We start from the raw sequence: 72,089 nt of genomic DNA, 5'->3' as shown, positions 1-72,089 counted from the left end.
AATTTAAGCAAACATTGAGTAAAAATTGAAATATTCAATGTGAAATTGAATTGTGATTGTATTGATGTATTTTAATTGTTTTAGTTCTGTAGCTAACGTCGTACCAGAATCCTCAACTAAAAAGGGGAAGGATAAAATCAACATCAAATAGCTTGAAATCCACAGTTGGTGTTTCTATAATCCGAACTAAGTTGTAAATTATTACATTTTCAATTATTACATATGGTAAGCATTGGAGGTGAGAATTAATGTGTTTTATATTTGAATTGAATTGAATTCATAGTTGATTAAATTGAATTGATTTGGCATATGTTATGAATATATTGAGTAATTGGAAATTAAAATGAATATATGTTTAAATGTGATAATGTGCAAATATGAGAATTGGATATTGGTTGTATTTGAAAAGTGAAATGAAACCCTATTAACTGTATTAGGCTGAGTTAGATATAGATGGCATGCCATAGGACAGAAAGATTTCAAGGATTTCTTTGACTTCGAGTCAATGAGGCATCGGGTGCCAATTTGTTTCAGCTTAACCGATGAGACACTGAGTGTCAATTTATATAACGCTGGGCGCGGTTATTTCTTCAGACTTATCCGATGAGGCACTGGGTGCCAAACTGGAGTGTTGGTTGGATCTGTGTATCCGTTACAGTCTGAGTCGTGTTGATAGGGGTAATTAAATAATAAAGTTCTATAATCGATATTGAATGACGTGGTATGTGAAATGGAAATGAGATAATGAATTGAAACATGAAAATTGAGATATGTTGTGATTAAATTATATACATGAGTTATATACTCATGAACTGAATATGGAATGGATAATGCCATTGTATAAACAAATGTGGATTGATATGTGAAAAGCTATTCATATAACAAGTGTTGTGAATTGAGATGTTTGTTAAATAAATCAAATATGATAGCACGTGAAAATTGAGTATAGTATGAAATGATATGGTAATATGCATGAATTTGAAATTATGGTATATAGTAGTCGTAAGCTTAGACAATAGTATGTTCGTATAATTCAAATTATGCATTATTGTATCATTATATCTTTAATTGTTCGAATTATAGAAATATCACTGAGTTTACCTTCTGTTATGGCATGTACCTAGGGTGTCTTAGTTCATAGTTATTTTGTGGATGGATTGTAAATGAGGTTATAAGTATAAGGTTGGTTTGAGTATATAAATATATGTTTGTATTTGAAGCCATAATTTGGCATATTGTTTTGAACCAATGCTTGTTAGTGTATGTGAACTTAAGATTGATATTGAGGTAGTTATAAGCTAAGCTAAATTGAGAAATTTTGGCATGTTTTAACCAATGAATTGAATGATGCTTTTATGATATGTTTGATGATATAACTTGTGGTACCAATAAGGGTACATGGGTTAGGCACCTAAGATGATTGTTTTGACATGTTTTCAGTATGTTTGATCGTGTTTTGAATATGTTAAATGATTGGTTTTTGAGTTGCTTAATGCCCAAGCAAGTAAGAATTGGTAAACTTGTTGTTTAAGGTACATTTTAGGTCCACACGGCCAGACACACGAGCGTGTAACTTGGTCGTGTGAGACACACGGCCTGACACACGGACGTGTGGCTTGGTCGTGTGACCCAAGTCAGAGAGTTACACGGGCACAGACACGAGTTGTGATACGACCATATGTCCCTATTTCAAAAGTTACACAGCCTAAGACACGGGGGTTTGTCTCAACCGTGTGAGTCACACGGCCTGGCCACACGGCCGTGTGACCCCTGTAGTTGAATTTTTCTAACTTTTTCCTAAAATTTTCAAATGTTCTCAATTTAGTCCCAAACCGTTTCTAAAGTGATTTTAAGGCCTCGAAGGCTTGAATAATGGACGTTATGCATGTTTAATGATTGATTATGTTATGATTATTGAAATGTTTTGAAGTGAATGATTTAGGTTTCGTTTAATTGGTAATACTTCGAAGCCCTATTTCGGCAGCAGATACGGGTTAGGGGTGTTACAGGTGGTGCCATCACAGATGCGACACCCTCATGGCACCTCGAGCCAATTCGGATGTTGTCGGTTTGGTCCGGCTAGAAATGACTTGGCTAGTCTGGTCTTGCCATCGGTTGGACCGTCGACCCGGGTTCACATATCAAGCTCGGTTCAACCAATTTTTGTGTCTCAATCTCGGTTTTGGGTTCTCGAGCCCAATTTTCGATCTCAGGTCCAATTTTCAAGTTCAATTACCTATTTGGCCAATTGTCTAACTTGAAAATTACATTTCAAAATATCATATTTATTTTAATTAATTTGATTAATTTAATCTTACTTGATAAAAATTAATTTTCCCAAAAATCACTAAGACTTTCCAAATTAAAATTTTTTAAATTATTTAATTAAATTATTTCCAAAGTCGTAAAATTTTCTTCTGATTCAAATGCAATTCAATCGATCTTTTGTTAAGCTAGTGGAGGGATCAATCGGACATATACAATTAAGCTCTAGTAATTACAATTATGTCGAGAAGCATAATTTCAATAATTCACAATTTACTTATTTATGGATTCAGCCCACTAGAAGTACCATGATTAAAAACTCCTTATTATATACTTTTTATGAAAACAATTCATCCAACTGCTTTGTCCAATAACCTCATCATGTGTGTGTTACCTTCATATGATATCTTTGATTCCTTTGAGTTAAATCTGTCACTCAATGCAATCCTATTTTATCTCATTGTCACCATTGTGCCTTCTTAATGATTAATATGACCATTGTCAAGAAATGACTATGATAAATTGCTTATTTGAGAACAAGCGACCCATGACCATGTTCCATATTTATCAATCCCCACAATGTCAATGAGGGGATATCGTTAACTCTTTAATCGAGCAATGAATTTCATTATTGTTTGTAAAGTCCTACTATACACAAGTCATGTACCCAACATACTATTGGAAAATTGGGTTTGGAAAACGCAGAAGAAAATAAACTTAGGGAAAAACTAGAGATTTAAATTTTTTTTCGAAACAAGAACTTAGTTGTGATATCTAAAGTAATAAACACTTAATCAAAAGTGTACATTTTCGATTCGATTAGGATGAATACTTCGACCGTGTAGTCTTCTCTGTTATCCTCAAGCTCACATTTGTCGAGTTTGGGCTCGCTTCAAATCAAAAACTTTTTCACAAAAATTACTAGTGGGGTAAATTCACAATTTCTCTAAACTTTTAAGCCAAGTATTTTTAGAAATTTCTGAAATAATTTCTTCAGAGAATTTTCTCTCTACAACTTTCTCTTAAATTCAAGTGTGTGAAAAATGATAATCTCTTTATATAGGGAGATTTTAGAGAGTTTAACTATGATTAAACTTAATCATGTTAATATTAAATTAATAGAATATTTATTTACAAGATAAACATTGAAATAAATTTAATATTAAGATAATAACTTTAATATTAAATTAATAAAATACTATTAAGATGAGTATTAAATTAAATTAAATATTAAATCTATTAAAATGATATTATTTTAGGAATAGTTAATCTGAAATAAAATTCTCTGGTAGGGTCCCGTAGGAGTGTAATTCTTCCACTACTTCCACTGCTCAACTACTAAAGACCCATTATCACTGACCATTTTTTGGCCCCCAAGATGCCGCCACTGCAGTGACCGTCACCTCGAGCTGGTTCAATTTCTACCAGTTCAGTCTAGGCCAATGATGGCCCGATCAGTTCGGCTCGATTTCACATACCAGGCCTGGTTCGACTAGTTTTTGGGTCTTGGTCTCGATTTTGAGCTCTCGGGCCCAATTTACGATCTTAGGTCAAAATTTTAAGTTCAATTACCCATTTGGTCAATTGTCTAACTTGAAAATTAATTTCAAAAAGATCATATTAATTTTAATTAATTCGATTAACTTAATTTTACTTGATAAAAATTAATTTTCCTAAAAATCACTTAGATTTTCCAAATTAATTTTTCAAGAAAATTCTTAAACCAAATTCTCTAGTTGAACAATTTTTATGATCGTTCAAACTAATTCCACATCAAATAAATCGACCAATTAAATTATTTTCAAACTCATAGAATTTTCTTCAAATTCAAATGTAGTCCAATTGAGCTTTTGTTGACCTAGCGGAGGGACCAATCAAACATATACAATTAGGCTTTAGTAAATGCAATTATGTTGAGAATCATCGTTCTGATAATTCGTAATTACTTAATCATGGAGCGAGTCTACAAGAAGTACTATGATTGAAAACTCCTTATTGTATATTTTTTTACGAAAACAATTCATCCAATTACTTTGTCCAATGACCTCGTCATATGTGTGTTACCCTCATATGATATTCTTGATTCCTTTGAGTTAAATCCGTTCACTCAATACAATTCTATTTTATCTCACTGTCACCATTGTATCTTCTTAATGATTAATATGACCACTGTCAATAAATGACTATAATAAACTGCTCATTCGAGAACAAGCAACCTGTGGCCACGTTCCATATTTATCAATTCATACAATGACAATGAGAGGATATCGTTAACTCTTTAATTAAGCTATGAATTCCATTGGTGCTAGTAAAGCCGTGCCATACACAAGTCATGTACGCAACATACCGACTATGGGCTTGATCATCTTTAGAGCATAAGCATCCACTTATATCAAAACACATGAGTTATATACGCATGATCAGTAACTAACTCAGGATTTAGGTAAATCACACCATGAATGTCACAAGTGTATTAATTCATAAATGGATTAAGAATTAATTCATCTTGGTTCCACAATGTATCATTCTGCCAATGAATACATCTATGTCTCTACCCGTAGAGTCAATTGCTCTGATAGGTAATACTAGAAATCTCCTCAATTCAAATTATAGACGACATAATAATCCTTCTAAGTATTTGAATGAAATGTTCACTTTGATTCTTTTACAGGAATACAGACTCGTTTAAATTATCTATTCAAGTAAGTTGTCTTTCTCGCAATGTAAACGTTCTTACACTGCCACTTATCATCAGTTTAAACTTATACAGTCAATGAGCTAATATTTACTTGTCACAATTTTGCTATCCATGCAAAATATGAAATCAGGAATACAAAAGATATAACAGTGAAATGTTAAATTCATTTATTCATCATTCAAATACATAAAAAATAATTACATGTTTACTACAATATGGGCACATTTCCCAACACATATTGGCTATGGTCTTGATCATCTTTAGAGCATAAGCCTCCACTTATATTAAAGCACATGAGTTATATACGCATGGTCAGTGACTAACTCAGGATTTAGGTAAATCACACCATGAATGTCACAAGTGTATTAATTCATAAATGGATTAAGAATTAATTCATCTTGGGTCCAGTCCAATGTATCATTCTTTCAATGAGTACATCTATGTCTTTACCCATGGAGTCAACTACTCTGATAGGCAAGACTAGTCATCTTCCCAATTGAAATTTTAGACGACATAATAATCATTCTAAGTATTTGAATCAAACACTCACTTTGATTCTTTTATGGGATTATGGACTTGTTTAGATTATATATTGAAGTAAGTTATTTTTTTCGCAATGCAAACGCTTTTACAGTGCCACTTATCATTAGTTTGAACTTACACAATCAATGAGCTAATATTTTCTTATTACAACTTCGCTATGCATGCAAAACATGAAAGACAGAAACACAAAAGACATAATAGTGAAATGTGAAATTAACTTTATTTATTTATTCATCGTTCAAATACATAGAAAACAATTACATGTTTACTACAATATGGGTACATTTCCCAACACTGCAAACTTAATAACATCTCTCAAATGAATGTAGTCATCTTTTGTGTGCCTTCTTTCATGGTGGAAAGCACATACATCTATTGAATTATCCTTGAGAACGTTGGGTTTCAAAGGAGGCGGGGGGTTTTAAAATTCCCTAATGCTCTATTTGGCTCAAAATTTGTGTTGGAGTCGTTGTTAAGTTATGGTGGGAGTGAAACTAATGATAAGGAGCTCTTTGTTATGCTCGTCGACCTTGTTGATAACCTCTGTCAGTTCTCATTTGCCTTTGGTACCCTTGATGTAACGACTCAAAAGTTAGTGGTGTCGAAAAAAATCAATTTTAGGATATCGTTTCTGTAAATCGATGTCGTAAATATTTTTATTAAATATTTACTGAGTTATGTTATAGGTTAATTGAATTTTGGTTAGGTAATTTTATCGAATCAGTGATTAATTTAAGTACAGGGACTAAATCGCTTAAGTGATAAAAAGTGTGAACTATTAGGAATCTATAATTAAAACTTAATATAAGGGACTTAGATGGAAAATAAACATTAAATATGTGAATATATGGCCGGCTAACTAAGTATTATATATGTTTATATTACATAAAACATTAATTAATTTATTTGTAAAAAAGAAAAAAAATAGTAAAACAAATGATAAAAGTAAATGGTGATGGTGTTAGTTTAATGATGGCTTAAAAATAGATGGGTGTCAATTTAATGATACAAGTAGATGGGTGATAGTGTCAGTTTGATGATGGCTATTACCATGAGGTTTTTTTAGTTATTTTACTTTCCTTTACGAGGGGTTGGACGAAAAAAAAATAGAGAAGGGATTCATTTCTTCTATTTTTCTTCCCTTGTTCTTGTGTCACAGGGCTACACCTTTCGTCTCGCAATCCGTGTGGCCTTAGGTGATCCGTTTGCTCTAAACTCGCCTAAGTCAGCCTTTACGCCTAAAAGTGAGGATTCTTTAGAACTCCTCCAAGGCACCAATTTGTATAGCGGAAGCGATTGTGCCAAAAGAAGCTACAAAAGAACAACAAAAAGCCAAGGAAAGAATGCACACAAAATGTTTGAGTAAATGCTCAAGAATTCTATTACTCTTAAGAATTCAGCTTACAATGGATGAGTACAAATGAGGGGGAGGCTCTCTATTTATAGTTGAGCTCCCCCAAAATCGACGGTCAAGATACATTTACATCGACGGACAAGATTCACTATATCCCTTGATTTTAGGGATTGACAAGATTTCCCATATCAAATCTAATCTAATCTTTACAAGATATGATTTTATCTATCTTCTAAGATTAGTTACTAAAATTAGCCTAAGTTGCCATGTCTTCATCATCGGGCCAACCAGGCTTCTTCAATAGTTCTCTGAATCGGGACAGTTCTCGTGGGCTAAATGTTCCCCATCTAATCGATAGACCTCCATGGGGCGCTTCTTGTGCCATGGTCACAGGCTTTGCACTTTTGCCCGTGACATTCTCCCCCACCCATTCTCGCAACGCCCTCGTTGCAACTTCTGGATGACACTAACTTGATTCACCTTGAAACTTTCTTGTTGCCTCGGCTTCTTCCCGACTTGTCTTGTGATAGGGTTGTCCCTTCCTTCAGAACTTATGCCTCGGCTTCCTTTGCCTCTTATCTTGAACCGTTGCACTCGTTGGTACATTCCGTTGGCATGAAGTCTCCGTTTTAACTTGCCCTAATTTTGACTTGTTCCCACTGAAATCCCCTGGATTCTCACATCTTGGCTTCGTACCACCCATAGTCCCTTTGCCTCCTTGCTTATGAACTTTGAAAGGGCCCCTACGATCTTGCCAAGCTAACAAGTCAGAATTCAAAACACTATCAGAGTGTTTGCAATGTACCTTACTCGTAGCATTTACTCGTCTCGACTGTTTTTGCATCGCTCCTTTTCCCTCGAAGCTCGTTGCACAACCCACCTTTCTCAAAGGTGTCGGCTCCACAGTCGAATCTGCAGGCTTCATATCGGTCCCTTGCACCACTAACACTTCCGAATAGGCTTTCGTAGCATTCTTTTCTGACGAATTAATGTTTCTCCCATACGAAACATCTTTGACTAGTTGGATTGACGATAACACATTGGTCCCAACCTTCATATCCCGATGCACCGGTACAACCGTCTTTGTTGACTGCCCTGTGACAATATGGATTTGATCGGCCCATGGTTGCAGAGTTGCTTGAATCCTATCAAGAAAGTTTAAACCAAGCACATAATCGTAATCATCCAATTGGATTACCTCGAAATCTTCCTTGCTCTTCCATTTGCCGATTTGTAGTTCCACATCACGAACTACTCCCAAAGTTGGGGCTTTCTCAGAAGTTGCTATCTTGATCTTCTTATTCGATTTCCTAATCGACAGACCAAGCTTCTTCGTAGCCTTTTCTGACATGAATAAGTCCGATGCTTCCGTATCAATAAGAGCACTCCGCTTCTGACCCGCAATATTGATGTCCACAAACATCAACCCTTTTGCCACCATTCGTCTTCCCAGGAATGAGCACCATCGAATTGACTCTCGATGTCTTTTCCTCAGTAGGCTTCGCCTCTTCCTTCGGCTCAGCTTTCTTTTTGATTGCCGAAATCATCACTTTATTCAGACATTTTCGAGCCATGTGTGGTCCTTGACAAATGAAGCATTTTATCTTCTTCCTCTTGTCCCTTGGGTTGTCGAATCCCCAATTTGCATCTCGTGGTTTCCAATTGCCACTTGTGCTATCGATACTGTTGCCATCGTCGCTATGTCCCTCATCATCTTCTTCATGGTTTCTCTCACCATTGCCCTTTCCATTGGGCTTAGATGCCTCAAGCTTGTCTCTCACTGGACCAAACTTGACAAAGGACTCTGCTTCTGCCATGGCTACAGCAAGTTCAGTGATTCCTTGCCTTCGCAACTCATGTTTTGCCAACGGCTTTAACCCATCCTCGAACCATCTTTCTCGCTCAAGTCAGATATTTGAAGCATCAACTTGCTAAATGCCCGAACATACTTCCAAATAGTGCCTTGTTGCGTGAGACAACGCAACTTTGCTCGAGCCTCCTTCTCGGAAAACTGAGGGTAAAATTACTTCTTCAACTCTCTTTGGAACTCTTCCCAAGTCCCAATTACGTTCCCACCACGTTTCTCATCCGTGGACCTATTACGCCACCACAAGAGAGCTACATCAGTAAAATAAATTGAAACAGTGTTTACCTTAATGGCATCATCCTCGATGCCCATCGCTTGGAAGTATTGCTCCATTTCCCACAAGAGGTTGTCCACATCCCTTGCGGATTGTGTACCCATAAACTTCTCTAGTTTGGGAACATCCACTGCTTGTTGCTTCGGCCTTGAAGACAACATCCCATTACTCAAAATGGCTTTGTAAATCGTGAGCTCTCATTTGAGCTCCTCTATTTCTTTCTTCATGGCTAACACCATATCCTCGAGATTCTCATCCCTCTCTGCCAGCTTTTCTGCAGTGGACTCGAGTAATTCATTCATCTTTTCTCTATTGGCATCGAGAGAATCCAACATAAAATTTCTGAGTTGCTCCTCCATTGAGTCAAACCCATCCGTGCGTCCCTCGACCAATTCAAGCGTCTCTTTCACGTTCCCTACGGATTCCTCAAAATTGACCACTCAATTTTCCAAAGCTGTCAGCATTTCCCTCAAGCGACTGGCTTTTCTAGCCCTCCCACGAGTCTCCATTGGCTCACTCTGACCAATGAGTTCTTTTTACATCCTAACGGTGCCTTTGAACCAACTCAAATATCACTTAGTTCAAAACTTAGCTCTGATACCACTTGTCACGGGGCTAGACCTTTTGTCTCGCAATCCGTGCGGCCTTAGGCGATCCGTTTGCTCTAAACTCGCCTAAGTCAGCCTTTACGCCCAAAAGTGAGGATTCTTTAGAACTCCTCCAAGGCACCAATTTGTATAGCGGAAGCGATTGTGCCAAAAGAAGCTACAAAAGAACAATAGAAAGCCAAAGAAAGAATGCACACAAAGTGTTTGAGTAAATGCTCAAGAATTCTATTACTCTTAATAATTCAGCTTAGAATGGATGAGTACAAATGAGGGGGAGGCTCTCTATTTATAGTTGAGCTCCCCCAAAATCGACGGTCAAGATACATTTACATTGACGGACAAGATTCACTATATCCCTTGATTTTAGGGATTTACAAGATTTGCCATATCAAATCTAATCTAATCTTTACAAGATATGATTCTCTCTATCTTCTAAGATTAGTTACTAAAATTAGCCTAAGTCGCCATGTCTTCATCATCGGGCCAACCAGGCTTCTTCAATAGTTCTCTGAATCGGGCCAGTTCTCGTGGGCTAAATGTTCCCCATCTAATCGATAGACCTCTATGGGGCGCTTCTTGTGCCATGGTCACGAGCTTTGCACTTTGGCCCGTGACACTTGCTAGTGCTTTTGAAGGGAGGGAGAGACCTTAAAACTGATTGCATGTGCAAATAAATTTTAGTTTTAGCTCGTCTAGGAGCATATTCTTCAAATGATCTGGTAATTTCTCAAAGTTCTTCTCTGGATCATAGTTGCTTTTCAAGGAAATTTTGATGGATGATGGACGGTAAAGCTTGGCTGAAAATGTTAAATTGCTTAGATGTATGGATTATTAAGGCATGAATTTCTTAAATGTTAGCTAAAAGAGAGGAAGAGGGCTGTAGCAAGAAGATGTAGAAGCATATTAGAAGCTAGGATTAGTTGGGGAAAAATTTCACTACACCAAATTAAGCTTTTAGCGGCGTTTTTAGTGGCGTTTGGATTGAAAACGCCACAAATGTATTCCATTAGTGGTGTTTTTCTTAAAATCGCTGCAAATGGTAAGGTAATAGCGGTGTTTCTCTCATAAACGCCGCAGAAGGTAAGGCAATAGCGGCGTTTTCTCCATAAACACCGCAAAGGTAAGACAATAGCGGCGTTTTTCTCATAAACACCGTGAATTTTTAATTTTTATTGAAACGATGCTATTTTATTCTTTGATGCAAACCGATTCCCTTTTCTTTCGAAAATGATGCCATTTTATTTCTCCCCCGATTCTTTGTTCTTTGCTTGACTAAAATTAAAAACCTGTTCTTCTATTTTATACCCGAAAATCCACTCAACCTATTCTTCTATTTTATTTCTCAGTCTGTTCTTTGATTTCTCGAAACCCTAAACACCCACTGTACCCCATTTCCTCAGAGGCTGTAACCGAGCAACAGTTTACCCAGTTTCCCAACGCTTAGCCACTTTACCCAATAGCGAACTCAGTCTTAGCAAGTATGTGAGGTTTTTTTTATGTTTTTTTGTTTGGATTTGCTAAAATTTACTTCTTTTTGTTTTTAATCGTGTTAAAATTTTAGAAATTTTAATTTGGGTAGTTCAAATGTGCTTTATTCATTAACTGACCTGGAATTCAGATTTTGGATTTAGATTAATAAATTACATGCCAAGATCAATGGGTTTACGTGAAGAAATCCTTTCGGAGGGATTTGGACAATTGCAATGCTAAGTTTTAAATGGCTGATAGATTTTTTTAAGGATGATAATTCTTTTGTAGTTGTTGAAATGTAGTAAATTGGCTTCAGATCGATGGGGGTTTTTTGGATAATTCTTTATTTTCATGAGCTTTTGTCTGTCCTATATATCTTGCCTATTTTTATTAATTTTTTAACTGAACTTTTTTGCTTCAATTTCACATCAAGCAAAATGTGGGTTTGCTACTGCTTATTGGATCGATGCTGTTGATAGTCATTTTTTAGATATAAATTTGGTTAAAGAATATAGGGATTGCTTTAGTTTCATGGAATACAAGCATGAAATGAAAATGAGAGATTTGATTGCATTCATGTGTTTATTTTTTTCATTGGATTGGAGCAGTTTTGATGTTTTATGTTTATTAAGCCTATATGATGATAAATTTGTAACTTTAATTGTTTCATTGGTGCACTTATTTGTTTTTGAGAGCTTTATTTGGTCATATCCAACTTTATTATATTGTTTTAGTTAACATTTACATACACTTTAGCTAGAAGAAGCTATGATATTTTGAACACTAAGTACACTGATTAGAGACGTAAAAGAGTAGTGGAAGAGATGAGTAGGGAGATGATGGTACATTTTGTACTGGTTCTAGATTTAGAATTAAGGATTAGGGTAGCTTTATGATGTTAAGTACATTGTCTTACTATGTTGGTTGGATGCTTAGAAAATTGAGGTAATAGGAACATAAGTGCTTGATTTACTAAATTTTTTAGTAGCACTATTTCTTTTTCTTTTTTCCTTTTCCTGCAAATTCCTGATTGATGCCTGAGATATGATGTAACTGAATATTTGTTTAGTATTTTATAATTTGAACAACTTTTTTAAAAAAATTTAAAAAAATTCCTGATTGATGCATGAGATATGATGTCACTGTTGATTTGAATAAACCTCTTGTCTTCCAAGTACGAATAAGATCATATATTTGAATTTAGTTTATCTTATGGAACAAGCATATGTGGTGACAGCTTTGGTGTTACTGGTTTTCCGTTCACTTATTTAGTTTCTTATGTGATTAAAATAGCTACATATAGTTATGTTATGTGATTACATCAATAAGTTCTTGAAATAGAGCACGGTTTTACAGGGCAGTTACTGAGCTTCAAATATTCTGTTTCTTTTTCTTTTTTGGTCAAGCCGAATTAAGCAGGCCAAAGTGTGTAAAGATAATAGTAGTGAATTTCACCCTTATTTTTATAACTGCTGCTTTCTCTTCGCTTGTACTTATTATTTATTTTCTCCTTTGATGAAATGTTGCCAGCCTCTTGAGTAGTTGTGTTAGATTGTTCTTTAGGAAATTTCTTGGCGTTTGAGGAAGCTTCACGAATTTTTGTTTTCTATTTACAAGCTGGTTTAGGTAAATATTTGCTAGCACTTGGTGTGTGTATCTACTGTACTAGGTTTATGAATGTTAATTTGTTTTCCTGTAGGGTTTTGGTTTGGGGAAACATTTAAGTTTGGGTTTGGAGATACGTAGTTATCAGCATTAGTTGGCAGATAACATTATTCCAGTGCAGAATGCAGTTCTTTGCCAAGGTGCGCTATCCTTTTTAATACTTGGTATAGACTAGAATTAATGGTTGTTTTTCATTCCTGTTTTCTTTAGTCTTCAACCACTATCACTTAAGGAGCTTGATATTGAAAAACAGAAGCATGATGCTTGGTGATATGAATGCATTTTAATTTTAATATTTTGAATTTCTATGAACTTTTTATATTTTTAATTTTAATTTTGATTTTATTTTTTTGATTTTTATAATTTTAAATTATTTGTTAATGTAACATATAATACTATGTTAAATTATATTTTTATAATTATAATTATTTTTTATTTATTTTTATAATTTTAAATTTAGCTAAAATAATAAGGATTAAATTGACAAAAAAATATACATATTAAGATCTAAATTTACTATTATATATTATTATTTCTTCGCATTGAGGAACAAAAGTTTACTCATTTGAGATAAATTAATTACTAAGTAAAATGACTTAAATAAATATCATATTTCAAATTTAAAATTAATTTTAATTTTTCTTCTAATAAAGTTACTCATTTCAAGGATATTAAAATTTTAAAGTAATTGTTTTCTTAAAAATATTTTATATTAATTATTATCTCATGATAATAGCTAAATAAAAAATTACATATTAGAAGAGGAAGATGATAATAACTAAGTTTAAATGTTACTGTTTAAAAGTAAAAAAGAAAAAAAAAAGAAGCTTGACAAAATATTTGTAACTAATATTTGTAATTAACTTTTGTAATTATTTAGGTCGAAAATACCATTTCATCATATAATTTAAAAAAAATAAAATAAAATCAAGAAAAACGAAGGCATAATAACTTATTTGATCATCTAACTTAAAAAAATATTTTAATCATTCATTTAATTATTTTGACTCTTTTAATTTTTAAATTTGTGTTTTTTATTAAATTAACTCAAAATAGATGAAAAATTAACAAATATTAACTTTATTAACCTATAATTATTCATTTGTTAATTTTTTGTCTTTTTAAGAATAGTAAACATAAAGGTGATAAAAAACACAAATTTAAAAATTAAAAGAGTCAATATTTAAAGATGTTAATCATAACTTACATAAACATTTAAATAATATCAAAAATATATGCAATTTTTAACATTTAAAGAATATAAAGAATATATATCATATCATAACTTACATAAAAAATGTAATTTCTAACATTTAAACATTATTTTTCCTTACTCTTAATTATTCTTATAAATAAACAGCTTACCTGAATTAGTTTACACCCATTAAAATGCAATGCATTAAATCTTCAAGCTAAATTTTTTATAGCGAATTTAGAGTATCCAAACGTAAAATGTTGTCACTAATATATATTTCTTAAATAATTAGATACTTGATACGTGATATATATTATCTATTTTAGTACAATGACATGATTTAAGTCTATTTAGAACACTTAAGTAACCGTAATTAATTGTCAACTTTAGACAACAAGAACTACGAAATGGATAAGAGTTGGATGAATTTGTCAAGGGTAAGCAACGACTATCAAAATGGAGTACAAACTTTTCTAAATTTTGCATTTCAAAATGTAAGCTAAGAGAATATGATTCTTTACCCGTGTAAGAAGTGTGGCAACATCAATTAACATATTCGTAAAGTTGTCTACGAACATCTAATTGTTGATAACTTTATTCAGGGGTATAAAAAATGGATTTTCCATAGAGAGTGTACACCTCGTAAAACCTCTTCAACGATTAATCCGACTTATCCTAATAATGCTTACCATCAATCTGTTAGAGAAGATGACATGGAAGGTATGTTGCGGAATTCATTTAATATGCACAGTCATGGTTTGCAATCATTTCCACCTGAAATTATTGCATCCAATGATTGTGATATTGGTGGAAATGCTTTTATTGAAACGAGAAGAAGTGCACTTGATGAGGAGCCAAATGGAGAAGCGGCAAAGTGCTACAAGTTACTTAATGAAATGAATGAAAAATTTATGAAGGATCAAAATTTTCAAAACTGTCAATCTGCATTCGTCTTTTTCACTTAAAATGTTTGGAAGGGTGGACCGGAAACTCTTTTACACTGTTGTTAGAGTTTTTGATAGATATGTTTCCGTTTGTAAAAATCTCTCATTCATGCAAAGATATGAAGAAACTGATAAAAGATTTTGGCCTTGGGTACGACAAAATTCATAGTTGCACAAATGACTGCATGTTGTGTTGGGGTGATCGGAAAAACCAACAGTCTTGTCATATTTGCGGTAAATCTTGTTGGATGAATAGGAATGCAGAAGATGTGAATGAGGATGAAGGTGAGGCACAGTCAAGAAAGAAGCCAGTAAAGATTTTGCGATATTTTCCACTAATACCAAGGCTTCAAAGGCTTTTTATGCCGTCAAAGATAGCCGAGTCTATGAGGTGGCATCATGATCATCGAACCGATGATGGATTATTAAGGCATCCTGCGAATTCTTTAGCTTGGAAATCATTTGATAGTAAATTTCTAAGCTTTGCAAGCGATCCTCGAAATGTGAGGCTTGGGCTAGCATCTAATGGATTTAATCCTTTTAAAATCATGAGTAATTTGTACAGTACTTGGCCTGTAGTGCTTGTTCCTTACAATTTGCCTCCATGGATTTGCATGAAACAATATTCTTTTATCTTATCTGTGATTATCTCTGGAGAGAAAGGTCCCGAGAATGATATTGACATTTATATGCAGCCACTTATTGAAGAGTTGAAATAGTTATGGGCGGGTGTTGAAACATATGATGTTTTGAGAAAGGAGAACTTTTATTTACGTGCAGCTTTGTTGTGGACTATTAATGATTTCCTAGTTTATGCCAATTTATCTGGTTGGAGTACCAAAGAATGTTATGCTTGTCCTTGTTGTGCGGCGCAAACATGTTCGAGTGGTTATATAATGGGAAGAAGTTCTCTTATATTGGGCATTGTCAGTGGTTAGATGGAAATCATAGATTTAGATTTCAAAGGACTCTATTTGATGGTACTGAAGAGTTCAGAAAAGCTCTTGAGCAGACCATTGGATCTAAAATCTTGTTTATGTTAAAATATATCAATTTTAGTTTTGGGAAGATGAATCAACCACCCAACATGCAAACAAAGAGAAGACCGAAGGAGGCATATGTTGGCAATGTTGACCGACAGATTGATGATGAATCTGATGAAGAGGATGATCCTAATGAGGCGGACTTGTGGAAAAAAATAAGTATTTTTTTGAGTTGCCTTATTTGGAGCATTACATTTTGCGACACAATCTTGATGTCATGCATATTGAATTTTTTTTTTGTGAGAACATCATTGGGACAATTCTAAATGTCGATAGAAAATCGAAAGACAATCTTCAGAGTCAACTTGATCTAGTTGACATGGGAATTCGATGTGATCTTTATCCCCAATTACTTTCAAACGAAAAATATTAGTTGTCGCCTTTTATTTTTGCAATGTCGAAGAAAGAAAAAGAAGTTTTTTGCACGGTGTTGAATGATATAAAAGTCCTAGATGCATATGCATCAAATATATCTCGATGTGGGAGTCTTAAAGATCGAAGACTATATTCCTTAAAATCACATGATTATCACATCTTGATGCAAGATTTACTGTTAGTTGCTTTACGGTGTTGTATGTCAAAAAAGGTGACGTCTTGTATAATTAAACTATCCAATATAATGAAAGTTATTTGTGGCAAAGTTTTGATTGTTGAAGAACTTGAGAAAGTACAAGATCGAGTCGCATTGACTTTATGCAATTTGGAGAAGATCTTTCCACCTTTGTTTTTCACTATCATGGTGCACTTGCTAATCCATCTCCCTCATGAAGCAAAACTTGGTGGACCAGTTTTCTATGGGTGGATGTATCCTATAGAGATGTGCTAATTTATTTGGAAAATTTTCATTCATTCATGAATATACCTTTAGTTACAACTTTTGATAATGTTGTATATCATGTTTAGGTTCCTATGCAAATTGAAGTCTTATTGTCGTAATAAGCGTTATCCAGAAGGATCAATTGCTGAAGGTTACTTGGCAGAAGAGTGTATGACCTTCTGCTTTAGATATTTAGAAGATGTTGAAACAAGACTGAATAAACCAAGTAGAAATGCTGGGATCACTAATCATAACTTAGTTAAAACTTATCTATTTCGAAGTTTTGGAGAACTAATCGGTAAAGTTGAAATTGCACACTTAGATGATAGATCTTGAGTGCAAGCACATCGATATGTATTTTCTTCTCAAGTTAAACAAGTTTTTTACTCAAAAGATCTAACTGATGAGGGTTGGTACGTTGTACTCCGTAACACCCCTAGAAACTTGTTTGACATGGGCAATGAAAGTAAAGATGACATCAATGAAAGATCAGAAACTTTTCCTTTTCTAGAAAACTTAAATGAAACTATCTCTAGTACTAGTACACAATTTCAATGGGTTCGCTAGGATGTGGATGAAGATATTTACAAATCATGATGTAGTAAGATTTTACGATTTTTTAATTATATGTAATATTATAATTTAAATCTTAATATTGTTAAATATTTCAACTATTTTATATGTACTATTATTGTTGTAATTCGTTACTAATATTTCAACTATTTTATGTGTATTGCAGATAAAATGCCTAGACGAAGATTGCTAGATCTAAGTATTATTCAAAATCCTCCAAATTCGGAAGAAACAAATAGTGAACAACAGACAGCTATTGGATTTTCGAATGTTCCGAATACAGTTGACGAACCTGCAGAAATTCAAAGTAATGTTAACTTTAATTTACATGCATGTTGACTTTTATTATTGATTTCTGTTTCAAATTCTTATATTATAATATACCATTTTTAGCTGAAAGTGGTGGGAGGCACAAAACTTGAGGACGTACTCTATTAAAAGATTTATATGAATTAAATTATGTCGAGCATGTCAAAGAAGCTAGAAACAGTCATGGTCAGCCTATTGGATTAGAAGCTCGACTTTTAGCAAGATACTGGGGCATTATAGCACTGTAACACCCCTAACCCATATCTAACGCCGAAACAAGGTTACAGAGCATTACCGAACTTACAATCAAACAAACAGACATTTCATGTTCATCTCACATCCAAATCAAAACCATTCATAATCAATCATATAGTTCCTAATACGAGCCATCGAGGCCCAAAATAGATATTAAAAAAATCGGGACTAAACCGAGTACTCAAGGAATTTTTTGAAAAACATTGAAATTTTTTTAAAGTGCAAGGGACACACGCCTGTGTCACCTGGACGTGTGTCACACACCGCTGAGACACACGCCCGTGTCTCTGCCCATGTTGACAAAAATAGGTCATTTTCCAAGCCATATTTCTCACCCAACTTGGTACCAACCTAAAACACAACAATTTGCATATGACCATGACATAAAAAGGCATTTAAAACCAACCAAAATCAAGCTTAAAACATGTAATATCAACACATACAACCATGATGCCTATAAGCACCTCAATTGACCACTTATAAACATGCAAACTATGCATCTCAAACATACCTAAATGGTCAAACATATATATACATCATTGTGCCTAAAACTTAATATGTAAGTCAATTATCAAACTCAACTATTTAGTACCCAAAATACCAATTCACAATCAAGATATTCACATGGTAACCATACACCACAAATAATAAGGTCATTTACATATTTACATAGCAAAATATATGTCCACTATACGAGCCAATTCAAATGGCTAAAACACATAAAAACATATAGGCTACCATTATCCAAAATGACCTATACATGCCATTTAACAAATATATATATAGCCAAAATCACCCAAATTAAGTGATTGATAGTGTGATGCAATCTCCGACAACTTCCAATCCGAACGAGCTTCCAAAACACTATAAAACACAAAAATAAAACAGAGTAAGCAATTAACCTTAGTAAGTTCGTATAACTAGAAATACAACTTACCAATCAACCACAATTTAAGTAAAATTTAGGCATAATACAACTCAATTTGGCCCAAAAGCCTGACACATAATCATCAACCATGTTAGCCATGTATTCATATGTCAAATATAAACCACTTCCCATATTTCACATAAATACCTGTATTAGTTCGAATCAAACTCATATAACCTCGCAACAACACTGTGCCCATTGAACCACTTGGAATAATATTGGATATGCGGGTATCACGCACACTATGTGCCAACACGTGGTCAAAACCACTACGATCTCATATCTCATACCAATGCTCTCTCTCGAGCCATAACTAAGTCTGCTCACACAAGTTGCCAGTCAAGACGTAGCTACACGGTGTTACTCACACAAGCTATAAAGTAACAGCAACACATGCTAGAAACTCAGCCACCGGTAGGGTGTACGAGACCAGCACCCAAAACACGGTAACCCCTAATGACATGTCATCTGTAACCTATCTATTCCTAAGGTTCAACCGGGATCCATAAGTCACCTAAACTTTGTCGAATATTTTCGTGGAGTTGTATCATCAAGGATATAATAATAAAGCATTTAAATCAAATATAATTTAATACTTATTAAACATATGAACTTACCTTAAACTCATACGAAGAAAAATGATCGTTCAATCCAATACTTTATCTTTTCCCCGATCTAAATCCATACATTGCTTTTCTTGATCTATATAATCAAATTTAACTAATTTAAACCTTATTCTATTCTATTCAATCCAAAGATCATGTTTTGGCAAAATTACCATTTTTCCTCTATACTTTTGAATTCTTTACAATTTAGTCCCTAGGCTCGTAAAATGAAATTCATGCAATGTCATCCCTATATAAGCCTAGACAAATTTTATACATGCTTATAGTAGCCCATAAATTTCACAATTTCACTCATTTACCACAAAATTTTTAGATTTCTCAATTTAACCCTTAATTAACAATTTCATCAAAAATCACTTAACAAAAGTTGTTTAACTCACAATAAAGATTCATTTTATTCCATTAAACTTCACAAAAAACTAAAATTTATTCATGGTAAAACCCTAAACATTCAACCATTTTGCAAATTAGTCCCTGGGTTAGTTAGGTTAAGCTACAACGATCCCGAAAACATAAAAAAATTAATAAAACCTAAACAAGATTTCACTTCCATGCAAGAGATTTTTAGCTAAAATTTTCAAGCTCTCCAAGGCTTCCTTATGCTGGAAAAATTGGTTCATGCATGAATGAAAAAGATGACCATTTGTTTTATTTTATTTTTTATCATTTATTTACCTAATTACCAAATTACCCTTGCCTAACTTTAAAATTTTCATAATGACCAAGCCATGCACATCCAATATCACCTTTAATGGTCTAATTACCATATAAGGATCTCCGCTTTAAAGTTCTATAGCTATTTAACACCTTTAGCTAATAGAACATAACTTTTGCATTTTATGCGATTTAGTTCTTTTCATCAAATTGAACATGCAAACGGTAAAATTTCTTAATGAAATTTTTATAATATAATATTATCATGCTGTAGATTACAAAATAATATTAAAATAAATTTTTGACCTCAGATTTGTGTTCCCAAAACCACTATTTTGATTTTACTGAAAACGGGTTGTTACAAGCACAAAATGCCAATATGTTACCTATCAACTATGAGTCATGGCATCATATGCCTGATAGTAACAAAAATCAAACTCTCAATAATATTAAGGTAATAATGTGAATGTAATTTATAATACTTTGGTTTAAGTTTCATTTATATTTACTTTCTAAACTTATGTTATTTGCAGGAGAGATTTGCTTTAGAGGTCTCGGATAATTATGTGAAGAAGGCATTAGGAAAAAATTGGAGAGACCATAAAAGTGCTTTAAAGAAGGAATATTTTAAGAAAAATATAAGCCTCGAAGAGAAATTGCCAAATGTCCCGCCGGGAATGCTGAGGTATCAATAGGAAGATTCAGTTAGATTTTAGAATTCAAAGGAATGAGAGGTATTATGTACTTCTAAAATCTTATAATTATTTCGGTTTATAGTATTTACTATATACGTAATAATAATTTCATAATGTAGGATCATGGTCGAGTTGGAACTACAAGTAGGCAAAAACAAAAATTCATGCACACAGCTGGGTCGAAAAGTTTTGCTTGTGTAGCTGATGACGAGGTATTTTGAATTTATTAATTGTGTCAAATATTAATTACTTTCTACTAAATAATATTTTTCCTACTATATTATAAGAACTATCGTCTGGTCAAAAAGTTGGACGCCTTCAGCTTTTTGACATTACACATAGAAAGAAAGATAGATCTCCTGTGACTAGTGAAGCTGCAGAAATTATGATAGATTTACTTAATAAAATTTGAATTATTTTAAATATTTGTCATGTTTAATTATAATGGTTTTGTTCGTCGTTTGTAATGCAAATAATGTTAAGTTAGGTTGCATTTGTTTTGGTTATATATTTTGTTCCTAACTCTTTGATTAATTTATTAGGAGAAACTAAAGGATAAAATGACGGCATATGAAGCGATCGCTTCAAGTGATAGTTCTGTTAATCTTGACACATTGATAACTGAATTATTACTGAAGTTTTGGGTTCTAAAAGGTATGGTTGGGTTCGATTTTAAGGATCTTTTGTTAACCCAACCAATATTTTGGATCTAGCTCACAGTAATACATGCATTCGGGAAATCAGGCTCAAGCTGAAGTTCAGAGGTTAAGAGACCAGATGGCTCAGATGCAAGTGAGCACAGTTGAGCAAATTGCTCAACTTAAAGCGAAGGTAGCATCGAGAGAAGTAGAGGCTCAAAGAAAATATGATGAACTCCAGTTACAACTTAAAGTGGAAGCAGCTGCGAGGGAAGTAGACGCAAGTAAAAACTATAACGAACCCCAACTACAGCTTCAGAGTATGATGAAGATGTTTCAGCAATCGTAGAATCCGCCATATTAGATGTTTGTTTTTCTTATTGTGAGAATATTTTGACAATATAACTTTTGAATATAATATATTTTGTTATTTCATTTATTAATTTAGATCATATACATATTTCTTTCATTGGATTTGAAGTATCATTTAGATTTGAAGTTTTTGGTTGAATTTGATGTTACAGGAAATTATGTTGACAATTCAGGTTCTATATGAATGAAAATGGGTTGGTAAAAATCTACTAAAATTAGTGGCGTTTGTGGGAGCACTGCTAAAAGTCATGTTCTTTAGCAGCGTTTGTAGGGAAAGAGCCGTTAAAGGCCATGTTCTTTAGCGGCGTTTGTGGGAAAAGCACCGCTAAAAGTCATACTCTATAGCGGCATTTTTTGCGGCGCTTATCAAAATGCCGCTATAGGACCAAAAAACGCCGCTAAAAATCTATGAGTTTCTCACATCATTTTCCTTTTGTTTTTCTTAATTGCTCTATTAAAATGTCGAAACTAGCAAGGCTAGTATAAGATGAATGATGAACTGTGTTGCATGCAGATGGTATGCCATTTTTTTTTCTTTCTTGTGTGGTTCGACTGGTATGGATGGAAATGAATAAATAGTGATGTATTAATTATGTTTGAAACCTATGAATGAGAGTGTTTAATGCTGCCATTAGTGCAGCTGGGAAGGTAATAGAAGACTAATTTAATGCTGCAGATGTATGATCGAATGCCATTTGATGTGCCAAATTAACGATGTTTATTTAGTTGCAATTTATGGTGTCTAAACTTGATTCTTAAGAGGTTAAAACAGCCATTTAGGAAGCTGTTGGATGAGAATAAAAGCAAAGTAAATGATACAAGAATGCGCGCGGACCAAGATCGAGTTGCCAAGTCACGAGAAACTCCTACAAAAGGTCCTAGACAAATAGATCTGAAAACAGAAACAAAGATTAAGATTAAACCAAATCAGATTTGAATTTAAAATTCCCAAATTCAATTAAAAGAGCAGCAAGAAGAAAAGAAATAGAATCGATGAATCAAACGAAATTGAGAAGAAAGAAAAGATGCGAATCTGCCAAGGAATTGATTCGGCCAAGAATGCCCAATTTCCAGCAATAAATTGATTCCCAAATTGAAAGAGATCCAATCGGCCAAACCCTAGGAATTGGGGGTTTTTTGATAACGACTCTTTGCTGCCAATGAATGATGATTTAATTCGATTCTTTGAGTTGAATATGGCTGGAAAGACACAAGAAGAACAGCAAACAAATGAGATAAAGAATCGGTATAAGTAGGAATAAAGAAATAAAACGAAACAGCAAGAAATAAAGAAAGTCCTAAAGATCCTTGAAATCCCGAAAGATTTCACAAATCCCTTCAAACGGCTCTAATCTCCCCTCCAAAGAATATCAATGGCAAGAAGAAGGTTGAAGATGGCTCCCACAATCAAAAGATTGTTAAAACAACTTCTAAAGAAAACTCAAGAGAGAAATCTTGGAGAAAACTCAAAGAAAATTCTGCTCTCAACAAATCTGAAATTTTAATAATAATGATAAGTGTTTAACAAGGTGGACAGCCATGCCTTTAAATAGGCCTTATAACTAGTCCTAATCTAATTAGAAAACTAAAATAAAAAAAACTCCTAATTATTTTAATATGGAAATTCGGTCAAAGGTCATTTTATCTGGGACTCTTGGACTGAATATTGACATAAAAATTTAAACTAAGTAAATAAATAAATAAATAAAAATAAAAATAAAAATAAAAATAAAAATAAAACTTTACAACTTGGGCCACTTTGACAATTTGGCCTGATTTTCAACTAAGTATGGATGGATTTCTTGATTGGGCTTGGAATTTGCTTATTGGGCCTCGCCTTCAAGAATTTGGGCTTTTGTGACTCGTATCAGTAAATGCTGCAGAATTTATGTCTAAGTGTTAGTTAATGTGATGGTTAAATGGTGTTCAATAGCTGTATATTTATGTTGTTTGGGTTGTTGTTGGACAATTAATTACAACAGGAGAAATCGTTGCAATAATGTTAATTAATGATGCCTGAATTGATGCCAAATTAAGCTGCTGAAGAATGTAATTGGTAATTAATATGTGTTGCATTAATAAGTTAATTGAATGTAAATAATGTTGTCTAAATGAATGAAAATGTTGTTCGAAAATACCATTTAAAATGTTTACATGTGAAAATTTAAAGAGTTTAAGAGGATTAAATGGTACAAGTAATGGTGTATGGCGGTTAGAGTTTATTGTGTCCAAATTACCCCAATCTAAGCTGAGTAATTGTGTCTAAATTTGATCTAATGTGCTGTCGTTTATGTTGTTTAAGTGCCTTACTATGTTGCATCGTTAATGTGTTTATGTTGTACAAATCAGGACATATTGATTATGTTTCTTGCCGGTTAAGTGCTTGTATTGTTGACTAAATATTCTGTGTTAATGTTGTATTTTGCTGTCCAATTAATTTAGACAAATTAAAGATCAATTGTAAGTTGAATTTCATGATTTTTGCCATTGTGAATTAGGGATTAATCTAACAAGTTGAAGATGGATTTGTCAAATTGACCTTAGAAATTAAAATACCTTAATTATACCTTAATTACCTTTTTCTAACCGATGAGATATTTTTTTACAATAAAAAGTATGTTTTAAATGAATGTAAGCGACAATTCAATGTTTAATTGAATTTTTGAAGTTTACAGGTTAGGAATTTGAAGGTGAATATGTGACAATCTATTGTATGACTTTAAATGCGATATGGAAGGATTATGTCCTTATAATATAATTGAACATATTAAACTACTTATGAACCTTCGTTTTTATTTTATTTTATTTATGTCCTTACATAATTTATGCCATGATATAATATTAGTTATAGAAATGCTATTGAGTTGATTACTCAGCGTTCGATTTATTTTTCGTACGCAGGTTAGGTTCAATCGTGTGCACTCGTGGTTATCAACATTCAAAAAAAATATCTCGCACTCGTTGAGCGGGTGAAACTTTTGTTAGTCTCGTCAGCATGTACATATAGGATTTTTATGTTATATTAAGCTTAGTTAGAAAAATTATTTCATAATTCTAGATGTTTTATAAATTGGCATGTATGATAGTTGATAATGGTTTGTACTATGTATAGGTTCGGTGTTGATGTTGCTATGTGAGTTTTTAGATGAGGTTATCATGCTTGGGATGTGAATCGGTATTTATATATAGCTGGATTAGAAGATGCATGAAATGAAATAAATAAACAGGTTAATAGTTGAGACATTGATATATTAATCATGACATGATTATGGGTCTAAATGTATGGTTTTAATTTTTTTATAATATGAACTATGTCAGCTGCTCCGGCAATGAATGTGATATCCTGTTGCTTGAACCCGGTGATTGGGTCGAATAATGGGGTGCTATACATGAGGATCCTTAAAATGATTTCCTCCCCCCCCCCAAGAGTGTATGATTGTTGAGAATGATGGTTACTAGTGTAATAATGAGGAAAAAACTTATCTATAAAACATGTATTATAATAGCCAGACATAAAATAAACAATATATAACACAAATTTAAACTTGAAATTAAAAATATGAGTAATAACTCCTGTAAAAAATAATATCTATTTAAAATAAGCAAAATATTATATAAATTAAGTCATAAGAGCGACTAAATATCGCTAATTGAATTAATTTATTGCTAACTCAGATACTATAAAACGTAGCATTAACGTAGTAATTGTGGACTTGAGAAGAGTCTAAATCACTTCATTAATTTGCATAAAGCTGTGTTTGCATAGTGACCTTAGATAAAAACTATCGCAATGTTCCTAAAAGTTCCTTAAGCAGCCCTCAACTGCTTTCAAATAACCGCTTTTATATCTAGCAATGGAGTCCATTATTGCTAGTAGGAATTCAATACATGGATTCTTTATTATTAATATATAACTTTTGTCACATAAGATAAATGGATGGAAAATATTGAAATTATTGTCTTTAATTACTCATTTTAAAAATTGATTTATTTATAAAGTGATTGATTTGCACAATATCAAAATTAAAAAGGAAGGAGAATGTCTTTTTAGCAGATTTTATAAATATGGTTTAGACTTGTTAATGGGCAAATTAAGCTAAATTTATCCAAATCCAACTAGACCTAAAATATATGTCTCAAAATTTACCCACATTTATCTATACGTACATTTAAGCCTGTTTTAAGTTTCCTAAAATTATCTTTTCTGAATTTTTATTTAATATTTAATAATAATAAAAATAAATATTCACAACTTTAGTGTAAAAACCAAATGAAAGTTGTCCCATTCTTAATTCAAACATCAAAGAAGATGAAAAAGCAATGAATCATTGACAATGTGATGTATTCCATTTGCAATAAAGAACCCATTTCTAAACGTGGTTTAATACTCTTATTTGAACCCGATAAATGAATCGATTCGGTCCGATAATTCAGACCCGGTTTGACGGATGAATATTTCTATTCTAAACCATGATAAAACTGTGGCCCATAACATCGACTCTACCGCTGCATGTGATATGACCACTTCATCTTTCTCTTCCATGCAATCGGAAGCCATAGCTGCATCTTCTTTCTTTTCTATTCCATTTCTATCCCTCCTCAAACCTCAAATTCACATAACCGTACCCTTAACGGTGAAAACCCGAAACCATTTCATCCTCCAGGCACTCTCTTCTTCTTCACCAGCCAAAGACGTATGGAGAAGACCCGGAACGACCCGGTTTCACCGACCCAAAGCGCCTCAAAACCAGACATTTTTGGACCACAGCGTTGACATGGACGAGCTTCTGGCTTCAATCTCCAAGACCCAAAACGAAAATGATCTTTTTATCCTTCTATCCCCATACAAAACCCGTCAACTCTCCATCCGTTTCATGGTTTCACTCCTTTCCCGCGAAAAAGACTGGCAAAGATCATTAGCTTTACTCGATTGGATCAACGAAGAGGCCCGTTACTCACCTTCGCTCTTCGCCTACAACGTTGTCATTCGAAACGTTGTGAAAGCTAAAGAATGGGCTGTTGCGCATGGCCTGTTTGAAGAAATGCGTGAGAAAGGGTTAACACCCGACAGGTTTACTTACTCCACATTGATAACCTATTTTGGGAAAGAGGGTATGTTTGATTTGGCTTTATCTTGGCTTCAAAAGATGGAAGACGATGGGGTTTCTGGTGATCTTGTTTTGTTTAGTAATTTGATTGAATTATCAAGGAAGTTACGTGATTATTCCAAAGCCATTTCGATTTTTAATAAGTTGAAGAGATCAGGGATTGTGCCTGATCTTGTTTGTTATAATTCCATGATTAATGTCTTTGGGAAGGCTAAATTGTTTAGAGAAGCAAGGTTGCTAGTGAAAGAAATGAGGGAAATCGGGGTAATGCCAGATACTGTTAGCTATTCAACTATGTTGAATATGTTCGTAGAGAATTCTAAGTTTGTTGAGGCATTATCAGTGTTTGCTGAGATGAATGAAGTGAAATGTCCCTTAGATCTTACTACTTGTAATATCATGATTGATGTTTATGGTCAGCTTGATATGGCTAGGGAGGCAGATAGGCTGTTTTGGAGTATGAGGAAGATGGGGATTGAGCCTAATGTTGTTAGTTATAATACCCTTTTGAAAGTTTACGGTGAGGCTGAGCTTTTCGGGGAAGCGATTCATCTTTTCAGGTTGATGCAGAGAAAGGATATCGAACAGAATGTTGTTACCTATAACACGATGATTAAGATTTATGGGAAGTCGTTGGAGCATGAAAAGGCGAATAATCTCGTGCAAGAGATGCAAAATAGAGGGATTGAGCCGAATGCCATTACATATTCGACTATAATATCGATATGGGGTAAGGCAGGGAAGTTAGATAGGGCTGCAATGTTGTTTCAGAAGTTGAGGAGCTCCGGGGTTGAGATCGATCAAGTGCTTTATCAAACAATGATTGTCGCTTACGAACGAGCTGGATTGGTTGCTCACGCGAAACGCTTGCTTCATGAGCTTAAGCAACCAGACAATCTCCCTAGGGATATAGCAATCACCATCCTTGCTCGTGCTGGTCGAATTGAAGAAGCTACATGGGTTTTCAGGCAGGCATGTGAAGCTGGTGAAGTAAAGGATATATCTGTGTTTGGATTGATGATTGATCTTTACTCAAGGAACAAGAAGCATGCAAACGTCATCGAGGTGTTTGAGAAGATGAGGAGTGCCGGGTATTTCCCCGACTCTAATGTGATTGCATTGGGGCTAAACGCGTACGGAAAGCTACGAGAGTTCGATAAAGCAGATGCTGTATATAAAGAGATGCAGGAAGAAGGTTGTGTTTATCCTGATGAAGTTCATTTCCAAATGCTTAGTCTGTATGGTGCCAGAAAAGACTTTAAGATGATTGAAACAGTGTTTGAAAAGCTTGATTCAGATCCAAACGTCAATAAAAAAGAGCTGCATCTTGTTGTTGCCAGTATTTATGAAAGAGGAAACAGATTAAATGATGCATCAGAAATCATGAACAGAATGAATGAAAGAGGAATCCTTTCTTAATCAACTCTTTTTCTGTTTTCCAGCAAATCTCTCAAATTGTTGCTTTTGTAAATTATATTGCTCTTAGAGCACTGATTGTATTCTCATTACTTTGTAATGCAATACTTTAATTCTAGCTCTGTAATCTCCCTTGTGAATTTAAATATATGAAAGTATACTGAAGTCAAAAAAAAAAAAAAGTTAGATATTGTTTCTTGGCTAAATTTGATGAATATGCCAAACATAAAAATGTTTGTGGTTTTGTCCTTTAAATCCCGGGTTTGATTCCTCTCCATTGATGTTAATTCAAGTTGGTTTTTTTTTTTAATGTTTATAACACATCAGTAGAGTTTGGGTCTGGCAACATTCACTGGTGGCTCAATTTTTGGGGAAGCCTCCAAATTTCAGCAATTTAGAAAGGTTAGTATCCATGCTTTGGGGAAAAAAGAGTGACGTAGAGGTTAAAATGGCGGGTCGTTCAATTTGCAAATATTGAGGCTAGGGATTGGGTGCTGGAAAATGGTCCTTGGCATATTCAAAATAAGCCAGTGGTTATTCGGAAATGGGAACCAAATCTTTAAGAGTTTGAATTTTAGTATGAATCAGATGCCTGTTTGGGTTCATTTAAGCAATATTCCGCTTGAATTGTTTACTTCTAAAAGTCTTAGCTACATCGCTAGTGCGTTGGGAAATCCATTGTATATGGATAGCATTACGGCTAATCAGCAGAGATTAGCCTTTGCTAAAGTGTGTTTTGAGATGAATGCGAATTTGGTTGTGCCTCGATTTGTTGAGGTTGAATTGCAGGATGGATCTGTTGCTTTTATTACTGTGGAGATGCCATGGATGGCTCATAGATGTTTGCAGTGTAATGTTTTTGGGCTCTTGACAAGTTTTGCCCAAAAAAGAAATTGATTTCTAAGAAAGAGTGCGTTCCAAAGAGATTTATGGAGAAGAATTCTTCTGGTAAGATTCAAGAACCTTTGAATGAACAAATTGATAAAGAATTGGAAGTTGTAATGGCTGTGAATGAGTTACAGGGGAGTGCTTCAAGTATGGTTAAGAGGAAATCTTCGAAGGGTAAAGGGAAAGCTGTTATTTCTGGTTCTGAAAATAGGTTGAGATTTTGAATGATGAATGTGAATTGGAACAGATTGATCAAGGTCAACTGGGAGAAGATTTAGTTAATCCTTTGGAAAAGGAAACCATGCCAGATTCTCCAAGGAGACCCAGGGGCAGCAGCTAAGGGGGTTGCACAACTTATGATGGGTATGAAAAATAAGGAGAGATCTCAAATTGACAGGGGCAAACAGAAGTTTATGGTGGGGATTACCACAAATGGAGGTGTGGCTTCCACTTCATCTTCATGAAGTTTCTTTTTTGGAATGTAATTAGTGTTATGAATAGAATGAAGGAGTTGAGAGTTGATGTAGTTTGTTTGATTGAAACTAGAGTGAAGGAAAATAATGTGACTGCTATTTGGAGAAGTGGTTTCAGGGTTGGAGGGGCATTAACAACTACAATGATGCTGAGAATGGAAGATTATGGTTTTTATGGATGGACTTTTTTGGAGGTTACAGAGGTTGTTAACAACAGATCAGACTATCACATGCATGATTAAAAGCTCTAATCAATTCTGGTATGTTTCTGAGGTTTATGGAAGTACTGATGGTTGTGAAAGGAGGAGGTTATGGACTCATTTGGAGACTAAGCACAATGTTGGTGATTCTCCTTGGTTAGTAGCTGGGCATTTCAACGTGATTGCCAATCCTCAGGAGAGCTCGGATTTTTCTGGAGTTTATATTTGGAGTACTGACATTAAAGAGTTAGAAGTTGCTTGGAAGAGCTTGAGTTAGATGATCATATGTCTAGTGGGCCACTTTTCACTTGGACTAACAATCAGCAGCCGAGCTTCTTGGCAAGGAAACTTGACAGAGTGCTTGTTAATTCTACTTGGTTGCAGGGCTTACCAAATTATTTTGTTGAATTTCTTGCGCCTGGTGTATCTGACCACTGTTGTTCCATTATTGAACTGGACAAGCTTAGTCACTCACCTCCTAAGCCTCTTTGATTCTTCAACTTTTGGTAAGCATCCTGATTTCCTAAGCATTGTTGAGAATTCATGGCAGCAGCATGTTTAGGGAGATCCTACGGTATCTTTGTTTCTCGAGCTCAAGAGGCTGAAAAAGGAGCTTAGGAAATTTAACTTGAAGTGTTACGGAGATATTACTGGAAAGGATCAGAAAAAAAGAAAGGAGTTGAAGGAGATACAACTAGCAACCCTGTCTGGTAGTGTGAATGATAAATTGCTGGAAATGGATAAGTGTTTATTCAAGGAGTATAAAAGTCTACTTGATGCTGAGGAAAGTTTTTATTGGAAAAAATCAAGGATAAGGTGGATCCAGGAGGGTGATCAAAATACAGGGTTTTTTCATAGTATGGTGGTAGTTAGGCATAGTAGGCATACTATCAAGCTGTATATTGATGATAATGGGAACAGACTTGATACTTTTGAGCAGATTTCTAAAGAGGCTGTTGATTTTTATAAAAAGCTTATTGGCTCTCCTGACAAGAATGTTTTTGATTGTTCGCTTGATCTTCTAAAAGAACTACTGCCTAAAACTTTTTCTACTGATGCTCAAATTGATCTGGCAAAGCCTATTCCTATCGAAGAGATTAAGGTAGCTATTTTTGAGCAAAATGGTGATAAGGCTCCTGGTCCGGATGGGTGCACTGCCCATTTTTTCAAAGTTGCATGGCATATCGTAGGCGCTGGTGTGATTAGAGCAGTGTTGTTTTTTTTTTAATTACTCTAAGTTGCTGCCTGCTTTTAATACAACCACAATTGTATTGCTTCCCAAGGTTAAAAATCCTGGTCATATGAGGGAGTTTCGGCCACTCTCATGCTGCTCTGCTTTTTTTTAAGTGTATCACTAGGATTTTGGTTAAAAGACTTACAAAGCACTTACCTGATGTGATCTCAAGAAGTCAAAGTGCTTTTGTTAAATGTAGAAGCATAACGGATAATATTCTTATGGCCCAAGAACTTGAAAAAGGCTATGGAAGGAAATCTTTATCTCCTCGATGTGCCCTCCAAATTCATTTACAGAAGGCCTTTGATTCTATTAATTTGGATTTTATTTTTGTTGTACTAGAAGCATTGGAGGTTCCTGAGTTGGTGATTAGGTGGATTAGAGTGTGTCTTACCACACCAAGGTTTTCAATTTCTATAAATGGAGGATTGATTGGTTATTTTAAGGGAGCTAGGGGTATAAGACAGGGAGACCGGCTGTCTCCCTATCTTTGTTATTTCGATGAATGATCTTTCAAGCTTGCTGGATTTTGCAGTTCAAAAGGGGATTTTCCAATTTCACCCTAAATGCCATAGGATTCATCTCACACATCTTTGTTTTGCTGATGATCTTGTAATCTTTTCGAAGGGTACTTTGGAATCTGTTGTGGGCATTTGGTGTGTGCTTCAAAAGTTTTATGATTTTTCTGGTTTAAAGCTTAACCCTGCAAAGACTGAAATTTTTGCTTCTGGGATTCTTGGAGAGGAAATGGAGGATATTCTTAGAATCACTGGGATTAAAATGGGAAGGCTGCCTGTTAGGTACCTTGGTGTTCCTTTAGTGACCAGGAGGCTGACAGTTAAGGATTGTGCTCCTTTGGGAATCACTGGGATTAAAATGGGAATGCTTTTCTCCATCTTATTTGGGCAGAAAGAAATAGGAGGCAGTTCACAAGTCAGCAGGTTAGTGACCAGGATATTGTAAATAGTATAAAGAGTACTGTACAGATGAGATTGATAGGCAAAAATATTATTAGGGATGATGCTTAATATTAGGCTGTGTAGGAGTTGCAGATTTCTTGACTGATTCTTTTACTTTTTGATGTAGCAGATTACTGCTTTCTTTGGATAATACAAAATCATTTATCCAAAAAAGAGTGTATAACGAAATTGAAAAGTTTTATTTTGATTAAATTTTATTTTTACAGTTTTAAATTTTTTATTTAATTTTAATTTAAAAGTATCGTACCTCACAAAATAATTGGCTAAGAGATTTTTTTCACTAGCAGGATAATCTAGGTAACGGGTATAGTTTAGCTACTACTTAGAGTAACAAAGTGTAGTTTAGGTATTATTTGCGACAAAAAAGAGTTAAATAACTTTTTGAGGCTTGAACTTGGCAACTATTCTCATATCAGGGCCTGAATTTTTTTTGGTCCAAGTTAAACCATGAACTTAATAATTGTTACTGATTGGGGATTGAACTTTTTTGTCTAAGTTAAGCCTCGAACTTGGTAATTGTTCCCACATTTGGGTTTTTAACTGTTTTTTACCCAAGTTAGTCTTTGACATGTCCTTAAAAACCATAAATTTTGAGCCTTAAATTAGGAACAATTGTCAAGTTCAGGGACTAACTTAGATAAAAAAAATTTAAACCCCAATGTGGGAATAGTTGCCTAGTTGAAGTCTCAATGTGGAAACAATTATCAAGTTTAAGGCCTAGCTTGGAGAAAAAGAAATTCAATCTTCAATTTAGAAATAGTTATCAAGTTAAACTCCCTAATAGCGATTAAATCTAAATTGTTTTTTTAATATCATGTATAGTTTAAGTACTAACAAAAAAAATTTTAACCTCTAACATTTTTTCATTTTTTCCCTTATTCTTTTTGTAAGGTCATTTTGGTCAATTTTTAAGATTTAAAAATGTAAAAGTTTAGGGTCAAAATGAAAAAAAAAAGAGAGAAGAAGACTAAAATGATAAAATAATTAAAAGTTGAATGCTAAATTTACGTTTATGAAAAAAATTCGACCCCAAAAATTTTGCTCATCTAAGTGAAACTGTGAAAGCCCACTCCATTCGGAATCAATCTGGACCAATCCCTGCAATCAAGTCCAAATTCGACCCCAAAATCAAAATTCACTTCATCACTCCAAAGTCGAAACATGACCATCGAGTTAAAAGGACGATGGCTTCGCTGTCCTCTGCTTCTGTCTCTCTTGTCAGAACCCCAACTCACCTCCCCTGCTTCAGGTTCTCTAATCTTCACTTCAATTGTCTTTATATTCTCTCTTACAAACCCTTCTGAGTGTCATTTCTTTATCTTAATTGAGCCAATGAGATAAAAGTTGGAAACTTTGCAGATCAAATCATGGAAAGGTCCAGTCTTTGAACAGATATAGCAAAACCAAGACAACCCATTTGAGTATTAATTCTAGTCTTCGAATGTGTTCCATTGCTGCTTCTGATTCGCCACTCTCTACGTCAATGTATGAATTATCATCCAAGAAGGTATGGATTTGGACAGAAAACAGTCAAGTAATGACTGCTGCAGTGGAAAGAGGATGGGATACCTTCATCTTTTCTTCACAGAATCAAGGGCTTGCCAATGAATGGTCAAGTAAAGTAATTCCAAACTTAATCATCTTTGTTCCCTTTTTGTAATTTTTGCATTAAAATTGAATTTGATTGATGTTCTTTTTAGGTTAAAGACTTAAAGATATGGTTTGTTTCATACTATGTTACTTGGACTACGGATAGAAATGGTCAAATTTTGTAAGTTCTCAACGCATTTTGGTGGTAAAAAGCCCCTTGCTAGAAGTCGGATCCCTATTAAAACTTTTATTCATTTTTATTGTTAAAAATTAGTCTCATAGCATACCACATGTCATTGTCCTTGTGTCATTGTCCGATTATTATGTCAGCTTTGTCGGTCTTTAACGGTATAAAAGATGAAATTTTTAAAAGAAAGGACTAATTTGCTCATTATATACAGGGACTAATTTGCCTATTTTTTTAAGTGGAAAGAGCAAAATGCAATATGACTCTTAGTACAGGTTTCCATAGTACTTTTACCCATTTTGGTGCAGCTTGGAGTTGATATCCCTATATTCATACAATTGAAGCGACATGGATTTCATATAGTGATAATGAAGTAAATGGTGTGGGGTTTTAGTTAAAGACTTTTATTGATTGATTTTCTGGGAGTTTTGTTGTTGAATTTACAGAAATTGCATTGATTGATCCTCTTTTCATTAAAGAAGGAGAGATTTTCGATAATGCCGGCGAAAGAGTTGCTACGATTTTTCAGGTTTCAACTCCCTCAGAGTTAAAGAAGCTCCACCCTGAGGCTCATCATGTAGGGAATGTTGTTATTGATTTACTAGATTGGCAGGTATGAGTGTCAGTGTTCGATATGAGTATGCATCATTCTAAACTTGTCTTGAAGTAATTTATTTGAACTACGTGTTTGAATTTGTATCCATTATGATATGTATTGCTCTTTATGCTTGGCTAAAGTTTAGTTCTATTTCGTTCTTTGGAAACGTAACTAAATTTTTATCTCATCTTTATATCGCACTTGCAAAATGTCATAATCTTGTTTATTTTTCTAGGTGATTCCTGCAGAAAATATTGTGGCAGAGTTCCAAGGCAGTAAAACGACCGTGTTTGCTGTCTCGAAATCACCTGCTGAAGCACAACTATTTCTCGAGGTATTCACGAGTTATCTTAGAAAATACAAGTATATCTTTGCAGTATTTGTGTTCCTTTTATATAGTCAAGTTGGATTTTCAATTGCATTTTCCATTCCGTAACTATCTTTTCGTTGTAGGCCTTGGAGCATGGACTTGGTGGGGTTGTTTTAAAAGTTGAGGATTTCAAAGCTGTTCTTGATTTGAAGGTAATCTGCTCTCGTTCTGCATATTTGAGTTTATTGATGGTTGTTCCTTAACATGCTTTCAATTATCAGGAGTACTTCAATAGAAGGAATGAAGTTCACAACAGATTGAGCTTGACAAAAGCTACTATAACTCAGGTTCATGCTGTCGGAATGGGTGATCGGGTTTGTGTGGACCTTTGTAGTCTCATGGGGCCCGGTGAGGGACTTTTGGTACGCACGAAATCTTTCTTATCCATAAACTATCTTGGGATTCAGATGTTTCTGCTCTTATTAAGTGTAAGAACTACCATTCGACAGGTTGGGTCATTTGCTAGAGGACTTTTTCTTGTTCACTCGGAATGTTTGGAGTCGAGTTACATTGCAAGTAGACCTTTCCGAGTCAATGCTGTAAGTTTTGCCTTCAAGCTTGGTTACAACTGTAAAAGAGATCTCTTTAGCTTACGCTAGAAATTCCAAAAATGTCATGGCAGAAAGCAACCGATCATTTATCAGAGCAATTTACTTAGTTTTCATCTTTTCTTCTGAGTTCGGATATATCCAGAGGCATTTTCATGCCTTGCTTATCATGAAGCGTTACTTCTATAATGCAAATTCTTTGAACAAGATCTCTTGGAAATATGCAGGGGCCTGTCCATGCCTATGTAGCTACCCCTGGAGGTAAAACAAGCTATCTTTCCGAGTTAAAAGCGGGCAAAGAGGTGATGGTGGTCGATCAAACAGGCAAAATGCGAACAGCAATTGTTGGCCGTGTTAAGATTGAGACCCGACCACTTATCCTCGTTGAAGCAAAGGTTTGTTTATCTCATACTCTTTCAACTTTTGGGTTTGCAACGATTAGAATGTTTATATCGAACTCGATTTTCAGTACCCGAGATGCTACTGTTTTGCTGCAGATAGATGCAAATGATCAAACCGTATACAGCATTCTTCTGCAGACTGCCGAAACAGTTGCGTTGGTTTGTCCGCATGAAGGTTTGCTTCGAAAGTCCAGTTAGTTTCTGTTGGATGTTACGGATAGTGCTTATCATACCAGTTTAAGCTTTTCCGATCTATGATTCACAGGTAATAGAACGCAAAAGACTGTGATTCCTGTGACCTCCCTGAAAGCTGGGGACGAAGTCTTGCTAAGGCTACAAGGTGGGGCTCGACATACCGGAATAGAGATAAAAGAATTCATTGTCGAAAATTGAATGAATGAACAAGATGATGTTGATGGTGTAACTTGTCCATTTTCCAGGATTGTTTCCATCCATTTGAAGGCCTTAGATGAATTATAAATGTCAACAAGTTCTTCAATGGCATATGATATGTTTGATAAATTCTTTTTTGAGTTGAAATATTAATCAACTCTGGTTGAGTTGTAGCGGTTTATTTCAAATAGAAAAACTTCCTATTTAGAGTAGGAGAGGGGTGGATTGTACACCCTAGTATCCCTATCAGGGTTGTCGCTCCCTTCATGTTATATGAGGGGTTTTTGGTCTCTCTCATAGAGTCAAATTATGAGTATTTCTTGAGCCTTTTGACCCAGTATTCTATAATGTGGTCCAACTTGATTTGATTTTTCTATTTTTTAAAATAAAGTTTAGTATTCTACATTAAACAATTTTCTCATCACTATTTTACCCTTAGTAAAATTTTGATGATTTTACCTTTGATAAAATTTTTGATGATTTTACCCCTAGTAAAATTTCGAGAAAATATGTTCAATATTTCATAACTCAATATGTTCACTGTGACCGAATGATTTATTTTCATTTTCAGGCTTCAAAATAGATCAAAAAAATAAATTCATTCTTTTGATTATTTTTAAGTAATCCATATAGAATTGCAAATGGATTGTTTTTATTTTCATTTTTGAAAACCTACGTTCAATTTCAAATGATTTCATTTTCATTTAAAAAAAAAACGTAATCATTTATGGATGTTTTCCATTTCTCTTTTCCTATTCATTTTGTTCATTTCTATTCAAATTTGCAATTCATTTCTGGTTTTCAATGAGCTAGCGGAGAGACCGATTGGACATATGTAATTAGGGATAAAATGATTTATAATTAAGTTCTGACTTTTCGCCAATTAATTATAAACTCATTTAGTCACGAAGTCATTCCACTATAGTATCGTGACTGAGCTCTCCCTAATGACATACCATTACGAAAGCAACTACTCAGTACTTGTCCAATGACCTTGTTGTAAGTGTGTTACCCTCATCGGATATCACTGATCTCTTTGGGATAATATTCGTTCTCCCAATATGATCATATTTTATCTTATGGTAACCATTACATCTTCTTTCATGAAAGTTAATTACTATTGAATAATAATTAAGTCATTCATCACAAAGACGAAAGACCCATGACCAAGTTTACTTTTCATCATCCATGTAATGCCAATTGGAGAATATCATTTATCCATGTCTTGGGCCATGAATTCCACTGTTGTAAATGACGCTTTGTACTGCAGAAGTCGTACACCCAATGCACTAACTTTCGATTCCTTATCTAATCGAACTCAGACTTTTACTTACATCAAAATGTACAAGTCACACATATATAGTCTGTCATCCACTTAGGATTTAGGTATGCCACACTATGAATGTCACACGTGAATAACTCCATAAACGGATTTAAGATCTTTTATACTTGGGTCCAGTCCGATGTACTGTTAGTCTAGACGGTCACATCTATCTCTCTATCTTCTGGGAGTCATCCACTCCGATGCCCAAGACAATACATCTTCCCAATTGGACTTGATAAACGACATATTAGTCTTTCAATCGATTTGCTCATTTTCGATTAGATTAAAGACATGTTTAGGTTCATCTACTAATGCAAACTGTCTTTTTGTATTACGATCCGACCACATAATATCGCTTAATATTAGATAAACATTAAACAACCAATGAGCAACATTTGCTTCCATTTTGCTTTGCGTGCAAAAATCATGTGAGGACAATATACAAAATATTAATGTAGTTAATGAATAATTTTATTAAAAAATTTGTTTGAAAAATTACAAATATACTTAGATGAAAATACTATACTTAGGGATCTAGATCCAACAATACCAGTCTTGTAAAAACAACTCACTATCTGCATGGAGGAAGATACCCTAGCCTGGGCCACCTTTTTAGATAACAAACTACTCAAATTGCCGCATCCTAATGCTCTTGCTTAGGATGTTGCATAAATTGAGATAAAACATGCACGCAGTATGCTAAATCTAGACGTGTGACAGCCAAATAGATAAGGTGACTCATCAATAGCCGATAGGATTCAGGATCTGCAATCAAATCTCCTGTAGCTTGTGCAAGTGTCACGGGGCTAGAACTTTAGTTTCACAATCCGTGCGGCCTTAAGTGGGACTATCGTTTCAAATACACCTAGGTCAGCTTAACTCCCACAAAGTGAGGATTCTAGTAGAATTCCTCCAAGGTATCAATTTATATAGTAGAATTAACTCAACCTAAAGGAATACTCAAAATAATAAAATAGCCATAGAAAAACAATGAACGAGAGGAGTTTGAGCAAATGCTCTCAATTTAATATTCGCTCTCAAAGAATACAGAAATGATAGATGATTTACAACTGAGGAGGAGACTCTCTATTTATAGTTGAGCTCCCCCAAATCCAACAGTCTAACTAAATTTACATCGACGGACAAGATGAAGCCTATCCCTATAATTAATGGATTTACAAGATTGCATAATCAAATTAAATCTAATCTTCTTAGATATGATTCCCCTCAATCTTCTAAGATTAATTTCCTTATTTACCAAGGTAGCCTAACTTTTCATATTTGTTTTATTGGGCCACCCAAAGTTCAAATGGACCGGTTTCTCCATTAGTTCTTTGAATTGGGTCAGTTCTCGTGGGTCAAATGATCACCATCTAATCAATAGACCTCCATGGGACGAATTTTGTGCGATGGTTATGGGCTTTGAACTACGGCTCGTGACACAAGTTTGTGGTTTTGTTCAATCGGAGAACCAGTTGGTTTGACTCCCAATAATCCTACATTAGAAATAATATCAAGTGCATACTTACATTAACACAAGAACAAACCTTGAGCACTACGAGCAACCTCAATACCCAAAAAATATTTCAATACTCTGGGATCCTTCATATTAAAACAATTACTAAGATAGACCTTAAAAAGCTTCAATGCAGCAAAATCATTACCAGAAATTATCAAATTATCGACATACACAAGCACATTAATCTACATAGCACCCCTAGTATATGTAAAAAGGTAATAATCAAAGTAAAATTGTAGGAAACCATACCCTTTTAGATCCATAACGAGCTTGACAAACCAACAACGAGGTGCTTGTTTCAAATCGTACAAAGATTTTTGAAGCCTACACATCGTACCCGAATTCGAAGTGTTAAACCTAGGTGGAAGTTTCATATATACCTCATCATCAAGATCACCATGTAGAAAGGCATTATGAACATCCATTTGATGAAGCTCTCAATTCTTTGATGCAACAATGGCTAAGAAGGTTCAAACAATCACCATTTTTTCCACCGGAGAAAAAGTCTCATTATAATCGATTCCTTCAACCTGATGATTGCCGAAGACAACTAAATGAGCCTTCAATCTCTTAATGGTACCATCAGAGTTGTATTTTATCTTGTACACCCATTTGCTACCCAGAGCTTTCTTTCCAAGAGGAAGAGACTCTATAGTCCATGTGCCATTAGCCTCTAAAGCCCGAATCTATTTTTCATAGCACTATGCCACCCCACATCTTTCACAGCCTCCTTAAAAGGCTGTGGCTCTACCCCTGCAGTTATTGCTGCAAGAAAATTTTTATGTTTCACGGTAAATTTGTCACAGTTAACGTAATGTGCTATAGGAAAAGACGTATCTGAGGAAGGAGAGGAAGCGAGTGATACGGGAGATGAATTTTTCTTAATCATTGTCTGTGTAAAAAAATCCTTCAATTTGGATGAGGGGATTTTTGTTCTCATACCTCGACCCATAAAGGAATCAAGAGAAGCATTTGAACTAGAAGTTGAGCCTTGCGAACCATTACTCGGCTAGGCAGCCACTTCTGTCGGCACATACTCTACTGAGACAAGAGGCGACCATGTTTGTAGCGGCGAAAAGGGCCGAGGCTCGCCACAAGCCTATACCATTCCCTATGGTGCCCTACCTTAATCCATAAAGCAACAATCATCCAAAAAAATATTCGTATCCAAGTTATGTATAGGTTCGACATTAGTAGTTTCAATATCCAAGTATGAAAAAATATCTTCATAAAATCGAACATCCCTAGATGTGAAAAAACCTTTCTCTCCAAATCATATAACATCCAACATTTTTTCCTAAAAGGATAACTTCAACTCGCAAATTTGTCACTTTTTGCTCGTTGAGTATGAGCAAAACACAAACAACCAAAAAAACGCAAGCCATTATACGAGGGTAGAGAGCCAAACAGAATGCCATAGAGAGTTTTATTATGAAGTACACTAGAGGGATTTTTATTAATCAGATGTGCTGCAACTAAAACACACTCCCCCCAAAACATAATCAACAAGTTCCCTTGAAAACGCAAAGCGTGAGCAACATTTAAAATATGTTGACGTTTTCTTTCCACTCGTCCATTTTCTTGAGGAGTGCCAACACAAGAGGTTTGGAATAATATGCCATTAGCCAAAAAATAATCCTTCATGCAATTAAACTCAGTACCATTATCACTTCGTATTATATTTATTTTCTTGGAAAATTGGCGCTTAATCATGGCAATAAAGGACATAAAAAATTGAAAAACCTCTGTAACCAATAAATATACCCATACAACACATGAAAAATCATCAACTAATGTAAAAAAAAATATCTTGCTCCATAGGAAGTCGAAGGATTATAAGGTCCCCATAAATCACAATGTATTAATTAAAAAATCTGGATGCTTTATTATTACTTAAAGGACATGCTTTATTTAAATGTTCCCTGCACTTGCTAACAAAAGGAAGTGATTTAATTACCTTTTTGGAAGGATGTCCTAAACTCTTATGCCATAGCCCCACCTAAGATGAACCCACAATCGAAGCCACTTTAACACTTGACATATACCGAAAGTAATAAAGTCCATCTCGTGTGTCACCCATTCTAATCCACTTCCTTGAATGTCGGTTCCGTATAGCACACATGTTAGATGAAAATTGGACAAGACAATTCATATCATCATCAAGCTGCGAAACTGAAATCAAATTGCAATGTAATTTTGGAACATAAAGAACATTATTAAGAGAAATTTTGTCTGTTAGTTTCACAGTCATTTTCTTAATTGCTATAATACTTAGTCCATCTGGTAAACTGACAGGGGAAGCGTTCGCGTCATGAATGGCAATCAAAAAAGAAATATTTCCTGTTACATGATTAGAAGCACCAATGTCAGTTATCCAATAGGTATTATCAAACTCACCATTCAAAGGATTTATTTGAGTTTGAGGATTACCAAATGCTGTTACCAATTCTTGCCACTGCGCAACATTAAAACTAGGTAGCGCCACAATTGTCGCTAGGGTAGGAGATGCACTTGTCGGACTATCAACCTTTGTTGCAGTAGTAGCATTCGCACGAAACCCCCCTCAACCTCAACGAGCAGCAGGCGAAGGGCAAAAGGCAAGTGTCTTTCCACGAGCACAACTTGCGCCTTTAGCTTCCGATTTGATGGTGGTGGTGGTGGTGTGGTCATCTTAATTTGGTTTGTGGTACTACTCCTATTCGCCCTCTACTTCCTATAAAATAGAAAACCATTCCTAAATTAAGTTATCTCATAATATTCATATCTTTCCGTAATAAATACTAAAGCAGTGTAAGTTGAATGTCTAATTCACAAAACTTATCAAAATTAATCTTTAAGCTTACTTTTCTCCAATTGCTTTCACCTAATCCATGAAAAATAAAATATAAGTCAAAATAAAATAATTAAGGAATTAAATAGAACAATTCAAAGGGAAAATATGACAAATAAATTGGAAATTATGCACTTATCATATTGACATTAAATTGATATGGTTAGATCGATTAGATCTATGTTTGATCGGTTAGTTCAATTAATGTTAGAAGTTTTCACTTAAATCAATGTTACTCACATAATGACCAAACCTTTCAAAACGATCATTTAAGGGCCAAACTTTTACAAAAGTGCTTAAATAAAAGCTTTCCACGCACTTGAATCTTAGTTTGTAATAGAAATTAGGTGAATACTGATGTATTTAGAATAGAACACATTACAATTGAGTCAAATATTACTTGAAAGGAAATGAAAAGAAAAATTAAAGCATAATTTGAAACCTAATATATACCATTTGAAAAGTTATTATTTGAGCACTTTCGAAAGTGTTTGATCCTTATTTGACCATTTTGAAGGGTTTAGCTTTTATTTAATCATTTTGAAAATTCTGAACCTTACGTAAAAAATCTATAAAAAAAGTGAGCCCAACTTGAGCATTTAACCAATGATCGAATCGGCCAATCAGATCGGTTGGATCGGAAACCGTTCGGGGTATCGATTCAAAAAATGATTTTGAACTGATTAGATTGAGAATAGATACAAACCAGTTAAAAAAATCAATTGAACCGAATTTTAATATATTTTTATTAGTTTTAAAATTTTGAATTCAGACTAATAAATGGATGAGTTAACTAATTTTAAAAACATTAGGTTAGAGATGGAAAGAATTGGTGGCATCTCTAAATTGGTATTGGAGTTTTGTGACGGGTACCAACAATCTGTTTTCACCATGCACTTTTGTAGATTACGGTAGTTAACGATGATTCTCTAAACCCACTTATCCATAACTTTAATGCAATGGAATTATATTAAATTCCGAGAAAGTAGAAGAAAGAGAAAGTAGGTCACATGATTTCTTGCACATGGGGTTTCCCCACTTTCATACTTTCCTCTCTGACTTGAAAATATACTATCTGCTTCAATACGCAATAGAAACAACAACATTATACTACAATTATCAGAATACTTGTAAAATACTGGATCTACTATTAGCTATACTTGTATCTACTTCTTTAGTAGCTTTGCCCCTTGAAATGTGTGCTCCCAATCTTCCTCCCCCTTTTCCATTAATCCACCACAATTGGGATTTTGGTGACATGCCAATTTTATGGACGTATCCATCATAAATGGTTAAAATACCGTCCAAGTTTTTATGTTAAGAGTATCTCATATGTTACATCAATTTCGTCTATTTTTAGGGGGATTGGCAGAGATAAACCCCCATCAAATAAAAACAATTTTCATATTAATTTTAAAATTATAAATAAATAAATGGTTAAATTATACTTTTGACACTCAAAATGAATTGTATTTTAGCTCTCAAAAAATACAAGATTTAATTATGTTGTCTCCCCTCAAAAATAATTTCTAGCTTTATTCCTGTCTATTTGTATTGTTAAAAACCAATTATTTACGTCAGCATGTGGTATACAAGACACATCAGGTGTCATTGTTTTGTCATTCCATCAACTACACCCGTTTTTAACAGTACAAATAGATAGAATTTTTAGTAAAAATGACCAATTTACTAACGTACATGAATTGATTTACTATTTTCTTAAATAGAGGGAACGAAATACAAGTTGAGTGGTAATAAAATACCTCCAATTTTTTATTTGTACGGTTTTGGGTATTATCATATATATTATATTTATATAGTAACTGTTAATTGTGATGATAAGAGAAGTAAAATTCGAATATTAATCCTCTTCATTTTCTATGACATATTCCATGCAATTTCTTGAATGTTGATTGTACTGCAATCAGGTATGATACCCAAGCAACAACAATAATTTGGAGAGAATCTAATATTTATTTCATGGCCCATGTTACTTGCCAGAGCTGGAAGCACATGTATCTTAATACATTTTATTCTTTTCCTTATATTATATTATGATTCTATAATATTCAGATTTGAAAGTAAATGTGGTATATAAATATTTATCTTTTACTAAAAAAATTCATATATTTATAGAATTTGGTTCGTACCAATATGCATCGAATTCAAATATAAACATTAATATTATAAAAAAAATCCGAATAACATAGTAAAGATACAACTTAGTAAATATATATCAAAATTCATTGAAAGCATGGGAAGAAAAATGTATTATTCAGAGACAAACAACCCCTACATGATGGATGGTGAGACAAATATATGGTCAATTCTATAAAACCAATATATATATATATAACCAAAACAAGAATGTGAAAATCGACACAAAAACTGGCAATTAAACCAAAGCTGAAGTACATAATTAAGAACAATGTGGCACTGGTTCTTAATTCAATGGAAATTTGATTGATTGGTCAGCCCAAGGCCAGAAACCTTGCTGTTCATCACCATCTTGGTTAAACATATGGCAAGCCAAGCTCTGATCTTGTTGAACCACTTGGTCAAGTTTTAGGCATTGGAGGCTTGGTTTCGATGAACCATGAAGAAGTTGAGTCATTGTTGCTGCAGGCCTTATGGCTAAGTTCATATCATAATTGTTTTCGCTTCCATTGCTGCACCATGAACCCTCGTTTTCGTTCTTGATCCTGGTTTCATTTGAATCTTTGGCTTTCAAAGACAATAGCTGCATCAAAGCAATTTACCCTTGAATTCAATATGAATTTATACCCAAATTTCCTCATCTTCAAAACCCTAAATATGGATTACTGTGTTAACTTTTAATTTTACCTGTGCAGTAAGTTTCTTGTTTTGAGCATGAAGGGCATCATTGTCAGCTTTGGCTGTTTGATATAGTTTCTTCAAGGCGTCATAATCTTTTTCCAATTGCTTGTTTTTCCATCTAGCCCTCCTGTTTTGAAACCAGATCGCTATTTGCCTTGGTTTTAACCCTAAGTCCTTAGCCAACTGCAATTTTCTTCCAGGTTCAAGCTTGTTTCTCAGCTCAAAACTCTTCTCCAAAGCCTTCACTTGGTCCATGTTCAGCCTCTTCTTATTCTCCCCACCATGTGATCCATCATCATCAGAGAATTCATCATCATCTCCATGGCCATGCACTTCCTGATGAGACTTTCCAACACCTGAGAAAGAGAAGACACATTGGTTTAATTTGTTCATCATGAACATACACACATGGATTAATATAAACGAAAAAGATGGATGGAGAAACATACCACCATGGAAGAGTTGAGGAGGGCATGGAAGGAGGGAATAAGGGGAAGGGAAATGATTTTGATCTTCATGGAGGGTTTGAAACATGAAAGCATGAGGAGGGAAAGCCATGTCAAAAGCTTATTCATGCACTTGGGTTCTGAGAGGGTTAACAAGAGGTAGAGGGAGAGACAGAGGGTGGGGTAAGGATTATATTGGACTGACACTCTCATGGTTGACAGGTTATAAGAAGAAGACATGGGAAGGGCGGTGATGGGGTTCAGACTGACTGAAAGACAGCGATTTTTAGGGTGAAAAAATTGAGAGACAGGTAGAGTTAAAACATCACAAGTTTTGGATTGGAATGCCATGGCAATATATATATAAATATATAATATAGTAATATTTTATTTTGGATTTGTATAACTTATTTTAAAACTTTAAAAATGAGATAATAATGAATCCTATGGATTGTAAAATGAATTTGAAATTCAAATTCTTTATTATTTTTTAAAATTCTGAATCTAATAAAATAATATTATTTTTTTATATATTCAAATATGTTAAATATTCAAGTTTAGTGCTATGTTTTTGGAAAAATTAAAAATTTAACTATTGGATTTTTATAATAGATAAAATATTAAATTTATTTTTTTTATTAATGTTGAATTTGTTTTGTTTGCAACTATTTGTGGAAAAATTGATATTAATTTTTTTTGGTGTGCGAATTTAGTATGCCCTTCTTGCTTATTTCATTAAATAAGAGTTCAATTTTGTAATTAAATTGAGAACCATACATTTTTTTCTAAACCATAAGTGTTTCTTAAACCAAATATAGGGTTTAAGGAAGTCAACAGTTGACAAATTCTTAATCCGAAGCCTAATAATTTTTCATGAATTTAGGTTTTTGGATAAAATGGATTTTATAATGTTTGAGATGAGTTCGTGTGGTTTCATGAAACTGTCATGGGCCTGGACTTTAGCTTAGCAAACGGTGCGACATTAAATAGCGAGTTCACTTCAAATTTACATAAGTTTACTTAAACCCTCGCATTTGAGAATTTCAAAGAGAATTCTCTATCACATTGATGCTAAAAAGCACTAAGCGAAGCAAGCAAAAAGAGAAAAAAATGCTCAAGAAGGCAAAAAAGAGCTTTTAGAGTAAATGCTCTCAAATTGATTACTAACTAAATAATGAATACAAGATTGAATGATTGACTACAAAACGAGGTAAGGAAGGTCTCTATTTATAGTTGAGCTCCCCTACATCCAACAATACAAATCAAATTACATGAACAATTTACATTCCAAGTTATCTACAAGATAGAGTCTTAAGGAATTTAAACTATCAATGATCTTGCCCTTAGGATTATAAAGTTACCTTGGTAAATACAAGTTACTAGAGTGTTTACAAGTTCTTTAGACTTCAAGTATTAGGCTAATCCTGGTAAGCCAAGTGCCCTCAAATCATTTATAAGAGCAATTGGGGTCATTAGTGCACGCTTTAGTCATTGGATTTTGTGCATGGCCTATGACATTCTCCTTTACTTGTTCTAATGAGGCCTTCATTGTGTTCTCAAAATGAAATTGTCTATCTTATCTTAGAATTATCACAAGCCTTGATTGGTTCCCAACTAGCCTCATTGTCAGGAAGTCCCTTCCATCGGACAAAATATTCATGCCTTGGTTTATAATTTTTCCATTGAATAGTTCAATTTGCCATGATGCACTTAACATCTCGATCATAATAGAACTTTACTCCTGCTGACACTCGTTGTGATTTGCCTCGATCTGGATCTTTATAAAAAGGCTTAAGCATACTAACATGGAACATAGAGGGAACCTTGAGTTTTATTGGCAACTCAAGTTTGTAGGAAACCTTGCCTACTCACTTTAGAACTTTGAAAGGACCTTCATATCATCGCACAAGCCCCTTGTGCAAGTTAGGTTTGCGCAAAATCAAGTGAAATTTGGCAAGGCTAAGTCACTAACCTGAGACTGAACATCCCCGTGTTTCTAATTAGTCCATTTCTTGGTGCACTTGCTTGCCTTATGTAGACAAGTCTTGGCTAAGTCATTTCATTCTTGACAAGCCTAATCAAATTGGTAAGTTGTTGGATTGGGTCCTATGTAACTGATAGCAACAATTTTAGGTGTAAGTGGTTGCTGCTCGATCACTATCTCAAACAGACTCTAATTTGTTGCTTCACTTTACTGCAAGTTATAAGAAAATTGGGTCACATCCAATAACTCTGGCCAGCCATGTTTTGTGGCACTCATATAGTGCCGAAGATATATTCTAATGCTCCAAAATTTTGGTATGGTGAATAATACTATTCCAAGAGAGTACATAGTGAAAATTTGAGGAAATTTTAAAAGATATATTTAGTGAATATTCTTATCGGGTTAATTCAAAATTGGTAGTGAGTATGAGCGAGAACTTGAAATAATGGAAAAAATGACTAAATTGAAAATTTTGGAAAAGTGTAGAGACTAAAGTAAAGTTTGACGAAACAGAGAAAAATGAGATAATAATGATTATTTGGTATGGGAATGATGAGGAGTATGTCTTAGGGTTAAGGAGTTTCCAATTGGGCTAAATTGAATGAAAGTAAAAAGTACATGACTAAATTGTTATTTTTTCCAATTTATTGAAAAATATCATAAATGTAAAACTTTGCATGAACCATTAATAACTAAGGATGATAAGTTTGGACTATGAAAAATTGAAGTACTAAGTGCTGAGAATGAAATTAGAGAAAAGTAATAAGTGATAAGGGGATAAAATACAATTTTTTTCAGAAAAAGGGCATTTTGATAATTTCTCATGAAAAAATATATTGGAATATTAATTAGTGAGATATTGCATTATTGGAATCAATTTGAGCCATTGGATTGAAATTATGTGAATAGATTAAATGTGGACCACACATATTAAGTGATTTAAACTTTTTTACTTTTACCCAAATTTCTAATTAGTGAATAAAAGAAGTAAACATGAGATTTTTATCACCCCAAAACTATTCCAAAAATGAATTTTTCGACACCGAAAATGTTGCTATAACTTTAGGGATATAATTGGAGTTTCACTTGTATAACCTTTTTACTTACAATCACTAAACGTCACTATATGTTCAATTGTATGTTGACATTTGTAACCTATATCAATGGAACGAACTGTCGATATACTTATATTGACGCACATGACAGTCGATATAGGTATTAGCAAATCAACTTTTGTAGACCATACTTATATTGATAATTACTACTTTATCAACACTCAAACTGTCAACATAGGCTTTTAGACCTATTTCAACAATCTCATTTTGTGTTGGTAAATGTGTATATCAATGTCATATGCACCAATGGTTACTTTACTATTGGCATAACTCTTTTGGCCATCAATATAGAGTTTCAAACCTATACTAATATAACCTTTTGTTTTTAGTTGAATGGTAGTGTTATCCTGAGCTTCATAAATAGATAAATTTTGAAACAATTTGTAATCTCTTAAGCAAAGAAAGGTGCACAACCTTCTATGTCAAATTTCATCTTTCTTTGAAAGATTATCCTACAACAGTAGAAAAAAGAGAGCATCTAAGAAAGGTTTTATATGCATTTTCAAGTGGAAACCTTATGTATGCAATGCTTTATCCATATATCTATTTTGCAGTTGAGATGATGAGTAGATAATTGATGAATCTTGGCCCTAGACACTAGAAAACAATGGATCATATACTTAAGTATCTAAAAAAATGAGGACTTATATGTTAGAATATTCTTGAAGGGACCTAACATCTCTTGAGTAAATGAGTTTAGACTTCTAGACCTATAAGGATTTGAAGTTTGCATTGAATTGAAATTGAATAATTATGATTAGAATCTTCAATCTATTTTTGTCTCTTAAAACTCCATTCTTTTCTTAATCCATTATTACTAAATACAAGTTGAATAATCATTTATAAAAATAATTTACACATTTCATAGTTTGGTGATGGTGTGGAATGGGAGTAGCAACAAACTCAAAAAGAGTCAATTTCATCAGCAAACTGTAAAATCTTATGCTACGTTTGGTTGGAGTATTATTTTTTTACACATGTGTCGGCATATGAGTTAGCAATAAATTAATTCAATCGGTAACATTTAGTCATTCATATGACTTATTTTTAGCAAAGAGAAGAAAAAATTTTCGTTTATTTTGAAGAGGTCTTATTTTTTACTTAAGTTTTTACTTATCTTTCTAATTTTAAGTTTTTTTTATGTCTAACCATTGCAATACATAAATAATAAATAAACTTTTTCTTCATAGTATTATACTAGTAACCAAACGAACACTATTATTAAATTCATTCCCCACATAAAAAATTGGGGTAACCTTCAAATTCAAACATAGGAACATCCAAATTCTAGACAAAATGTTTGACATGTAATAATCAGACATATTAAAGTTATTGCATGAAATTGTGCATCAAAAATGTTTGACATGTCATAATCAGACATATTAAAGTTATTGCATGAAATTGTGCATCAAATTAAATGGGCAAACACTCAAAACATCCCCTATATTATGCATGCTAGACTGGTATAAAACAAATTATTATTTTTATGCAAAGGGAACATTACTCTTCATCATCTATGTATTCGTATGGCTACCAAAATCAGCAGTGGCTTAAGCAGCACGGCTCAAGTGCCCCTTTGCCGAAGTAGCTGCTATTGACTACAGCCTTGGCAGCTGCTACAGCAGTTCTCCCCGTGAAAGTCGCTGCCATTAAGGCTGCTCATCGTTCCAACCCGAAAAAACTAAGACGATGATCCCGACCTTGTTGATAGTTTATGAACAGAGCAACGAACTTGTTGTCATCATTAAAGAACTTAATTCATACTGTTCAGCTGGTATCGTTTCGAGTCCTCCATTTTGAACCATCCCAAGGATATGCATTGTTTAAGTACGAACCCCACCTTGATATGCATACAGACTGATCAACAATTGTAGCCCCCTGATATATCAAGTTTAAGATATATTATCTTAAAAAATGATCGAAAGAATGGAGGAAGTCACGTTTACATTTTCTTAAGAATGATTACATGAATCGACTTCATTAAGGCCTATAATGTACCATACTTCATTAATTGATGAATTTTTGAAAATGAGCGAGTGAGAATATTTGAAAATTGTATGGGAGGTGGATAGGTAGATATAAAAAAACAGTATATTTATCTTTTTGTTATGATTAACAATTTGTTCATATTAGAATATGACGACTAAACTAGCAAAATACCGAATACTTTCTTATTTTATTCAAGTAGTTGTCATTTTTTTAAAATAGTTTGTACGTATATCTCTTCTTTTTTCTAAATATTTATTTTTAATATTTTATTATATTTTTATAGAATTGAAAGTATAACAAATATTATTTATATTAAAATATGTCAAGTAATAATGGAATTCCAGTAATTTCTCATTTAAATTTCATATTTGAAATATTTAAACAAACTTACCCTCCAAATTATTTAACACAAATGAAAACAAAACATTAGGTTTTATTTTTATATATATATATATTTTGCATTTTGTTATGAATATCTTATCATTAAATAGTTGTCCGTCAAGATTAAGATAAAATTTGATGTATTTTAAGCACTCTAATATTTGATTAGAATTAGAATTAGAATTTCATTTCATCTATACTTCTTATCAACACCATTGTTCTTCCCATTTTTTCTTGAACCTGTTCCTCCTCAAAATCCCTTTAATTCATTATAGGAATTTAAGGTTTTAGCGACGTTTGGTCGGAAAACGCCGTAAATATTATACATTAGTGGTGCTAATGGAAAAACGCCACAATAGGTAAAGCACTAGCTGCCGCAAAGGTAAAGCACTAGCTGCCGCAAAAGGTCAAGCATTAGCAAAATTTATGAGAAATACGTTACAAAGTATCATTTTATTTTAAATGAAACGGCGCCGTTTTGCTCTGCTCAGTTTTATCCCAATTCATATTCCCGAAATCCCTTATTTTTTTCCCTAAACATTTTCCCCAAATCCCTAAATTTATTCCCCAAATCAAAATCCCCAAATCTTTCCCCGACCATCTGCTGCATCACCGTCGACTGTGTCCTCTGCTGCACTGCCGTTGAACTCCTCTGCCGCAACCAATCGGTAAGTTTTTTCCGTTATACATGTTTGGAGACTTCATGAATTATGGGCTTTCTATAACGTTTTTAATTTTCAGAAAGTTACGATGGAGACAATTTGTTACTTGTAGGCCTAAGCTTAGCTTTGTGCTTGAAATTTTGATGCTTTATATGTCACTTAGCTGGATGATTTTTGCCTGCATGATGTAGTAAGCCATAAATATTCCTCCTTTTCTTTTGCAGATCTTGTTCTAAAAGACAAAATCTTTGTATATGATTTGATGAATCAACGGATCGGATGGACCAACTATGACTGTAAGTGTCAAAATGAACTTTCGTATTATACATTAGAATAGATATATCCAATAATCTCCAGTTCACACACTTTGCTTCCATTACGTATTTTCTGACCGATCTGCAGTAATCCGACGAACCACGACTCTCTTACTTCGGCTAGCTTATCGCCGGCTGCTCAATGTGCAAAACAATTGGTAGGTTATTTTCACGGCTGTCTTTTTTTTTTTTGTTCTCTGTGTATCTTCATCATCAGCCATGTAAAATTACAGGTTTCAGGGGTTTACTGTAATTGACTGTAGTGTAAATTACATTCATACATTCTTTTTTACAGTAAATTTAATTTATACTAGCCTTCTTGCATTTGTTACTTTAAGCCCTCCTTTTTTTCTTTTAATTTTGTGTCAATTTGTTTTACTTCTAAGTAATTAATAGAGGATAAGCCTTTTTGTCAAATTTTATACAGTTAAACTATGCTATATAAAATCTAATGTTCATTTAATAGTTAAATAAAGAAATTTAGTAACAAAATTCCAATAAATATTACAAACATAACTTCTCTTAAATTCATTGATTTTCTACTTTCAATTGTTATATATTTTTAATTAGTATATAATTTTTTTAATTTCTTAATATAATACTTTTGACTTAAACAACCATAGATTGTTATCTTACCAATGGATGTGTTATCCCAACTTTATGGCTTAAACACATGATTTGTCTTATACCATTTCCTTACAATCAAAATGTTAACCCAACTTTATGGAAAAAAAAACTAATTTCCTCTCCTTTTTTAAGTTTGTGCTGTTGTTTGCAATTTTTAGATTATTTATTTGTAAATTTTGATTAATTTAATTATATGTTTTAGGTGAAATTCCTTCCGTTATTGAAAATTTGACTTCTCTCCAAACATTTTCTCTTAGCAATAACTAGTTAACAGGTATAATTTCATCTTTCTTATCTTTTTTTTCTATTAAATTTATGCATTCCGTAATTAAAATAAAAGTTATCTCAAGTTTACGTTGAAAGATAATTGTAGTAGTTTCCTTTTAATAGATCAAAATCTTAGAGTCTTTCTTATGTATCTAGCAACCCATAGCCGTAGCAAGCAGAGTCACCTTGCTCATGAACACTTTTAAGCTCAATACTTGCATGCAATTTTAATGTTTCACAATTATAAAACACTGCAAACATGGATAAAAGATATTTAATTCAAATGAAGCAATTTACCTAAATATATTCATACATCGAGGCAAAATAATGTTGAAGTTGACGAAGACCTTAAAAAGTAATTTTATGTTTTTCTTCTATGCAATATTCTATTGCCAAGGCAACAATAATTGTGATGTTTTCGCTCCTTTTTTGGCTAATGAAAAGGAAGTTCCAATGTTTAATAATACTCTGTTCATCCATAACTATTGTTTGTTCTTGACTTGAATTAATCAAAGTAATGATTTTGTTTGTGTTAGACGATTTTGAGATTTTGGGTGATATATTGATGGTGACCATTGTGTGCTAAAATCATTTTCTCTTGTTGACTAAGGCTAGTATAGTTGAGTTTTTAGATCAGCAAGTTCTTGAAGAGCACGGTTTTGCACGGCAGTTACTGAGCTCCAAATTATCTATTTCTTTCTCTTTTTGGTCAGACCAAATTAAGCAGGCCAAAGTTTGTAAAGGTTAGCAGTGAATTTCACCCTTATATTTAAAACTGTTGCTTTCTCTTCGCTTGATATTTGATGCTTGGAAATATTGCGATATGCTAAATAACCCACATTTTATTTGGTAAATACTTTGAGAATGGAGTTGAATTTCAATAGGCCATTTAGTTGTAAATGGAGTTGAGAATGGAGCATGCTATTGCCTTTCTCTGGATATGCTACTTGCAAACTGTTAAAGCCTTCATCGTCCTATATTTAAAGCCTTCATTCTCATATGCTAGCTGTAATTTGCAAATTGTTTGCCTGAATGTTTAATCTGTATGCTCGTGGAGTATGTATGTGATCTCTTTTGCTCCTTAGGTATTAAAATGTTCCATGGTGATGATTATTAGGAAGGTTTGGTTGAATATTCATTCCTTTTTTGCAATCAATTTGAAAGGATTTTTTTGTTTCTATTTCAGTCTATAAATTTTCATATTTTGTAACATTCAAATTAATTCTTACATTTTAATGATTAATTTAACTCAATAATTAGGGTTTAGCATTAGTTACACTAAAACTTGATTGTAGTTGAATAAGTAATTTCACTTGTTTATTAGAGTGTTTAAACTCTGTATTTGAAGAAGAATTAGTGTAAATAGTGTACATTTTATTAAAATAGTCATAATTATATTTTTGAGTTTTTTTTTTTATCTTCAACCTTTGATATTCTATTCAAACTGTTTTTTGAATTTTATGTCTTTATTCAATTTTGTAGGCCCAATAAGGGTAGAGTTTATAATTATTTTATTTCTTTATCCAATTTTGTAAATGGTAGCTGCAGTCGAAACACTTGTTGTGACATTAAACTCAAGCAACAGTCAAATATTAATACGTTTTTTCAAATTTAATTTTATTTTACTCTAAATTATTAAATGATCTTTCGTCGTTGTCTAATAAATGCGAAGAACATTATATAACAAACAAATATAACAAAAAAGAATGAATGCATTAAAATTCCTAATGCTTGTCCATATGTATAGAAACGAATCCTTAATTGGTTTAACAAAAAGGAAAAATGATAAAGCATATCCTGTATTCCTTTTCTAATTGATGCATACATACTGTTGTTTTTTTTTAAGTAACATTGAAGTAATTATTTAGTTTTAAAGTTATAATTTTTATAGAAAATTTAATTTAAATAATATTTTTTATTTAAAGTTCAAATTTCAAAAATAAAACATAATATAATGTTTATCATAGAAATAAATATTATTTGATTAAAATAAATTTTTTAAAAGAAAATAATATTTATCTTAATTTTAAAATTATTTTAAAATTTTTCATAAATACTATCATAAAAATAAATTGATCGATTTTAATGTGTAGTATAAAGTTAAAAGTTCATGGAAATTTAATTTAAAAACTAACTCAAAAGAGATGAAAAATTAACAAATATTAACTTTATTAACATATAATTATTAATTTGTTAATTTTTTTTCTTTTTAAGTATAGTAAACATAAAGGTGATATAAAACAAAAATTAAAAAATTAAAAGAGTATAATTAAAGGGTTAAAATTTAAAGTTAAAATTTAAAGATGATAATCATAACTTACATAAACATTTAAAGAATAAAAAAAAAACTTTGGATCATAACTTACATAACTTACATAATACATAAATATATATCATATCATAACTTACATAACTTACATAAATATATATCATATCATAACTTACATAAAACTTTGGATCAAAATATATAAAAATCACAGAAATTAGGGCAACACTATTGTTTTTCCCTACTCTTAATTATACTTATGAATAAACAACTTACCTGAATTAGTTTACACCCATTATATACTTGATACTTTATATGTATTATCTATTTTAGTACAATGACATTATTTAAATCAATTTAGAACACTTAAGTAACCGTAATTTATTATCAACTTTAGACTTCAAGAACTACGAAATGGATAAGAGTTGGATGAATTTGTCAAGGGTAAGCAATGACTATCGAAATGGAGTACAAACTTTTCTAAATTTTTCATTTCAAAATGCAAGCCAACAGAATATGATTCTTTGCCCGTGTGACAACATCAATTGGCATATTCGTGAAGCTATCTATGAACATCTAATTGTTGATGTCTTTATTCGGGGGTATAAAAAATGGATTTTCCATGGAGAGTGTACACCTCGTAGAACCTCTTCAACGATTAATCTGGCTTATCCTCAAAATGCTTACCATCAATCTGTTAGAGAAGATGACATGGAAGGTATGTTGCGGGATGCATTTAATATGCGCAGTTATGGTTTGCAATCGTTTCCATCTGAAATTATTGCATCAGATGATTGTGATATTGGTGGAAATGTTTTTACCGAAACAAGAAGAATTGTACCTGATGAAGAGCCAAATGGAGAAGCGGCGAAGTTCTACAAGTTACTTAATGAAATGAATGAAGAACTTTATGACTGATCAAAATTTTCAAAACTGTCATTTTGCATTCGTCTTTTTCACTTAAAATGTTTGGGAGGGTGGACTAGAAACTCTTTGACACTGGGGTGATCGGAAAAACCAACAGTCTTGTCATGTTTGCAGTAAATCTTGTTGGATGACTAGGAATACAGAAGATATGAATGAGGATGAAGGTGAGGCACAGTCAAGAAAGAAGCCAATAAAGATTTTGCGATATTTTTCACTAATACCAAGGCTTTAAAGGCTTTTCATGTCATCCAAGACAGCCGAGTCTATGAGGTGGAATCATGATCAACGAATCGATGATGGATTATTAAGGCATCCTGCGGATTCTTTAGCTTGGAAATCATTTGATAGTAAATTTCCAAGCTTTGCAAGCGATCATCTGAATGTGAGGCTTGGGCTAGCATCTGATGGATTTAATCCTTTTAAAATAATGAATACTTTGTATAGTACTTGGCCTATAGTGCTTGTTCCTTACAATTTGCCTTCGTGGATTTGCATGAAAGAATATTATTTTATCTTATCTATGATTATCCCTAGAAAGAAAGGTTTCGAGAATGATATGGACATTTATATGCAGCCAATTATTGAAGAGTTGAAACAATTATTGGCGGTTGTTGAAACATATGATGCCTTGAGAAAGGAGAACTTTTATTTACGTGCTGCTTTGTTGTGACTATTAATGATTTCCCAGCTTATGCCAATTTATCTGGTTGGAGTACCAAAGGACATTATGCTTGTCCTTGTTGTGCGGTGCAAACATGTTCGAAGCGGTTATATAATGGGAAGAAGTTCTCTTATATGGGGTATCATCGATGGTTAGATGGAAATCATATATTTAGATTTCAGAGGACTCTATTTGATGATACTGAAGAGTTCAGAGAAGCTCCTAAGTAGACCATTAGATCTGAAATCTTGTTCATATTAAAATATATTAATTTTAATTACGGGAAGATGAATCAACCACTCAACGCACAAACAAAGAGAAGACCGAGGGAGGTATATGTTGGCGATGTTGACTAGCAGATTGATGATGAATCTGATGAAGAGGATGATCCTCATAAGGTGGACTTGTGGAAAAAAAGAAGTATTTTTTTGAGTTGCCTTACTGGGAGCATCACATTTTGCGACACAATTTTGATATTATACATATTGAAAATAATGTTTACGAGAACAACATTGGGACAATTTTGAATGTCGATAGAAAATTGAAAGACAATCTTTAGACTCGACTTGATCTAGTTGACATGGGATTTCGGCGTGATCTTCATCCCCAATTACTTTTAAATGGAAAATCTCGGTTGCCACCTTCTATTTTTGCAATGTCGAAGAAAGAAAAAGAAGTGCTCTGCATGATGTTGAAGGATATAAAGGTCCCAGATGCATATGCATCAAATATATCTCAATGTATAAGTCTTAAAGATCGAAGACTATATTCCCTAAAATCACATGATTATCACATCTTGATGCAAGATTTACCGCCAGTTGCTTTACGGTGTTGTATGTCAAAAAAGGTGATGTCTTGTATAATTGAACTATCCAATATAATGAAAGCTATTTGCAGTGAACTTTTGATTGTTGAAGAACTTGAGAAAGTACAAGACCGAGCCACCTTGACTTTATGCAATTTGGAGAAGATCTTTCCACCTTCGTTCTTCACTATTATGGTCCATTTGCTAATTCATCTCCCCCATGAAGCAAAACTTGGTGGGTCAGTTTTCTATCGATGGATGTATCCTATAGAGAGTTGCTAATTTATTTGTAAAGTTTTCATTCATTCATAAATATACCTTTAGTTTCAACTTTTGATAATGTTATATATCGTGTTTAGGTTCCTATGAAAATTGAAGCCTTATTGTCGTAATAAGCGTTATCTAGAAGGATCAATTGCTGAAGGTTACTTGGCAGATGAGTGTATGACTTTCTGCTCTAGATATTTAGAAGATTTTGAAACAAGACTGAATAGACCAAGAAGAAATGTTGGGCTCACTAATCATAACTTAGCCGAAACTTATCTATTTCGAAGTTATGGAGAACCAATCAGTAAAGTTGAAATTGTAAACTTAGATAATAGATCTTGGGTACAAGCACATGGATATGTTCTTTTTCACCACAATTCAATTGAACCATTATGCAAGTATGTTTTAGAATTTGATAAATATTCATCTTTTTAATTTGTTTATCTTCTAACCTAGTAATCCACTTTTTAACGTAGTGAGTACAAACAAGTCTTGAGATCTCGTTCACGCTCCCGAAGATTACAACATCGAGAGATTCATAAGTTATTCGCAGAATCTTTTCATGAATGGTTAGGGAAAAGGGTATGCAACTGAAGCTTTCATTGACAAATAATAGTGTTTTCTATAACATTTATTATTAATTAATTAACTTTCGATACAATAGGTTTTGAGTGGAAAGGACGTCAATGACGAAGTTAAATGGCTTTCTTAAGGTCCGAATAGAGTAGTAAAAAGATATACTGCCTTCCTCATTAATGGATTCAGGTTTCATACAAAATCTCACGAAAGATTGATGAGGACTCAAAATTATGGAATAATTGTTAACTCTTCAATTACAAGTTATGCTAGTGCTAGGGACAGTAATCCTGTTGAGGGAAATGTGGAGTATTACGAACTTCTTACTGACATTATTGAGTTGGATTACCATGGCAAACAGAAGTTTGTCTTATTTCGATGTGAATGGGCTGATGTTAATACTGCTCGCGGAATTAAAAAAGATCAATTTGGTTTTACAATGGTGAACTTCTCTCGATTAATTCACACTAGACAACAATTGATAGACGAGTCGTATAGATTTTCTTCTCAAGTCAAACAAGTTTTTACCTCGAAAGATCCAACTGATAAGGGTTGGTACGTTGTACTCCGTAACACCCCTAAAGACATGTTTGACATGGCAATAGAAGTAGAGATAGCATCGACAAAAGATCAGAAACTTTTCCTTTTCCAGAACAAAACTTAAATGAAACTATCCCTAGTACTAGTACACAATTTCAATGGGTTTGCCAGGATCTGGATAAAGATGCTTATTAATCATGATGTAGTAAGATTTTACGATTTTTTGAATTATATGTAATATTATAATTTAAATCTTGATCTTGTAAAATATTTCAACTATTTTATATGTACTATTATTGTTGTAATTAGTTACTAATATTTCAACTATTTTATGTGTATTGCAGATAAAATGCCTAGAAAAAGATTGCGAGATCTAAGTATTATTCAAAATCCTCCAAATTCGGAAGAAACAAATAGTGAACAACAGACTATTATTGGATATTTAAATGTTTCGAATACGGCTGACGAACCTGCAGTAATTCAAAGTGATGTTGACTTTTATCATTGATTTTTGTTTCAAATTCTTATATTATAATATACCATTTTTTTAGTTGAAAGTGGTAGGAGACATAAAACTCGAGGACTGTAGCTAGAAACAGTCTTGGTTAGCCTATTAGATCAGAAGCTCGACTTTTAACAGGATACTTGGGCATTATAGCACGAAATGCCATTCTGTTGCCTATCAACTACGAGTCATGACATCATATGCTTGATAGTAACAAAAATCAAGCTCTCGATAATATTAAGGTAATAACGTGAATGTAATTTATAATACTTTGGTTTAAGTTTCATTTATATTTACTTTCTAAACTTGTGTTATTTGCAGGAGAGATTTGCTTTAGAGGTCTCGAATAATTATGTGAAGAAGGCATTAGGAAAAAAATGGAGAGACCATAAAAGTGCTTTAAAGAAGGAATATTTTAAGAAAAATATAAACCTCAAAGAGAAATTGTGAAATGTCCCACCGGGAATGCTGAGGTACCAATGGGAAGATGCAGTTAGATTTTGGAATTCTAAGAAATGAGAGGTATTACTTATTTCCAAACTCTTATAATTATTTTGGTTTATAGTATTTACTATATACATAATAATTTCATAATGTAGAATCGTGAGTGAGTTGGAACTATAAGTAGGCAAAAACAAAAATTCACGCACACAGCTAGGTCGAAAAGTTTTGCTTGTGTAGATGATGACGAGGTATTTTGAATTTATTAATTGTGTCAAATATTAATTACTTTCTATTAAATAATATTTTTCCTGCTATATTGTAGGAATTGTCGTCTGGTTAAAAAGTTGGATGCGTTCAACTTTTGACATTGCACATAGAAAGAAAGATGGATCTCTATAACTACTGAAGCTGCAAAAATTATGGTATATTTACTTAATAAAATTTGAATTATTTTAAATATTTATCATGTTTATTTATAAAGGTTTAATTCGTCGTTTGTTATGCAAATAATGTTAAGTTTTGTTGCATTTGTTTTAATTATATATTTCGTTTCTAACTCTTTGATTGATTTATGAGGAGAAGCTAAAGGATAAAAGGGCGGAGTATGAAGCGATCGCTTCAAGTGATAGTTCTGTTAATCTTGACGACATTGATAACCGAATTATTACTGAAGTTTTGGGTCCTGAAACGTATGGTCGGGTTCGATTTCAAGGATCTTTTGTTGACCTAATTCAATATTTTGGATCCAACTCGTAGCAATACATGCCTTCGGCCAATCAGGCTCAAGCTGAAGTTTAGAGATTAAGAGACTAGATGGCTTAGATGCAAGCGAGCACAGTTGAACAAATTGCTCAACTTAAAGCGGAGGTAGTAGCGAGGGAAGCAGAAAATATGACAAACTCCAGCTACAGCTTCAGAATATAATGAAGATGTTTCAGCTGCCGCAGAATCTGCCATCTTAGACGTTTGTTTTCTTATTGTGAGAATATTGTATAACTTTTGAATATAATATATTTTGTTATTTCATTTATTAATTTAGATCATATACATATCTCTTTCGTTGGATTTGAAGTATCATTTAGATTTGCAGTTTTTTGTTGGATTTGATGTTACAGAAAATTATGTTTCCAATTCGGGTTCTATATGAATGAAAATGGGTTGGTAGAAATCTGCTAAAGTTGGTGGCGTTTTCCCACAAACGCTGTAACACCCCTTACCCGTGTTCCTTGCCGAAACAGAGCATAAGGTATTACTAGAACTCAAACACTTATAATTTTTTTTATAAAAATTTCGACAGTATTTCGGCTTGTTTTTACATAAACCCCCTGCAACTTTCCAAAAACAATTTCAAACAACTTCAATATTTCCAACCAATTACAGATATATGTTCAGACATAATTTTTCCATTAATAATCACCAACATATTAAACCGAACAACACTATATATATATTTATACCACATCACATAAAGTCATCTATACATGCCATATTTCAAAATATTAATTACAAAATACCCAAAAATTTGATGATAGTGTGGATGATTTCCTGACTTCGTCCAAATTCCGAGTTGGCTGATGTCATTATAATCAAGGGAAAATAAAAACGAGTAAGCATATAGCTTAGTAAGTAAACATATGACAAATAAATAAATTTCCCACATGATTTCATAGCAACATAATTTTAGTCACACATAAATTTCAAGGTTCGTTTAATTTCCAGCAAACTGTTTTTCTGCATCATAGACGCTAATTTATTTTTATCTGGAGCTACAAGACTCCAAATTAAGTTCCATAAATTTTCCCCAAAACTAGACTCATATACCTTTCCACCATAAAATTTTCAGAATTTTTTATTTATCCAATTAGTACAGTTTATTCTTTAAAGATTCCCCTGTTTCACTGCCCGATGGTTCTGACCTCCCTTTACTAAAATTTACTTAACTCTCTGTAAAAAATTCAAACAATGGTTTCGTTTGTTTCTATTAAAAATATACTCAATAAGGAATCCAGTCATATAAATTTCAGGCCATAATTATTTTTTTAAAATTTTTGGTGATTTTCCAAAGTTGGAACAGGGGATTTCGAAATCAATCCAGCCCTGTCTCAAATAAATTCAAATATCCCAAAATATACAACTCTTTTGCTTGCTCTATTTCTTTCATATTAAAATAGACTCACTCAGATTTAATTTCATATATTATTCAATCTCCAATTAATTTTCCAGCATTTATGGTGATTTTTCAAAGTTTCCCAACTGTCGTTGTTCAAAACAGTTTTATATTTAATTTGCTCTTTTGTAGTTTTTGATACTTCCTCTTACCTTATGCATGGGTTGACTATGTACCAAACCCAATATTCCTCCCATAAATTTGTCCACCATACATAAATATTCACCTTCCCAATTTCCTCGTTGAACACTCGGAATGTTAACCGTTATCGGTGGATTCAGCACTTAGCAACCACCAGTGATTCGAGGAATCAGCACTTAGCAACCACTTTCACATTCAAAGATATGGTGGAATCAGCACTTAGCAACCACCAATGATTCGGGGAATCAGCACTTAGCAACCCCTTAGGGGAATCAGCACTTAGCAACCCCCTTCACATTTAAAGATACGGTGGAATCAGCACTTAGCAACCACCAATGGATCGGGGAATCAGCACTTAGCAACCCCTTGGGGGAATCAGAACTTAGCAACCCCCTTTATATTTAAAGATACGGTGGAATCAGCACTTAGCAATCCCTTCATATTCAATGTACTCCGGCTTATTCTGAGTGTTCAACCGAAACCCATATTTTCAACACTTTACCACCTTTCCCAACTTAACCACATTTTTAGGATCTTGCCAAATATTTATTCTATGTTCTATTAAATACTAACATATATTGAATGATATCAAAATAATGCATTAAATCACATGTTTACTTACCTCGGTGCAAAATATCGAAATTTTGTAATTTACTCCACTACCTTCTCTTTTCCCCGTTTGAGGTAGTCTTCTCGTCTTTCTTGATCTATAATGGCAAATTTAACTCATTTAATGTCCACATTTATTAAAATAATCCACCACCCAACTTTTTGAAAATTACAATATTGCCCCTAAACTTTTGCATAATTACACTTTTGTCTCCAAGCTCGAAATTAAACTTCATCACTTATTCTTATGTTTTATGACATGCTGAACATTTTTCCCTTCTATGGCAACATCAAATTCTCACTCTAACACATACTTTTGAACATTAACTATTTTTATCGATTATGTCAATTTACCCGTTTTCGTTTAAAATCGCTTAGCAAAAGTTGTTTAACATAATTTCTAGCTTCATATTCCACCATAAAACAGCAAAATAAACACTTTTCACCTATGGGTATTTTTCCAAATATAAACCCTAACATGAATTAACAGTAAAATAAGCTAAACCGAGCTACGAGGATTTCAAAAATGCAAAGAACGTTAAAAACGGGGCTAGGATGCACTTACTATGAGCTTGAGAAAGCAAAGAAACCCTAGCTATGGTGTCTTCCAAATTTTGGCAGCAACTTAATGAAGATGGACACCATTTTTCCATCTTTTTCCCATTTTAATTCTATTTATTTACTAATGACCAAAATGCCCCCTATTTAAAAAAAATCTATTTCACCCATTTCTTATGTCTATTTTTGTCCATCAATTAACCAATGGTCTAATTACCACATAAGGACCCCCAATTTAGAATTTCATAACAATTTGACACTTTTAACATGTAGAACTCAACTTTGCACTTTTTACAATTTAGTCCTTTTGACTAAATTGAGTGCCCAAACGTCGAAATTTTTGAACGAAATTTTTACGAAATTTTTCCGTAAAATTGTAGACCATAAAAATATAATAATAATCATATTTTCCCTTGTCAGATTTGTGGTCCCGAAACCACTGTTCCGACTAGGCCTAGAATCAGGCTGTTACAAACGCCGTCAAATAACATGACTTTTAGCGGTGTTTCTGGGGAAAGCGCAATGAAAGGTCATGTTCTTTAGCGGTGTTTGTGGAAAAGCGTTGCTAAAGCTCATGTTCTTTAGTGGCGTTTGTGGGGAAAGCGCAGCTAAACATCATGTTCTATAGCGGCGTTTGTGGGAAAGCGCCGCTAAATGTCATGTTCTTTAGTGGTGTTTTTGGGAAAAGCGTCGCTAAATTTCATGTTCTATAGTAATGTTTTTCCAGATAAACGCCGCAAAATTTAGCAGCATTTTTTGTGGCACTTATCAAAACGTCGCAAATTGTTTTAGTGGCGCTTATAGACACCGCTATAGGCCTAAAAAAAAGCCACTAAAAACCTATTTTGCTATAGTGATTTTTGGTCTTAGTCATTCATCCATCTGCTAAAGAAGAAAAGAAAGCCAAAATTTCAACAAAAGTAGGATTCAAACCTTCACCATTTCATAGCTCCTGTTGCCTTCTTACCACTCAACTACCTAAGAGTTCTTAAGAAAATACATTCAGAAATATATATAACCAGTTTTCCATATCTGGTAAGTTTTGTCATCAATTTTTTTAAGATTTCTTTTATTTTCTTTTATCAAATATATTATTTTATTGCTATTATTATAATTTATTTTATAAGAATTATTTTTATTTTTTATTTTTTTAGTGATAATTATGTCAAACATTGCAAAACTTAAGTTTGCGGCTCTTGATATAACTGGGAATCTAATGATCTGATTTTCAGTGGTGTCAAAAATTACGGTTTCGAGATCTCAATTTCATAAACCAAATTCATAAATATTAATATTTAATATTTATGTGTATAATATATTGTTATATTAAATTTTTGTCTGATATTTTTTTTCAAATTAATAGTTAATTAAGGTTTTGGAAGTAAATTGTTAATAAACAAAAACTAAACATGTTATAGTGGATGATAACAATGAATGACATTGGTTTAGATTAATGGTTAATTAAGTGAATAAAATTTATTAAATTGTTAATTAAAATTTAACTAAAGGGTAACTAAATTGTTAATGATAACAATAAATAACAAACAAAATGGAAAGGAAGAGAAAATTTTTATCATTTTTTCCCCAAGCCATGAGAACAGAAGAAAAGAAAGAAAAGAAAAGCTTATAGGTTTCAAACAATTGGCCAATAATTAGGTAATGTAATTAAGTCATTTTCTTGTAATTTTTATAGATTTGAGGTCATGAAAGCTCAATTTAGCTAGCCAATGCACCAATTTGTGAAACTGTTAAAGTTTTAAAAAGTTTCTGTTATTACTTTCTTGAATAATTTGGTGTGAAATTGTTAGAAATTTAGTTCAATTTATGAAAAGGACTAAATTGTAAAGCTTAATTGTTAGTTTCGTACATTAGGACGTAATTGAATAAAATAAAAAAATATTATGAAATTTTGATAGAAATAGAAAGTAAGAGGTCCCTAATGAATTAACTTGATATCGAATTTTAACCTGAAGCTTTAGATTGAAAGTTATGCTTGTCTCGGGTTTAGGGACTAAATTGAATAAAGTGAAAAAATAAATGCATGATTTGGTATTTGACTGTGAGTTTTTCTAGAAAATTACATTGATATATGCTTTATGAGTATACGTAACTAACGTCGACACTAGGCTATCAAGAGGGGAAATAAAAGCGAGAGTTGCCAACGAGCGACGTGGGACCTCTGTTTGTTTTTCTATGATTCTGGAATAATTTACTTACTGCATGTTCATGAAATTTTGCATTATATGGTGTTGAAGTGAGTTACCAATGGTTAATTGAACTGAATTACTATGCTTATGATTGAATATCAAGATATGGATCAATTTGAATAAAGTAAGAAACTATATGAATTATCTTGAAATGTGATATGTGTTATGGAAGTTGAGTAGAATGTGTATGATATAAATATATGTGTTTGGAAAATGAATTGGATTGTTGTTTTGAATGTGATTGAAAGCGTGTGTTGAATTGAATTGTGTGACGGTACTGAATGCTGAAATTGTGTACTAGTTGAATATAGGAAAAATGAGTACGATACGAAATGTAGAATGGTATGCAATATATGAAATGTATTCATGATGACATTGAAATGTGATATATGGTTACAATGTATATTGATTCGGTGTTACCCTAATAACGGTCCCAAGTACTATCGAATTAGTTAGCATGCCTTAGGTTGAAAACCATCGTTGCCAGGCTATTCGAAATGGTATGATGTTCAGTTATTGAATGCCGTTGTTGTCTGGCTATTCAGGATGGTAGGATAAGTAATTTGTGAAAACCATTATTGTCGAGCCACCTGTGATGGTAAAATCTAAGAATAGCGAAAGCCATCATTGTCAGATCATTTGGGATGGTAGAATATTGGATTAGAGAACTGTCACATCCCAAAAATAGAGTTAGAAGAAAGTGGGTTAGTGGACCAAGAGATGTCACACTCTAAATTTCAATTATAAGCTCGTAAAATTACTTCAGGAATAAGTTATTGGCTTAATGACTAAAAGAAAATAATGAGACAGTGTAATTGGCTTAGAGACCGGAGTTTGAATCCCTTCCCCTTAAAATTAATTAATTTTTATTTTTTTCTCCCACTCTCCTGTGCGTGTGCCGTCCAACCTAGTTTAACCTAGGTATATTCATTCTATTTTTCCTCCCTTGTCATCCAACCCTCATTCTCTCTCAAAATCTTCCATTTTCTCCTTCATTTTTTCTTTATTGTACCATCCAAACAAGGGTGATTTTCACCATTGTCGTGCCGTCCATATGCTTTCTTAAAATATGTTATTTTGATCACTATAGCTACCCTACCTTGCTGCCATTAAACCTCCATTGCCACCCTCTCCTCCTCATGTGGTGGTGTTAGTTTGCTTCTTTTTTTCTCCTCTTTTCTTTCCCTTTTGTTGTCGATTTTTGTTGCTGTTTTTACAACCATCTTACTGCTATTTTCAGCCTCTAAAATCATCTCTTTTTTTTTGTCAAAATCCCTTATTATGCTGCCCCAATCAGCCCCTTTCTTGCTACCATTTGTGGCGGTGTATTGCCCTTTTGTGCACCACTTTTGGGCTACTCTATTTTCTATTATTGTTGCACATTTAAAACGGTGTTTTCTTCATTTTCCTCTGTTTAAAGCAGCCCTTAACCTTTCCAATTAGGAGTGTATCCGGTCTCGCTCATCCAACATATCAGATCTAGTAACAGTGTGAATGTAAGCGAGTTATTGTGTTGTATTAATGCTGTTAAATTTTCTCATTTCGTTGAATGCTCTAAGGCCTTTAATTGATCATTAGTTACTGATTTTTAGGGATATTTTAATTGTAGATGCTGATCGAAACGTCCCAAATCAACAATGAAGTCGGATCTCGTCCGCACTCTCGTTCACATCAAATTAGTGTAAGTTCGCTTGTCATTTTGAATCTAATAATTCATTATTGTGACACTTCTTTGGCCGAACCCATAGGGGTGTTTAAAGGCTGGTTTTAACTGTATTATTAACGTGTTAAGCATTGTTTTTGGATTTAGGACTTGATTATTTTTTTATTTTGGGATTTTGTGCATACATGGATCATTGAAACTTAATAATCAGTAATTGCATGTTATTTGCCTTAAGTAAAATTGTCATTATTCATCAATTTTTGCTTCATTACAAAGATTCAGTTTTTGTAAAACAAAACATTAACTCAATTAGTTTTTATAAAATTCCACAAATAATAATAAAATTACGACCATACTAATGGTTTTCTAAAATATCATTATTGACAATAAATTGAATCCTAAGTACATACGACTTAACAAACAGATGTTTTTCATCTAAATTGAAGCAACAACAACAATGGTTTTTCTTGAAATTAGTCAGACTAGGGTTTTAAGAGATTAGTTGATTTACTTAGCCATTTTTGTGGCTAATGTAGCCTTCTCAATCTGGCCATAACGTCTAGGCCAGGTTAGGGAGGTTACAAGAACCATTGTTGTCGAGCCACTTGGGATGGTATAGTGAATTTAGATAGAAAAATTCATTGTTGTTGGGCCACCCGTGATGGCAATAATAGTATAAGAAGATATGGAATGTTGATGAATTGGTATATTGTGCTTATATGTGTGTTATGATAGATAAGTTGTGTAAATTGCTATATGAATCAATTGAAAACGAGCTCTGGGGACCGAATGAATACGAATGAGTCGATAGATTCTAGAAAGCGATTGGATGGTGGGTTATATGATATAGAAATGGTAATAAAAGTAGAATCAAATGTATTGGAATTTAAAATTGTTTCAAGATAGGTTGTTGATAGGTGACTTCAATTGATTTTACCATTGATATTATATACCTTTTGACAATTTACTGATGCATATGTTATTTTATTCTAATTCATGGAATTACCATGGAGTGGTTTCGCTTAGCGTACAGTTTGTTCTATTCGTGCATAGGTTTAGTTGATTTTTAAGAGTGCGATAAGTAGATCCAACATCCAAGAGGTGATCCTCGACTCAACAAAGTTCGTATAGTTCCGTTTTGTTTCAAGTATGGCATGTACCTAGGTCGAGTCAATTTACGGTCAAATTGATGATTTTGTTGTATTGAGGCTTGAATAGATAGCTTGAAAATGGTTAAATGATGGAGATGCATATGTGATTTGGCTTGCATAATTGGTTGTATAAAATTTGGTTATTTCGGTAACTTATGTATGATTGTATGTAAAATAACTTGATTAATATATGTTAGATTATATAATTGCTTAACTAATATATGTGTTTAGGTTGTTTAAAAACATAAGCGATGAAATATTCTAGGATTGAACATTTGTAAATAGTATGATTTGGTGAAGCTTAATTAAAAAGAATTGTTGTTTTTATTAGGCCACCATGCCACGACACGACGTAAAGCATGGATTGTTGCAACAAGGAATCAAGCTACTATATGGCATCGCGACGAGGAACCCCCAACGTCAACCTATAGTTTCGCAAACATTACAGTTTAGTCCTAATTTGACCTCAGGTTAGCATTAGATCTTTCATAAGCTCATATATGACCCCAAAATGAATACTTATGATTTTATATAACTATTTTACTCATATTTGAATATTTAATTTTGTAAAGAAAATTGTGATTTGTTTGTAGTTTTTCCGACAACAAATGTGATACCTTGTAACTCGGACCCGACAATCGGGTCAATTATTGAGTTTTACAAGTAAAAACTATTTATCATGGATACTTGACGTTGAAATCCATCTACGTGCTAAAGGTCTTGGAAAGACAATTGTGTAAGGAAAACAGGAATTTAACCAAGACACAGCCAAAACTATGATTTTCCTTTGTCATCATCTTAATGAAGGGTTGAAAGCAGAGTATCTTATCATAAAAGATCCACTTGATTTGTGGAATAACTTGAAAGAAAGATACAACCATAAAAAAATAGTCATCCTTCCTAAAGCTCATTGTGATTGTATGCACCTCAAATTGCAAGATTTCAAATCAGTGAGTATAAATCTACATTATTCAAAACAAGCTCTCAATTAAAAATATATGAAGTGAAAATTATCAATACAGACTCATTAGAGAAAATTTCTCAACCATTGATGCTTCTAATGTGCTTCTACATCAACAATATCGTGGAAAAAGTTTTAAGAAATACTTTGAATTAATCTCATGCGCTTTGGTGGCTGAGCAAAATAACGAGTTGCTGATGAAAACCACGAAAGTCATCCCATTGGTTTTGCTTCATCCCTAGAAGTGAATGTGGCAATACACAGTAATTCTAAAAGTGAAAGAAATTATGATCATGGTTGCAAGCGTGGCCGTAATTATTGCCATGGTTGACAACATAATAATCATCATTATCATAGTGGTAATATTAACCATAAAAAAATAAAATTGGAAAGAAAGAGAAATGTGGTCTAATCAATCATTCCAAAGGTAAAAAAAAATTTTGTTCTATCAATGTGGCATGAAAGGACATTGGTTGCATACTTGTCATACACTTGAACATCTTGCAAAGCTATATCAAGCCTTTGTGAAAAGAAGGGAAAGAGTGTTGAAAAAAATTAGACATATCAAAATGATGATGTAGAGACTAACTTTGCACTCAAAGATGATCTCGATTATAATACTGAAGCAAAATTTTCTTATAATGATTATGACTTCAATGACCTTGTTGATCTTACCCATTTGGACGCAGAAGATTTTTTCTAAGAATAATGGTGGAAAATTTGGGGATGAAAAGAATATTTGAGTTATTATTTTCTATTTAAGCATTTGAATTTTTTAGGAAAAAAGTTATATTCTCATGTTATTTAGTTCTAGAACATTTGATTTAATTTTTTTAGGATAATTTATATTTTCATGTTATTCAGTTTTTAATATTTTCTTTTAAATAAAGTGTTTTTCTTGAGCATCACTTATGGTGTATTTTCCCTTATGAATAAAGTGAATTTCCTCAAGTCTTTGGTTGGTCCCAAGATCAAGAACGGCGATATATGTCTCACAGACTATGTTACAACACATACAGTACTTAAAGATAGGAAATATTTTTCTCAATTAATAGCAAGTGATGCAAATGTTAATACCATATCTGGTAGTGCAAATCTAATCAAAGGCTTGAGAATAGCTACAATATTATTACCTTGAGGCATAATATTTGTTATAGATGATCACTATTTTCATCTAAGTCTCAAATAAATTTATTAATCTTTAAAGATATTCGCCGAAATGGATATCATATTGAGACTACAAGTAAGAAAAAGATTGAGCATCTAAAAATCATTACAATTGTATTTGGAAAGAAATATATCTTGGAAAAATTACCTTCCTTTTCTTCTGGTTTGTATAATACAACTATTAATACAATTGAAAAACATGATACAATAAACCAAAAGTTTATAGAGCCAAGTCCATTTACTAGTTGGCATGATCAATTAGGCCATATTGGATTCTTGATGGTCGAAAATCATTGAGAATTCACATGGTCATCCATTGAAAAACCAAAAGATTCACCAATCTAAAGAATTCTCATGCATTGCTTGCTCTCAAGGTAAATTAATTACTAGACCATCACCGATTAAAGTTGGGTTAGAATCACCCATATTTCTAGAACGCATACAAGTAATATATGTGGGCCTATTCAGCCATCATGTAGGCCATTTAAGTAACTCATGGTTTAGATAGAGGCATACAAGATGGTCACATGTGTGTTTATTATCAAATTACAACCTAGCGTTTCCGATATTACTTGCAAAAGTAATTAAAGTAAGAACACAATTTCAAGATTATGCAATTAAGACAAATTATCTTGATAATGCCGGTGAATTTACGTCGCAAGCTTTCAATGACTATTGTATGTCAATTGGAATAAAAATTGAAAGTTTTGTTTCTCACATTAAAACACAAAATGGTTTAGCAAAATCTTTTAATAAGCGTCTCTAGTTAATTGCTAGACCATTACTTATGAGAACAAAGATTCCTATTTTAGCATAGGGATATGTTGTTTTACATGCTACAACACTTGCACGCATCACGCCAACAAGTTACCATTCATTCTCCCTATTACAATTGGATTTCGGTCAGAAGCCGAACATTTCCTATCTTAGGATATTTGGATGTGCAGTATATGTTTCAATTGCTCCACAACGCTCAAAGATGGACCCTCAAAGAAGATTGAGAATATATGTCGGTTATGAATCCCCTTCTATAATTAAATACCTTGAACCAATGACAGGAAATCAATTTATAACATGATTTGTCAATTTTCATTTTGATGGAATAATTTTCCCAACATTAGCGAGAAACTATAAATACTTTATATATACTTTAAATACATTTACTGCCACCACCGATAAGCTTCGTCCCTCAACAATGACACAACACCCTTAAGTTTCTACTTTGGAGTGCAGTCCATATCCTCCAAAATTCTCTCTGTAGTTTCCATCCAGTACTAAGCCACTGTAGGGGTTGTTCCAGCAACACCCCTAAATAACTTGGCCCTATTAGACCAGAGCCTCTTAGTAACGACCCCATGATTTTCAGTTCTGATTTGGGCCCCAGTGATCCTCTATAAAACCTTTTGCATTGCTTAGGACACAACATCATCGCCAATTCCCTGACTACCGCCTTTTAGTGGTAAGCACTTCAGCAATCTCATTAGTCTGTAGGTTGGGTATACGTCCCAGAGAATATGACTCAGCTTGAGTGTAACTCCCCAAAAAATTTAAATGTTCGACTATTGGATTCTGTTGTAATTGAGTCTCTGTATCTATGGTTCTGTGCTCTGTTTATGTGGTTGGGGTTAGGAGTTCAAGTCGAACCTGTAGGAATTTTTTTATTTTAATTTAATATAACCTCTATCCTTGACTGACATATTTAAGTTTAATTCAATGTAAACCTGTGTTAAGAATGAGCCTGCTGGTTTAATGGTTAAGGTTCTGTATTCTGTTTGGTCTTGTGTTCGAGTCATGATGTATGCGAAAGGGAACATTTTTGCTAAATGCTAGGAATTTGAGTGGAAGTTAATTAATACTTAACATTAGTTCTTCTTCTTCTATTTTTTTCCTCTTCTTTCTTTTTTTTCTTTTCTTTTCTTTATTTTTTGATTCTTTTTCTTTCCTCTTTATTTTGATCACTACCATAAGGAATATGAGACTAGTTGAAGTTATGTTGTTA

At 33.3% G+C, this 72,089-nt stretch overlaps 3 protein-coding genes and 2 long non-coding RNA genes across 9 annotated transcripts; 4 read left to right on the top strand and 1 right to left on the bottom strand.

The window, feature by feature from the left end:
- The first annotated feature begins 26,226 nt into the window (after window positions 1-26,226).
- Window positions 26,227-28,435, top strand: LOC107958612 (pentatricopeptide repeat-containing protein At5g39980, chloroplastic). The gene has a single exon (XM_016894430.2). The coding sequence runs from the start codon at window positions 26,242-26,244 to the stop codon at window positions 28,318-28,320; it is 2,079 nt and encodes a 692-aa protein (XP_016749919.2). The 5' UTR covers window positions 26,227-26,241; the 3' UTR covers window positions 28,321-28,435.
- A 4,702-nt stretch (window positions 28,436-33,137) lies between these two features.
- LOC107958613 (3-dehydroquinate synthase homolog) lies at window positions 33,138-36,524 on the top strand. 2 transcript variants are annotated; one of them, XM_016894431.2, is made up of 10 exons: window positions 33,138-33,341; window positions 33,452-33,708; window positions 34,316-34,482; window positions 34,703-34,801; window positions 34,921-34,989; window positions 35,059-35,199; window positions 35,287-35,376; window positions 35,613-35,780; window positions 35,883-35,961; window positions 36,052-36,524. In XM_016894431.2, exons 1-10 carry the CDS (start codon window positions 33,277-33,279, stop codon window positions 36,177-36,179), a joined length of 1,263 nt encoding a protein of 420 aa, XP_016749920.2. In that variant the 5' UTR covers window positions 33,138-33,276; the 3' UTR covers window positions 36,180-36,524. The 2 variants fall into 2 exon arrangements, 1 of the variants encoding a protein (XP_016749920.2); XR_005916447.1 differs by having other exon boundaries at window positions 33,148-33,341; window positions 35,855-35,961; window positions 36,052-36,308.
- A 7,574-nt stretch (window positions 36,525-44,098) lies between these two features.
- Window positions 44,099-45,429, bottom strand: LOC107958614 (homeobox-leucine zipper protein HAT7). Of its 2 annotated transcripts, XM_016894432.2 has the most exons (3): window positions 45,140-45,417; window positions 44,697-45,046; window positions 44,099-44,592 (listed from the first exon to the last, which is right to left on the bottom strand). In XM_016894432.2, the coding sequence occupies exons 1-3, from the start codon at window positions 45,246-45,248 to the stop codon at window positions 44,296-44,298; spliced, it is 756 nt and encodes a 251-aa protein (XP_016749921.2). In that variant the 5' UTR covers window positions 45,249-45,417; the 3' UTR covers window positions 44,099-44,295. The 2 variants fall into 2 exon arrangements, with proteins under 2 accessions (XP_016749921.2, XP_040953936.1); XM_041098002.1 differs by having other exon boundaries at window positions 44,697-45,429.
- Window positions 45,430-50,934: 5,505 nt separating this feature from the next.
- On the top strand, window positions 50,935-59,259 carry LOC107958615 (uncharacterized). 3 transcript variants are annotated; one of them, XR_005916446.1, is made up of 5 exons: window positions 50,935-51,273; window positions 51,492-51,563; window positions 51,670-51,739; window positions 52,411-53,218; window positions 58,862-59,259. It is a non-coding gene; the product is annotated as an uncharacterized lncRNA (long non-coding RNA). The 3 variants fall into 3 exon arrangements; XR_005916445.1 differs by lacking the exon at window positions 58,862-59,259 and having other exon boundaries at window positions 50,946-51,273; window positions 52,411-52,482; window positions 53,086-53,655; XR_005916444.1 differs by lacking the exon at window positions 58,862-59,259 and having other exon boundaries at window positions 50,954-51,273; window positions 52,411-53,655.
- A 223-nt stretch (window positions 59,260-59,482) lies between these two features.
- On the top strand, window positions 59,483-60,492 carry LOC107961336 (uncharacterized). The gene is made up of 3 exons (XR_001701259.2): window positions 59,483-59,544; window positions 59,789-59,888; window positions 60,049-60,492. It is a non-coding gene; the product is annotated as an uncharacterized lncRNA (long non-coding RNA).
- The last annotated feature ends 11,597 nt before the right edge of the window (window positions 60,493-72,089 follow it).

This window comes from Gossypium hirsutum, chromosome D07 (genome assembly GCF_007990345.1).
Source record: "Gossypium hirsutum isolate 1008001.06 chromosome D07, Gossypium_hirsutum_v2.1, whole genome shotgun sequence".
Classification (NCBI taxonomy): Eukaryota; Viridiplantae; Streptophyta; class Magnoliopsida; order Malvales; family Malvaceae; genus Gossypium; species Gossypium hirsutum.
The sequence above is the reverse complement of the archived record's forward strand: the minus strand, read 5'-3'. Positions and strand labels throughout refer to the sequence as shown.

What these genes read in the sequence shown, in the direction of transcription:
- LOC107958612 (XM_016894430.2), top strand. Translation starts at nt 26,242, where the DNA reads ATGAATATTTCTATTCTAAACCATGATAAAACTGTGGCCCATAACATC.
- LOC107958613 (XM_016894431.2), top strand. Translation starts at nt 33,277, where the DNA reads ATGGCTTCGCTGTCCTCTGCTTCTGTCTCTCTTGTCAGAACCCCAACT. An exon ending in GCTTGCCAATGAATGGTCAA is followed by an intron (nt 33,709 to 34,315) that starts GTAAAGTAATTC and finishes TTGAATTTACAG; the next exon opens with AAATTGCATTGATTGATCCT. An exon ending in AAGCACAACTATTTCTCGAG is followed by an intron (nt 34,802 to 34,920) that starts GTATTCACGAGT and finishes TTTTCGTTGTAG; the next exon opens with GCCTTGGAGCATGGACTTGG.
- LOC107958614 (XM_041098002.1), bottom strand. Translation starts at nt 45,248, where the DNA reads ATGGCTTTCCCTCCTCATGCTTTCATGTTTCAAACCCTCCATGAAGAT. An exon ending in ACAAGAAACTTACTGCACAG is followed by an intron (nt 44,593 to 44,696) that starts GTAAAATTAAAA and finishes GCTTTGATGCAG; the next exon opens with CTATTGTCTTTGAAAGCCAA.